The sequence below is a fragment of the Arachis ipaensis genome, chromosome B7 (assembly GCF_059453495.1).
Source record: "Arachis ipaensis isolate K30076 ecotype BB chromosome B7, ASM5945349v1, whole genome shotgun sequence".
Classification (NCBI taxonomy): domain Eukaryota; kingdom Viridiplantae; phylum Streptophyta; class Magnoliopsida; order Fabales; family Fabaceae; genus Arachis; species Arachis ipaensis.
In genome coordinates this window covers 59,493,922-59,566,010 of record NC_142442.1, presented here as the reverse complement: position 1 = coordinate 59,566,010, position 72,089 = coordinate 59,493,922, and the positions used below count along the sequence as shown (strand labels likewise).

The window sequence follows — 72,089 nt, the reverse complement described above, 5'->3', positions numbered from 1 at the left end:
GGATGTTCAAACCTTCAGACAGAAGGAAGGTGAATCCCTCTATGAAGCTTGGGAGAGATACAAGCAACTGACCAAAAAGTGTCCTTCTGACATGCTTTCAGAATGGACCATCCTGGATATATTCTATGATGGTCTGTCTGAATTAGCTAAGATGTCATTAGATACTTCTGCAGGTGGATCCATTCATCTAAAAAAAATGCCTACAGAAGCTCAAGAACTCATTGACATGGTTGCTAATAACCAGTTCATGTACACTTCTGAGAGGAATCCTGTGAGTAATGGGACGCCTCAGAAGAAGGGAGTTCTTAAAATTGATACTCTGAATGCCATATTGGCCCAGAATAAAATATTGACTCAGCAAGTCAATATGATTTCTCAGAATCTGAATGGAATGCAAGCTGCATCCAACAGTACTCAAGAGGCATCTTCTGAAGAAGAAGCTTATGATCCTGAAAACCCTGCAATAGCAGAGGTGAATTACATGGGTGAACCATATGGAAACACCTATAATCCCTCATGGAGAAATCACCCAAATCTCTCATGGAAGAATCAACAAAAGCCTCAACAAGGCTTTAATAATGGTAGAAGAAACAGGTTTAGCAATAGCAAGCCTTTTCCATCATCCACTCGGCAACAGACAGAGAACTCTGAACAAAATACCTCTAATTTAGCAAACTTAGTCTCTGATCTATCTAAGGCCACTGTGAGTTTCATGAATGAAACAAGGTCCTCCATTAGAAATTTGGAGGCACAAGTGGGACAGCTGAGTAAGAAAATCACTGAAACCCCTCCTAGTGTTCTCCCAAGGAATACAGAAGAAAATCCAAAAGAAGAGTGCAAGGCCATTGACATAGTCAACATGGCCGAACCTAGAGAGGAAGGGGAGGACGTGAATCCCAAGGAGGAAGACCTCCTGGGATGTCTAATGATCAATAAGGAGTATCCCTCTGAGGAACCAAAGGACTCTGAGGCTCATCTAGAGACCATAGAGATTCCATTAAACCTCCTTATGCCATTCATGAGTTCTGATGAGTATTCTTCTTCTGAAGAGAATGAGGATGTCACTGAAGAATAAGTTGCCAAGTTCCTTGGTGCAATCATGAAGCTGAATGCCAATTTATTTGGTAATGATACTTGGGGAGATGAACCTTCTCTGTTCACTAATGAACTAAATGCATTGGATCAACTGAAATTGCCTCAGAAGAAACAGAATCCTGGAAAGTTCCTAATACCTTGTACCATAGGCACCATGACCTTTGAGAAGGCTCTATGTGACCTGGGGTCAGGAATAAACCTCATGCCACTCTCTGTAATGGAGAGATTGGGAATCTTTGAGGTACAAGCTGCTAAAATCTCATTAGAGATGGCAGACAATTCCAGAAAATAGGCTTATGGACAAGTAGAGGACATATTAGTAAAGGTTGAAGGCCTTTACATCCCTGCTGATTTCATAATCCTAGATACTGGGAAGGATGAGGATGAATCCATCATCCTTGGAAGACCCTTCCTAGCCACAGCAAGAGCTATGATTGATGTTAACAGAGGTGAACTAGTCCTTCAATTGAATGAGGACTCCCTTGAGTTTAAAACTCAAGGACATCCTTCTGTAAACATGGAAAAAAGGCACAGTAAGCTTCTCTCAAAACAGAGTCAACCAGAGCCCCCACAGTCAAACTCTAAGTTTGGTGTTGGGAGGCCACAACCAAACTCTAAGTTTGGTGTTGAACTCCCATATCCAAACTCTAAGTTTGGTGTTGGGAAGTCTCAATAATGCTCTGAACATCTGTGAGGCTCCATGAGAGCCCACTGTTAAGCTATTGACATTAAAGAAGCGCTTGTTGGGAGGCAACCCAATTTTTATTTATCTAATTTTAATTTATTTTTATTGTTGTTTCATATTTTATTAGGTTCATGATCATGTGGAGTCACAAAATAAATATAAAAATTGAAAATGGAATCAAAAACAGCAGAAGAAAAATCACACCCTGGAGGTGGATCTTACTGGCGTTTAAACGCCAGTAAGGAGCATCTGGCTGGCGTTCAACGCCAGAACAGAGCATGGATCTGGCGTTGAACACCAGAAACAAGTAGCATCCTGGCAATCAGACGCCAGAAATGCACACTGAGGAAGAGCTGGCGCTGAACGCCAGAAACAAGCATCCGGCTGGCGTTCAACGCCAGAAATATGCTGCACCTGGGCACTGAACGCCCAGAACAAGCATCAATTCGGCGTTTAAACGCCAGAATTGCATGCAAAGGCATTTTACATGCCTAATTGGTGCAGGGATGTAAATCCTTGACACCTCAGGATCTGTGGACCCCACAGAATCATTTCAGCATCTATGGACCCCACAGGATCCCCACCTAACATATTCCCACCTTCCCTCCTAATAATCCTATATCACTCTTCCCAATAAACACTCTTCCCCAAAACCCTTCACCAATCACCTTAATCTCTCTTCCCTATCACCACTTCACCACTCACATCCATCCACTCTTCCCCATAAACCTACCTCATAAATCACACTTACCTTCAAAATTCAAAACCAATTTCCCACCCAAAATCACCTTTATGGCCGAACCTTACCCCCCCTCCCTTCCCTATATAAAGCCCTCCATTCTTCTTCATTTTCACACAACACAACCCTCTCTTCCCCTTCTGGCTGAATACACCTCTCCCTCCTCTCTTCCATATTTTCTTCATCTTCTTCATCTATTCTTTCTTTTCTTGCTCGAGGGCGAGCAATATTCTAAGTTTGGTGTGGTAAAAGCATAAGCTTTTTGTTTTTCCATTACCATTGATGGCACCCAAGACCGGAGAATCCTCTAGAAAAGGGAAAAGGGAAGACAAAAGCTTCTACCTCCGAGTCATGGGAGATGGAAAGATTCATCTCCAAAGCTCATCAAGACCACTTCTATGATGTTGTGGCCAAGAAGAAAGTGATCCCCGAGGTCCCTTTCAAGCTCAAGAGAAATGAGTATCCGAAGATCCGACATGAAATCCAAAGAAGAGGTTGGGAAGTTCTAACAAACCCCATCCAACAAGTAGGCATCCTAATGGTTCAAGAGTTCTATGCCAATGCATGGATCACTAAGAACCATGATCAAAGTAAGAACCCGAACCCAAAGAATTATCTCACCATGGTTTGGGGGAAATACTTAGATTTTAGTCCGAAAAATGTGAGGTTGGCGTTTGACTTGCCTATGATGCAAGGAGATGCACGCTGCTACACTAGAAGGGTCAACTTTGATCAAAGTTTGGACCAAGTCCTCATGGACATATGTGTGGAAGGAGCTCAATGGAAGATTGACTCAAAAGGCAAACCGGTTCAACTTAGAAGACTGGACCTCAAGCCTGTGGCTAGAGGATGGTTGGAGTTCATCCAACGCTCCATCATCCCCACTAGCAACCAATCTGAAGTTACTGTGGATCGGGCCATCATGATTCATAGCATCATGATTGGTGAGGAAATAGAAGTTCATGAAGTCATCTCCCTTGAACTCTACAAAATAGCCGAAAAGTCCTCCCCCTTGGCAAGGCTAGCTTTCCCTCATCTTATTTGCCATCTATCTTACTCAGCTGGAGCTTTCATAGAAGGAGACATTCCCATTGAGGAAGAGAAGCCCATCACTAAGAAAAGGATGGAGCAAAAAAGAGAGCCCACTCATGGAGCTCAAGAAACACATGAGGAAGCTCATCATCAAGAAATCCCTGAGATACCTCAAGGGATGCACTTTCCTCCACAGAATTTTTGGGAGCAAATCAACACCTCCCTAGGAGAATTAAGTTCCAACATGGGACAATTAAGGGTGGAACATCAAGAGCACTCCATCATCCTTCATGAAATTAGAGAAGATCACAAAGCAATGAGGGAGGAGCAACAAAGACAAGGAAGAGACATAGAAAAGCTCAAGGACATCATTGGTTCCTCTAGAAGGAAATGCCACCATCACTAAGGTGGACTCATTCCTTGTTCTTAAATTCTCTGTTTTTCGTTTTCTTTATGTTAAGTGCTTATCCATGTTTGTGTCTTATTACATGATCGTTAGTATTTAGTAACTATGTCTTAAAGTTATGAATGTCCTATGAATCCATCACCTCTCTTAAATAAAAAATGTTTTAATTCAAAAGAATAAGAAGTACATGAGTTTCAAATTTATCCTTGAACTTAGTTTAATTATATTGATGTGGTGACAATACTTTTTGTTTTCTGAATGAATGCTTGAACAGTGCATATGTCTTTTGAAGTTGTTGTTTAAGAATGTTAAATATGTTGGCTCTTGAAAGAATGATGACAAGGAGACATGTTATTTGATAATCTGAAAAATCATAAAAATGATTCTTGAAGCAAGAAAAAGCAGTGAATACAAAGCTTGTAGAAAAAAAAAGAAAAAAAAATGGCGAAAAAAAAATAGAAAAAGAAAAGCAAGCAGAAAAAGCTAAAAGCTCTTAAAACCAAAAGGCAAGAGCAAAAAGCCAATAACCTTTAAAACCAAAAGGCAAGGGTAAATAAAAAGGATCCCAAGGCTTTGAGCATCAGTGGATAGGAGGGCCTAAAGGAATAAAATCCTGGCCTAAGTGGCTAAACCAAGCTGTCCCTAACCATGTGCTTGTGGCGTGAAGGTGTCAAGTGAAAACTTGAGACTGAGCGGTTAAAGTCAAGGTCCAAAGCAAAAGAAGATTGTGCTTAAGAACCCTGGACACCTCTAATCGGGGACTTTAGCAAAGCTGAGTCACAATCTGAAAAGGTTCACCCAATTATGTGTCTGTGGCATTTATGTATCCGGTGGTAATACTGGAAAACAAAGTGCTTAGGGCCAAGGCCAAGACTCATAAAGTAGCTGTGTTCAAGAATCAACATACTGAACTAGGAGAATCAATAACACTATCTGAACTCTGAGTTCCTATAGATGCCAATCATTCTGAACCTCAATGGATAAAGTGAGATGCCAAAACTATTCAAGATGCAAAAAGCTACAAGTCCCGCTCATCTGATTGGAGCTATGTTTCACTGATATTTTGGAATTTATAGTATACTCTCTTCTTTTTATCCTATTTGATTTTCAGTTGCTTGGGGACAAGCAACAATTTAAGTTTGGTGTTGTGATGAGCGGATAATTTATACGCTTTTTGGCATTGTTTTTAGTATGTTTTTAGTAGGATCTAGTTACTTTTAGGGATGTTTTTATTAGTTTTTATGTTAAATTCACATTTCTGCACTTTACTATGGGTTTGTGTGTTTTTCTATCATTTCAGGTATTTTCTGGCTGAAATTGAGGGACTTGAGCAAAAATCAGATTCAGAGGTTGAAGAAGGACTACTAATGCTGTTGGATTCTGACCTCCCTGCACTCAAAGTAGATTTTCTGGAGCTACAGAACTCAAAATGGCACACTTCCAATTGCGTTGGAAAGTAGACATCCAGTGCTTTCCAGCAATATATAATAGTCCATACTTTGGCCGAGTTTAGATGACGCAAAAGGGCGTTGAACGCCAGTTCTATGCTGCAGTCTGGAGTTAAACGCCAGAAACACGTCACAAACCAGAGTTGAACGCCAAAAACACATTACAACTTGGCGTTCAACTCCAGAAGAAGCCTCTGCACGTGTAAACTTCAAGCTCAGCCTAAGCACACACAAAGTGGGCCCCGAAAATGGATTTTATGCATCAATTACTTACTTCTGTAAACCCTAGTAACTAGTTTAGTATAAATAGGACTTTTTACTATTGTATTAGACATCTTATGATTTTTAGTTCAACTTTGGATCATATTGATCACGTTTGGAGGCTGGCCATTCGGCCATGCCTGAACCTTTCACTTATGTATTTTTCAACGGTAGAGTTTCTGCACTCCATAGATTAAGGTGTGGAGCTCTGCTGTTCCTCATGATTTAATGCAAAGTACTACTGTTTTCTATTCAATTCAACTTATTCCGCTTCTAAGATATCCATTCGCACCCAAGAACATGATGAATGTGATGATTATGTGACACTCATCATCATTCTCACTTATGAATGCGTGCCTGACAAACACTTCCGTTCTACATGCAAACAAGCTAGAATGAGTATCTCTTAGATATCTAATACAGGGGACCAAGTCCGAGATATTAGAATCTTCGTGGTATAAGTTAGAACCCATGGATGGCCATTCCTGAGATCCGAAAAGTCTAAACCTTGTCTGTGGTATTCCGAATAGGATCTGGGAAGGGATGGCTGTGATGAACTTCAAACTCGCAAGTGCTGGGCGTAGTGACAGACGTAAAAAGGAGGGTGAACCCTATTCCAGTATGATCGAGAACTTCCAGATGATTAGCCGTGCCGTGACAGAGCATTTGGACCTTTTTCACAGAGAGGATGGGATCTAGCCATTGACAACGGTGATGCCCTATATAAAGCTTGCCATGGAAAGGAGTAGGATTGGTTGGATAAAGACAGCAGGAAAGCAGAGGTTCAGAGGAACGAAAGCATCTCTATACGCTTATCTGAAATTCTCACCAATAATTTACATAAGTATTTCTATCTTTATTTTCTGTTTATTTATTATTATTATTCGAAAACTCCATAACCATTTGATATCTGCCTGACTGAGATTTACAAGGTGACCATAGCTTGCTTCAAGCCGACAATCTCCGTGGGATCGACCCTTACTCACGTAAGATTTTATTACTTGGACGACCCAGTGCACTTGCTGGTTAGTTGTGCAAAGTTGTGAAGTTATGTTTGGACCATGGTATTGTGCACCAGTTGTTGGCGCCATTGCCAGGGAGAGAACGAACAACAAATTTTACAACCTCTGAGTAACAATTTCGCATACCATTTAACAACCTGGGAGGATGTGGTGAACAAGTTCTTGGCGAGATTCTATCCTCCTCAAAGAATTAACATGTTGAGAGATGAAGTTCAAAGTTTTAAACAACAGGATGGTGAGACTCTCTACGAAGCATGGGAGAGATTTAAAGACTTGACAAGAAGGTGCCCGTCAGATATGTTCAATGAATGGGTGCAGTTACACATTTTCTATGAAGGTCTTTCCTATGAATCAAAGAAGGCAGTAGACCACTTATCCGGGGGATCTATTAACAAGAAGAAGATCTTTGAAGAGGCCATAGATGTCATTGAGACTGTAACTGAGAATGACTACTTCTATGCTTCTGAAAGAGGCAACACTAGATGAGTGATGGAGCTGAATAACGTGGATGCACTGCTGGCCCAGAACAAGCTGATTACCAAGCAGCTGGCTGACCTTACCAAAAAGATGGAGAGGAACCAAGTAGCAGCAATCACCACCTCATCAGCAACTCAAGAAGGAGTGAATGCAGAGGCAGATGGTGATCAGGAACAAGCCAACTATATTGGAAACTCATTCAGGCAGGCACATGATCCATACTCCAAAACTTACAATCCTGGTTGGAGGAACCACCCAAACTTTGGGTGGGGAAACCAACAAGACCAAGGCCAAGATCAGAGACGTCACAACCCCAACAATAATGCGGCTCACCAACATTCCACACAGAGATCAAATCAGCACCTACCTAACAACATACCTCAACATCCATACCAAAGCCAGAATGGCCCTTCTCATCACTCCAACTCCAACCCACCATCATCCGAAGACAGACTCTCAAGGATTGAAACTCTACTTGAAGTCATATGTAAGGAAGTCCAGGACAGTAAAGTGTTCCAAGAGGAAGTGCGGTCCAATATGCAGAATCAAGATGCTGCCATCAAGAAACTTGAGACATAAATTGGCTACCTATTCAAGCAAATTCCCACCCATAACCTGTGCAGTAACAGCGATCCAAACCCAAGAGAGGAATGTCAGGCCATCACCCTTAGAAGTGGGAAGGAATTGAAAGAAATTCCTAAGAATTCATAAGAGAAAAACTCAAACAAAAGGAAAGAGGAGCGAGATGAAGTCTAAATCCCTATTCCTAGTTCACAGCAAAAAGGAGAAATGCTGAAGCCAGACATCCCAAAGACACCATACCCTCAGCAATTAAGGAAGAAGGGGGACGACAACCAGTTCTTAAGATTTTTGGAAATCTTCAAGAAACTACAAATCAACATACCCTTTGCTGAAGCAATAGAGCAAATGCCGCTCTATGCCAAGTTTTTAAAGGAATTAATGACTAAGAAGAAAAGCTAGAAGAGTAATGAGACTGTGATACTAACCGAAGAATGTAGTGCCATCATTCAGCACAAACTACCCCAGAAATTGAAGGATCTTGGGAGTTTCCAGATCCCTTGTATTATAGGGGAAATCACAGTGGAGAAGGCTCTGTGTGACTTAGGAGCCAGCATAAATCTGATGTCAGTAGCTATGATGAGAAAAATGAGGATTGAGGAGGCTAAGCCAACAAAAATGGCCCTACAACTGGTAGACCGATCGTTCAAATTTCCTCATGGCATAGTAGAAGATTTGCTGGTAAAGGTAGGAGATTTTATCTTCCCAGCAGACTTTGTAGTGCTGGACATGCAGGAGGAAGCCAAGGCCTCCATCATCCTGGGGAGACCGTTCTTGGCCACTGCTGGAGCTGTCATCGACGTTCAAAAAGGTGAACTCACCTTGAGATTACACAGTGAAAAGATGACATTCAATGTGTTCAAAGCCATGAGTTACCCACCAGAACCATTGGGAGAATGTATGAGGTTGGATTCACTGGAAGATGCAGTACAGGAGATTTTTGAAGAAGAAGAACTTGAAGGGTTAACAGAGGAGGAACCAACATCTAGCAAAGAGGCTGCAACAGCAGAGATTCATATACAGGGTGCACCAAAGGAGGAGAATAAAAAGATAGAAGCACCCAAACCTGAACTCAAAGCACTGCCACCCACTCTCAAATATTCATACTTAGGAGAAAGTGAAAGTTACCCAGTAATCATAAACTCATCCCTCAGCCGAGATCAAGAGGATGAATTACTCCAAGTATTACGAAAGCATAAGGATGCCATTGGATGGACTCTCGCTGACCTGAAAGGAATCAGTTCGGCCATATGCATGCATAAGATACTGTTGGAAGATGATGCCAAACCATCCATTCAACCCCAAAGGAGGCTGAATTCAGTCATGAAGGAAGTGGTACAGAAAGAAGTTATGAAGTTATGGCAGGGAGGGGTAATCTACCCGATTTCCGACAGCCCGTGGGTCAGCCCCGTGAAAGTTGTCCCAAAAAAGGGAGGAATCACTGTAGTCCCCAATCAGAAGAACGAACTAATCCCTACAAGGACCGTCACAGGATGGCGGATGTGCATAGACTACAGAAAACTCAATGAAGCTACAAGAAAAGATCATTTCCCCCTTCCTTTCATGGATCAGATGCTAGAAACACTTGCAGGACATGCATATTTCTGTTTTCTCGATGGTTATTGAGGATATAACCAAATAGTGGTTGATCTGAGAGACCAAGAGAAAACCTCATTCACTTGCCCATATGGAGTGTTTGCCTACAGGCGCATGCCATTTGGGCTATGTAATGCACCTGCAACTTTCCAACGCTGCATGCTCTCCATTTTCTCAGATATGATAGAAAAATTCATTGAAGTCTTTATGGATGACTTTTCGGTATTCGGAGATTCCTTCCCTAATTGCCTAAATCACCTGGCCCTGGTATTAAAAAGATGTCAAGAAAACAACTTGGTCTTGAACTGGGAGAAATGTCACTTTCTGGTGACAGGAGGAATAGTTCTTGGCCATAAGGTTTCTAACCAAGGCATTGAGGTAGACAGAGCTAAGGTGGAACTTATTGAAAAATTACCCCCACCAAGTGATGTCAAGGCAATTAGGAGCTTTCTGGGGCATGCTGGCTTTTACAGAAGGTTTATTAAAGATTTTTCAAAGATAGCCAAGCCCCTAAGCAATCTTCTTGTATCTAATACACCATTTGCCTTTGATGAAAAATGCATGCTAGCATTCGAAAATTTAAAGAAGAGGTTGTCCTCTGCCCGTATCATTCCCCACCTGACTGGAACTTACCATTTGAATTGATGTGTGATGCATCTGATTTTGCAGTTGGGGCAGTGTTAGGACAGAGGAAAGATAACTTAGTCCATGTGATATACTATGCCTGCAAAGTCCTCAATGACACTCAAAGAAATTCTACCACTACTGAAAAGGAGTTACTGGCAATAGTTTTTGCAATTGACAAGTTTAGATCATACCTCATTGGTGCCAAAGTGATTGTTTTCATAGACCATACAGCACTTAAATACTTGTTTGCCAAGCAGGAGTCAAAACCAAGACTGATAAGGTGGATCTTATTGTTGTAGGAATTCAATATTGAGATTAGAGACAAGAAAGGAATGGAGAACAAGGTAGCCGATCACCTATCCAGGATCCCTCATGAAAAAGGTGGAACACATGATACAAGTGTAAATGAATGTTTCCCAGATGAGCAGTTAATGATGGTTCACAAAGCACCCTGGTTTGCAAACATTGCCAATTTCAAGGCAACTGGGGCTTTACCTCCAGAGATCAAAAAACATCAAAAGAAAAAGCTCATCAATGACGCAAGGTATTTTGTTTGGGATAAACTATATCTCTTCAAGAAGTGTTCAGATGGAATCCTGAGAAGATGTGTTTCGGAAGAAGAGGGACGAGAGGTCTTGTGGAACTGCCACGGCTCGTGCTATGGAGGCCATTTTGGAGGGGATAGAACTGCAGCCAAGGTGTTACAAAGCGGATTCTTTTGGCCCACCCTTTTCAAGGATGCCAAAGAACTAGTAAAGAATTGCAATGAATGTCAAAGAACTGGAAACTTACCCAAAAGAAATGAGATGTCATAGAATTTCATCTTAGAACTGGAACTGTTTGATGTGTGGGGAATCGATTTCATGGGACCATTCCCAACCTCATATGCAAACAAGTACATCTTGGTAGCAGTGGATTACGTTTCCAAGTGGGTAGAGGCTATTGCAACCCCAACGAACGACAACAAGGTAGTCATGAACTTCCTCAGAAAGAATATCTTTAGCCGGTTTGGAGTCCCCCGAGCACTCATCAGTGATGGAGGGAGCCATTTTTGTAACAGACCACTAGAAGCGCTCCTCCTACAATACGGGGTGAAACACAAGATTTTCACGCCTTACCACCACCAAACAAGTGGGCAAACTGAGATATCTAACAGAGAGCTAAAAAGGATTCTGGAAAAGACTGTAGGAGCATCAAGAAAGGATTGGTCGAAGAAGCTGGATGATGCTCTTTGGGCATACAGAATGGCATTCAAAACACCAATCGGGATGTCCCCATATCAACTGGTATATGGAAAAGCTTGTCATTTACCATTGGAGCTGGAACACAAAGCCCTCTAGGCTCTCAAGCTACTAAATTTTGATAGCGTTGCTGCTGGTGAAAAGAGGGTCTTGCAGCTGCAGGAAATGGAGGAGTTCAGATCTTAACCTAAGAAAATGCCAAGATTTATAAAGAAGAGGCAAAAAGAAGGCACGACCTCCATCTGGCACCCAGGAGCTTCGAAAAAGGACAGCAAGTGCTCCTCTACAATTCCAAATTAAGACTTTTCCCTGGGAAACTCAAATCAAGGTGGTCAGGACCCTTTCTTGTCACAAAGGTCTCGCCGTATGGACACATAGAAATCATGGAGGAAAGTTCAAGGAGGACGTTCACTGTAAACGGACAAAGGCTCAAGCACTACATGGGCAACATGGGGGAAAGCCCCAAAATGAAATATCATCTCAACTGATGGAGAAATCGTCGAGCTAGCGACGCTAAAAGAGCGCTTCGTTGGGAGGCAACCCAACCTAAGGTAGTTTCCTTTTCATGATCATCTCAATAAAGGATATAAGTAGTTTCCCTCGTATTGTGAGGAGCTAAGTTTGGTGTTGCACACCAAACCAATCCAAGAGTGAATGTGTAATTCTAAGTTTAGTGTTCCACCAAAGACTTCAGTTAGAATCACATTACACCTCTTCAATGGCAAGTTGCTAGCCCCAACCAATCAGGGAAACCGCTTAACAATAGTTTAGTTTCTATTTCATAGTTGTTTTATCAATAAAAGCACATGAGGTTCTGCATGAGGCAATAAACTAAGTTTGGTGTTCACACACCAAATTAAGTCCAGAAATTTACAAGCATACAAGCAAGCTATCTATTCCTCAAGTGCTTGGGGAACAAGCAACTTCCAATAACTTTGCAAGAATTCAATCAACCTTCTAGAAAAACAGTGCACCACCATCCAAGGAGGCGAAGAAGGACGCAGAAGCTATGGATGATGACAACAAAGAGATAACCAGAAGGCACCACCAAAAGGTTGTATTGCTACTTGATCCCATATGCTTGGAGATGTTAAAAAAAAAATTGGAAGTCTGAATGTGCCCCTGATTAATAGTTACTCCTTAGCTTAAATCACTAGAATTTAATATTTGCTTTCATTGCCTTTGTCATATGTGTGCTGGTCCAAGTAACCTGTCTTCATTTTCACCTTACTCACTTGTATGCTTGTCCCTTAAGTCAAATAAAAAGAGATGTTATGAAAGACCAGAGTGATGATCAATTGTGGAATAGGTTCTTAAGCTTGTGGTGTAGTAATCACTTAGCTAAGTTGGTTCACCAACAAGGTAGGAAGGCAACTATCTGTCTTGAAGTCATATGCTTGAAACACACCCCATGAGACTAGCTAAATAACAAGATCCTAATAAGAAAAAGGAAAAGAACAATAAGAGTTAAAAAAGAAAGAAAATCAATAAGAAATAAGGCTAGGCACCAAGGGCTTGAACCTTGAGGGATGTGTCTGTGGTGCTCTTGTACCAAGGATCTGCTTGGATGAATAAGTTCTTAGGAGTGCTTCATCACTTGGTAACTTGGGTTAACTAACCTGGGATTATCAACTGAAAATCCACTATCAAGAGCAACCTTGCTACAGAATATTTAGTAACCCAAAGTGGTGCTAGACACCAAGGCCTCAAGGAAAGAAAATAACAAACCATGTGCCTGTGGTGTGTATGTATGGGGAGAGAGACTTGAGGGAGTAAATCCTTAGGGGTGTTTCAACACCTAGCACCTTGAACCAACTGGTTCGGGAGTGTTGGCTGAAAGCTTATTTTAAAGAGTCGCCCCCTCATAGAGCACTTAGCCTAAGGATGCAATAATCCTTGAAAAGACAAAGGGATCAATAAATAAAGGTCTCAAGGGGTGCAATCAAGTGAGTATTCCAGGGCATGATAAAGGTTTGAAAGCCAGTAGAGGAATGAACCTAAGTTGCTATGCATGAAACCCCATAAAACCAAGGACATGACTTCCACAATAATGATTCATTCCTCTTGTCATTTCGTTCGTCATTATCATGTTTCAGTACTTGCTTAGGGACAAGCAAGCTTTAAGTTTGGTGTTGTGATGCCAGGGCATTTCGGCCAGTTTCACTGACCTTTTCTTTACTGTTTTAGGGTAGTTTCATGCATTTTCTTAGGAAATAAGTAAGTTTTGGGTAGAATTTTACTCACATCTTGATTCAAGCAAAAATTGTGAATTTTATATGATTTCATGAGAATTATGTATGAATTTAATGACAAATTGGATGATGCATGACTTATAACTTGGATTAGAGCTTTGATGCACTTTATTTGCTTGATTTCAGGACAAAGGAAGCAAGGAAAAGCCACGTTAGTAGCCACGTTAGTCTAACTAACATGACCACTAACGTGGAATGGGAGCTAGCTTGCAACGCTAATGAGAAAAGTGATCGCCAATAACGTCTTCGAAGCCATCATAGCCCATGTTAATTACCACGTTAACTACATTAACGTGGTAGTTAACGTGGAGAAAAAGGAAGCTCCAAGCATTAGTGGTAAAAGTGAGTGCCACTAACGCTGCAAAAGGGCAATTGGCCACGTTAAGAGTAACGTTAACTCAGTTAACGTGAACTTTAACATGGAAGAGGAAGATAATGCCAACGTTAGTGACACTCACCTTTGTCACTAACGTTGGACTAAGCCCATATTGGCTACGTTAAGAGCCACGTTAACTTGGTTAACGTGAACTCTAACGTGGAAGGATCATGGAATCGCCAACATTAGTGACACTCACCTTTGTCACTAACGTTGGACATGGCAATCAACACCACATTAGCGGTCACGTTAATGTAATTAACATGAGGCACTAATGTGGGAAAGGGGCGTTTTGGAGTGTTAGTGAAAAAGGTAGTGTCACTAACGCTCTCGAAGATTTGGCAAGCCTACATTAAAGGTCATGTTAACTATACTAACGTGAACTCTAACGTAGGGAGAAAGGGGTACTCTCAACGTTATTGGGAAAGGTAAGCCCCAATAACGTTTGCAAAGAGCCAAGAGGCAACGTTAGTGGTCACGTTAGTGCCACTAACGTTGAAGTTAATGTGGACCATTTTGGGTTAGGAACGCTAGTGAAAAAGGTGATTGTCACTAACGTTCTCGACCCCATATTTTCACTTAACGTTTACACCACTAACGCCCTAAGCTAAAGTCCATGCCTACTGCACACTTTCTCTGCAAGTGAAGCTGAGCCCACTAAAGATGATAACTGCTTTAACTCAAGATCCAAAGGCCCATATCCAAGACTTGAAGAGCCAACTAGAAGATTAGAAGAGTAGTATAAATAGGAGTAGTTTTGAACTAGAGAAAAGCTTTTGGGGATTGGGAGAACTACTCTCTGTATAATTTTACTTTCTCTGCAACTTCTAGTTTTACTTTCAGAATGCATTCTCCATCTTTATTTTCCATTCCCAGAGCCATGAACAACTAAACTCCTTTCATTGGGTTAGGGAGCTCTGTTGTAATTTGATGGATCAATAATAGTTTTCATTATTCTTCTTCTTTCTTTTCTCTTGATTTTACTAGAAAGCTTTCAATCTTCATCCAATTGGGTAGTTGTCTTGGAAAAGAAGCTATTCATACTTGGATCTCTTCAGAACCTTGGAAGAGGAATGAAGAGATCATGCTAGAAATGCTTTCTCATGTTGGACCAAATTGGGATTTGGATGGATATAGTGACATATAATCCTACCAACACTTTGATTTGGAAATACATGTGGTATAATCAGTGACCATACTTCATCTCTTCTCATGAGCAATTGGACCAAGGAATTGGCTATTGATTAAGATTTGAGAGATTGAATTACCAAGGAATTGGAATTCAATCACTTAAGATTTCCAAGGAGATCAATGAATGCATTGATTGAGGAAGAGATGAAAATGAACTTGATCCGGAGAATGCAACATCTCCTGAGCCCAATGAATCCCCTATTTCTAATCTTACCCATTCTCTTTAATTTCTGCAATTTACTTTCATGCTAAATTCCCCATTCCCCATTTAAAATTCTGCAATTTACTTTCCGTCATTTATATTCAGCTCTTTATTCCCAGCATTTACATTTTCTGCTATTTACTTTCCGTCGTTTAATTTCCTGCAACTCTCACATCAAATTCTGCTTAGCTCAACTAGAACATTCCTCTAATTAAAGTTGATTGACCAATCAATCCCTGTGGGATTCGACCTCACTCTATTGTGAGTTTTTACTTGACAACAATTCGGTATACTTGCCGAGGAAAATTGTTGAGAGTCAAGTTTCCGTGCATCACTGACAGATGGCACCGAGGACGGTGCAAAGCCTTAAGTGTGGGGAGGTCGGTCAGTACCTGACTTCCGGAGGTAAATTCTCTTCCTTAAACACCAGTAAAATAGGATATTTAGTTAATTTTTCTTTTGTAGAATAGGATAGATTGCATAGAAATAGGTTATTTGCATGCATGTTCTACTTGATTAAAAATAATAAGTTTCTTCTAAGACCCTATTTTTAAAAAATTTCACTAATTTAAATCAAAACTTTTGTGTTAAATTTGCTTGAAGTTGTATTTGGAACATAGTTTAAAAAGCTAAGAACACACAACCTGTGAGATTTGAGCTTAATTACATGGTTACATTATTTAACCATAAATATTTTATTCTTGTGTGTTTACTTCTCTATGATTGGAATCTTATTTTGTTTCATCCTATATGTCTAATATTTTATATGTTATATGCATGTGTATGATTGAGGCCATTATTTCTTTAGCCCACTTATCCCAAATAAGCCTACCCTTTAAAATACATTTGTCAGCCACTTTGAGCTTTTTAATCCCATTTGTTCTATATTTTACCACATTACTAGCCTTAAGCGAAAAAAAAACAATTAATATCCCAATTGAATCTTTGGTTAGCTTAAGATAGAAATTGTGTGTTAATTAAGTATGGGAGAATTGTGGAACAAGGGTTAATAAGGGGATGTGTCATGATAAAATAATGGGAATTCGGGTACCTACTCATGTGAGACTAGAAAAATTAAAAATCCATGTGCATTGATAAGTTATGTTTATTTTTCTATTTAAGTTGAAAAAAGAATTTTATATATATAATAATAAGGGGACAAAATTACCCCGATTCTAAGTTAAGTTAAGTTCAAAGATCAATGCATGTGTAATAAAAAAAATTAAAAGAAAGTTGATGCATGAGTATGTAATGCAAAAGTGAAAACTATGGGTAGCTAGACATGATTCTAAAGTTATATAGAGTATATGTATGTTAGGTGAAAGCTTAGGTTAGTCAAAGATTCATATTATAGCTCACTTGGCCATACATATACCCTCACCCTTATCTTAGCCCCATTACAACCTTGAAAAGACCTCATGATGTTTGCATTGGTATGTTAATTATTGTTGATTGGTTAGGTGAAGAACAAAATTTAGAAAGCATGATTAGAGAAGAGTAGAGTGATTACCCTATACACTTGAGAGAATAGAGTGCACATACACCATCAGTGAGGGTTCAATGCTTGATTCTATGCTCCCTGCTTTCATGAGCTATCTTCCTACAATGTTACCTGTTCTTACTGTATAAACTGAATTAGTGGAATTTGATTTATGTTTGTCTTGAAGAGTTTATATATATAGGTTGCATTGCATTTCATGAGTTTTACATTTCCCTACTGTTCATACCCTGGGTCGAGCTATCCGACCCGGGATGATCGGCGACAAAGCAACCGACCTCTTCAGGTCAGGCTATCTGACCTCTTCTCAAAGAGGTCGGCCAAATCAACAGGAAAGCCCAATAAAGGGCCCAAATAGAGGAACACGACCCAAATCCAAAGGCCGTCCAAGCCTATAGAGATAAGGGCGGTTCCCTTAAGGATAAGCTGACCTCAAAGATAACTAACTTATCTTATCTAGAAAGGTCACTCTACAACAACTATAAATACACTGGAGCACCCAGGTATAACTCATACTCTGATTCTACTAAAAACCTGCTTAATACCCGTGCTAACTTAAGCATCGGAGTCTCTTGCAGGTACCCCCCACCCTCCGGTGACCAAGGATCAGCAGTGCAGCAAGTCTAACAAGTCGGACACAATAGCTCCGGCCGCCACCAGCCAGCCGGACACGCCATCTCTGACCAGTATAGAAGATCTCATCCGAGATCGACCTCCAGTTTCAGGTAACCCCTGGAACATTGGTGCCGTTGCCGGGGACCCTGGAAGTCATCCTAACACCATGGCGGACGGCCATGACAACGACCACGATTCAGATCTGGAAAACAGAACACCGCACAAGAACGCGGACACTACGCTAAAGAATACTCCGGAATCCAACGGGGACAAAAACTCATCAAATCCGGGGGTAATAGAAGCACTTCAAGACCGCTTAAAGCAACTTGAAAATGAAACCCAACAACAACAAGAGGTCGGAAAGGATCTACAAAGAGAGGTACGGCGGCGACAAGAATTGGAAGATAAACTCCTACAATTAGAAGCCGATCTCAAATCAAAAACCCCTCAGACCACTCCCGAGGAAAGTTCACACAAAGAGCAAGATCCATTCACTAGGGAAATCATGAAAACCAAAATCCCCAAAGACTTCAAACTCCTGGATATGATTTTGTATGATGGTACCACAGATCCCAACCATCATCTCATCAATTTCAGAAGCAGAATGTACCTCACCGATGCCTCAGACAACGTTCGTTGCAAAGCTTTTCCAACAACTCTCACGAAGACAGCAATCAAATGGTTCGACAACCTACCTCCAAAGTCCATCTCAAACTTTGACGACCTGGCCAAAAAATTCCTAGCCAGGTTCTCCATCCAAAAAGATAAGACCAAACACACCACCAGTTTACTAAGGATCAAGCAAGGAGACCGGGAGAGCCTCCGCAACTACATGGAGAGATTCAACAAAACATGCATGGACATACAAAGCTTGCCAACAGAGGCCGCCATCATGGGACTCATCAATGGCCTATGAGAAGGACCTTTTAGTCAATCCATATCAAAGAAATACCCTACCTCCTTAGACGAAGTGCAGGAGCGAGCAGAAAAATACATCAACATGGAAGAAAATGTAACGACCCAATTTTCAGTACGCCTAGGACACACCAGAAACTGAGTGCTACCAATTTGTCATCCTATATATTATCTATTTTTTATTATATGAGCCTGATTCGTTGTTAAAAGCGTAGTTAGTTAGCGAGGTACTTTTTTTTTTGAAAACATTTGGATTAATAGACGGAATCATTCATAATCAACTCGCAGCTGATAACAGATAAAACAGTTATAAGCAACCACACATAAATACATCACAAGTAGCTAGCAACATTCAGTTATCCAGCCTTTATTAGAGTATAGACCTTTAGTTAGAACACCCCTAGGTATAGCTAGATAATAACTATATACATATACATACATACAACATCCCAGGTCCTGACCTGTTCAAGAGGTCCCTAAGCTGGCACCTAAGCTAGCCTAGACTCTATACTCACCTAGTCCCTCTAAACTACTAAAGCGAGGGAAAGTACGTTCTAAGTCTTCACAACTCAAGTCAGGTGGAACGTCATCAAAAGATAGAACATCATCTGCTACTCATCTGCACGATCAGACTTTTCCACAGGACGTCTCTCTAGTACCTCATGAAGTATCCACAAAATAGGAATCTCGTACACAGGATTTAGGTTAAAGTGCGCATACGAAGGGGTGCAGACGTTGGCTGGTCTCACAGTATTTACATATAATCAGAGAACGATATTCACCCTAGACTCAGAAGACTATCTAGAGCAGAATCCTCTTCTTGCGAACGGTCATCAGCGAACTATGGTAAGGTACTCTTACTTCCATCTGAAGGGGGAAGGGAGAGAGAAGGGGTAAGAACTGGGGAGTTCTTAGTAGGGTCGGGGTTATTAGTTACGTTCATTAATTCTATGTTGTTTAGCAGACTATTAGAAGAATACAAGGAAACAGTAATTAGAAAACACAGATAAGTAGAGAAGATAGAGAAAACAGATAGCAGAACACAAACAGAAGAATACAAGAAAATATCACAAGCGCAGAGAATGGAATACAAACAAGGAAAGCATACATTCATACCACAAACATAACAAAGGAAATGCGCAACCAAGTATGATGCATGTCTAGCCCTAGTGCAGGTAATGAGCTCATCTATCGGTTACTAACCCGCTCCCGACGTTATCCAGCAACCTCTGTCTGGATAAGGCTTTCCTATTGGCTATACCCCTGTGTACAGGAAATAACCCCTCTGCCACCATAGGGTCCACTGCACGCAGGAAATAACACATCTGCCACTGCAGGGATGTACGCCGACACACCTTCTGTATACAGGAAATAACCCCTCTGCCACTACAGAAATGGAACAGGTGGTCACGGTACTTCTGTAGCAGAAAATAACCCCTCTGCCTTACAGAAATAAAATATGGATCTGTACCGTAGGAAAGCGTTCTCAGTTGTCGTACCACCATCTATCTTACTGCCTTCACGTAGCAGATCATCACATAATCATTCTCATTATCATCATTCATTATCATTCTCATTATTCATCATAACTTTCACATTCTTATGCAGTACCTCTTTCTTTCTCTGTTCAATCATACTATACAAACTTTACATCTTTCACTTTTACAATATCTTGGCTCAAACCATTTCTCTTTATCATATTACTCTTTTCTCTTTGTATCTCTTTACTCTATTCTGGTTTCTCTTTTCTTTGTATCCCTTTATTCTGCTCTGGTTACTCTGTTCTCTGTGTTTCTTTACTCTGCTCTGATTTCTCTGTTTAACGTATGTATTTAAAGCTTATGTAAATTTCGGTATGAATAGTTAGTCTGTCCCAAGTATAGGTTCATTAAGTCTATACTGAAACAGTTTAACTTTTCATATAATACCTAACCCTATTCGCAATTCCAGGACTAACTATGTTGCCCTAGTTCATTCACTAGTCTCTGTCTGTTTTTCTGTCATTAAAACTTTACAGACTTTTTCTTTGATTTTTATCTTTTCTTCAACTTTTTATCTTTTATTTATCTTTACCTCACTAATATGTTTTCACCACTCCCTAAGTGTTTTATGAAGGTAATTATGAGATTCTGCGCTTAAAGTTGTCTTTCTAAAGCTTTTACAGAAAACTGCCTTTTCTGCATTATTTTATTATTTTTATTAAAATATTATTTTTAATTAAATATTATTATTTAATATTTTATATTTTTTTATTATTTTATCATTAAATTTTCGAAAATTAACTTAACTTTTCTTTTAACCTTTAAAATTCACTTTTTACCACCCGTAACTTTTAATATTTCTACTTTTACCACCCTAACTTTCAGAAATTACCAAATAATCCCCCAAACACCAAATTAATTACTTCCTTGCCCTTTTATGAATCAAAAAGGTGTTCTTCATTGTTCTTCATCACACTCAAAGTGTTCTTCATGTTCTTCATAAATTCTTCAGATTCTTTCTCTGTTTTTACCCGTTTTTCAATCTTTTCAGCAACCGATTTTTACTATAATTCATAATAAATTAGCAGCCACTAAAACCCCATCTTTTCTACATGATTTCAACATAAATTGAACCTCAATTTAAGCTTAGGGTTTCATTTTTCCAGCTGCCCAAGAACATGAACTTTAAAGCTTGAATTTCATCAAATTTCATCAAAATTTCACCAAATTTTCACCAAGAATCAATCATATAAGCAACCAATTTTTAGCACAGCCAATTTATACAACATTCACACAACTCAAACACAATTAATCAAGATTAATTTCGTGACACCCTACCTGGTTTTGCTGCTCCTAATTCGGTTAAACTTTCAGGTGGTCCTTAAGCACTTTTTCCTCCTAAATCACATCAAGAACAACTTTAAATCCAAAAACTCTCAACTGACCAAATCTCACTCAGTATGTTAGGAAGAGATATCTCACCTTAGACTTGCTGGAAATTCACGTTTCTTGGCCCTCAAGTTAAGTTAAGCATGATTCCTAAGGAAGAACATCAAGAAAACACATATTTTGCATGGTTTTCCTTGAAAACCGAATTGAAATAGGAAAGGAACAGCCATCTCACCTTATTTCCATCCTTGATAAGTTACATGGTTATGTAGAGGAAGAAGAGAGGATCATTTTGGTGAAATCGGAGTTTTGATTTGAGTTTTAGTTCAGAAGAAATCAAGCTTTGAAGATTAAGTGTTCATGAAAGTTTCTCTCTTTTCTCTCTTGTTATTTTCGGCCAACATGATGAAATGAGACAGCCTTGGAGGTCTTGGGGGTGTAAGGTGAGTTGTGATTGGTTGGCTTGGAGGTGGATTAAAATAATATTAAAATATCTCTGGTGTACAACTACTAAAACTAGGTGTATTGGAACACTCGTAAAAATATCTCTAAAAATTATTTTGAGTTACTAGCATAAATGACACTAGTAACATATTTATTATGAGAATATTACATGTATAATGAGGCCTTAGCATTGCTAAATTCATCAGAGAGTGTTGGTGCTAAGCTGCACCAGTAAACCGTAAACCCGGTTAAACCGATTTTCTGTTTTTAACTAAAACTGACCAAGTAACCTTATAATATTATTCAAGAAGCTTCTAATACTAATATAATGATAATATCATCCTATTATCTCTCTTCTCTCATAAATTGAGTCCGGTTCATCAAACTGAGACTATTTACAAAAAACAAAATCAAAACTTCTAACCGATACGGTTCAAAAACCAGGTTCTTCATGACCGCGTTATCGAGCTTGTCTCGAAAAAGGTTCTAACTTAAAGATGACATAATGACAATGAGGATTGAGATACTTGATGATATATCAAAGGTTTTCCCCTTACTGATCTTCTGGAGAAATCCATACTTTCAGAAAAGATTTCGTGTTCTCGAAAACCGGGGTTGTTACAGAAAATGCTCAGTTAGGAGAAACCTCAAAATCCGGGGTCCCCTACCGAGATAAAGACAAGAAATCCAAAAGGAAAGAAGATCGACTAGGAGAGAAAATCAAAAAATACCACAATTACACCCCTTTCAGGGCATCCCTAGTCGACGTATATAAAGAAGTCTGCCATACGGAGAAAATACCCCCAGCTCGACCACTCAAAGGCAAAAGAGGAGGAGGAAACCGGAATGAATATTGCGAATATCATCGAGTGCGAGGGCACTCCACCAACGAGTTCTTCGATCTAAAAAACATCATAGAAAAATTGATGAGGGAAGGAAAACTAGATCGGTTTCTAGCCACCTGAGATGACGACCAAAGAAAGAGACGAAGGGACGAAGATATCGGACGAACCGCGCGATCACCTCGTACACCGGAAAGACACGTCCACATGATACACGGCGGATTCGCAGGGGGAGGAATCTCCAAGTCATCCTACAAAAGATATCTCAAAGAAGTATATCATGTCGAGAGAAAGGAAGAAACACCCGACATCCCTGCAATCACATTCACTAAAGAGGACACATCCGGTATCATCTCGGGACACGACGACCGCATGGTCATCACCATCATACTGGCAAATGCCAATCTGCACTGCACATTAATAGACCAAGGGAGCTCCGCCGACATCTTATTCAAAACTGCCTTCGACAAGCTCAGCCTAGAAGACAAGGAGCTTAAGGGATACCCGAACAGTCTGTTCGGACTTGGAGATACCTCGGTGCAACCATTAGGATACGTATCACTACATACAACCTTCGGAAAAGGGAACCAATCCAGAACACTCAAAATAGACTACATTGTGGTCGACGTGAGTTCAGCATACAATGCTCTAATAGGTCGGACCACACTAAATCAACTCGGGGCAATAGTCTCGACTCCACATCTATGCATGAAATTCCCAACTACAGAGGGGATAGCCACAATAAAAGTAGATCAAAAGATGGCACGCCGCTGTTATAACGAAAGTCTAAACCTCAGAGGCAGAGGAGAAGAATTCCACACAATTGAGCTTGGCGGAGTTCAGAGATGAGAAGAGCTCTGTTCGCAGCCAGAAGGTGAGATAGAGAAGATTCAGATCGGAGACACCTCGGACAAAACGACTAATATCGGCACGATCCTGAAAGGAGACTCAAAAGAATTACTGGTACAATTCTTATGAGATAATGTCGATCTCTTCGCATGGAAAGCCGCAGACATGCCAGGCATAGACCCCAAGCTAATGTGCCACAAGTTGGCGGTCTATCCAGGATCTCGGTCGGTATAGCAAAGACGAAGAAAACTTGGGCCAGAGCGATCCCAAGCTGTGGAAAAACAGGTACAAGCATTACTGGAAGCAGGATTCATAAGAGAGGTCAAGTACCCACTATGGCTAGCCAACGTCGTCTTGGTGAGAAAATCAAATGGGAAGTGGCGAATGTGCACCGATTACACCGATCTCAACAAAGCCTGTCCAAAAGATCCTTACCCACTCCCAAGTATCGATGTTCTGGTCGATGCTTCTCCGGATATAGATACCTCTCGTTTATGGACGCATATTCGGGATACAACCAAATTCCCATGTATCCACCAGATCAAGAAAAGACCTCGTTTTTAACGCCGAAAGCAAACTACTGCTACATTGTGATGTCTTTCGGTCTCAAGAATGCGGGAGCTACTTATTAAAGGCTAATGAATAAAGTCTTCTCAGATCACATCGGGAAAATCATGGAAGTCTATGTGGACGACATGTTGATAAAGACACAAAGTGAAGAGACATTGTTATCTGACTTGGCTCAAGTGTTTGACACTATAAGGAAGCATGACATGCGACTCAATCCCGCAAAATGAACCTTTGCATTAGAAGCAGGCAAATTTTTAGGTTTCATGCTCACACAAAGAGGAATTGAAGCAAATCCGGATAAATATCAAGCCATACTCAACATGAAAAGCCCAACCTGTGTCAAAGAAGTACAGCAACTCAACGGGAGATTGGCCACCCTATCCAGGTTCTTAGCAGAATCAGCGATAAGATCTCCCCCCTTCTATGCTACTTTAAGAAAGGGAAAGCAGTTCAAATGGACAACAGAATGTGAACAAGCCTTCCAAGACTTCAAGGATTTCTTAGGACGGCCACCTATCCTATCTCGGCCACGAAAAGGAGAACCGCTCATATTATATCTCGCAGTAGAAAGCCAGGCAATAGCCTCAGCACTAGTCAGAGAAGACGAAAGTGGGCAACAACCCGTCTACTTCATTAGTAAAGCGCTACAGGGATCCGAGTTGAACTATCAGAAAATAGAAAAGTTTGCCTATACTCTCGTTCTAACATTTCGACGACTTCGCCCGTACTTCCAGGCTCACACAATTAAGGTTCAAACTAACCAACCCATAAAAGGAATATTGCAGAAAACAAATTTAGCAGGCAGAATTTTACAATGGGCAGTCGAGTTATCTGAGTTTGACCTCCAATATGAAGCTCGAACGGCCATCAAATCACAATATCTGGCCGACTTCATCGCAGAATTCACAGATGCCCCGAAAATCCCCACAGAATGGAATCTCTATGTGGACGGTTCTTCAAATAAGACTGGAAGTGGTGCAGGTGTGATAATAGAAAGCAACCAAGGAACCCAAGTTGAGCTCTCCCTTAAATTCGGGTTCCCGGCCTCAAATAATCAGGCGGAATATGAAGCCTTATTAGCTGGTTTGAAGCTGACTAAAGAGGTTGGAGCTCAAAAACTCAACATTTACAGCGATTCACAAGTAGTCACCTCACAGATAACAGGGAGCTACCAAGCCAAAGATCCTACCATGAAAAAGTATTTGGATAAAACCAAAGAACAGCTCGGACAACTCGGGGAATATAAGATCCGCGACATACCCCATGAACAAAATACCCGAGCTGACGCACTCTCGAAACTAGCCAGCACCGAACCAGGAGGCAACAATAGAAGCCTCATCCAGGAAATGCTACAGAACCCGTCAATCTCAGAAGAGGAAAAAGTCCTAGCCGTAACAAGTCAGGACCAAGGATGGATGACCCCTATAATTAACTACCTCAAAACAGAAACACTCCCCGCAGAAGAAAATGAGGCAAAGAGGTTAAAAAGGGAGGCACAGTACTACACTACCATAAACAACATCCTGTACAAAAGAGGGATCTCAATACCATTACTAAAATGTGTGCCGACCAACAACACTAAGGAAGTGCTAGAAGAAGTACACGGCGGAATTTACGGCAATCATCTCGAAGCACGAGATCTCGCCAAAAAAGTACTCCGAGCGGAATTTTATTGGCCAACTCTACAGAAAGAAGCTACAAAATTTGTAAAGACATGCCCACCATGTCAGAAACATGCCAACTTTCACATCGCCCCGCCAGAAGAGCTCATCAGTGTAACTTCGCCTTGGCCGTTTGCAAAGTGGGGACTTGATCTTCTCGGACCCTTCCCCCATGGATCAGGACAAGTTAAATTCCTCATAGTAGGGGTAGACTATTTCACAAAGTGGATTGAGGCAGAGCCCCTAGCCAACGCCACTGCTCAAAGAATCTGGAAATTCCTATATAGAAACATTGTCACAAGGTTCGGAGTTCCACACTCCATCACCACAGACAATGGCACTCAATTCACAGATGCAGGCTTCAGAAAGTTAGTAGCCGACTTAAACATAAAGCACCAGTACACCTCCATGGAACATCCGCAAGCCAATGGACAGGCTGAAGCTGCCAACAAAGTCATATTGGCCGGGTTAAAACGGAGATTACAAGACGCAAAGGGAGCTTGGGCAGAAGAGCTTGCACAAGTTCTATGGGCGTATCGAACGACGCCACACTCCACCACAAAGGAATCCCACTTTCGGTTAGCATACGGAATAGAGGCAATGATTCCATTAGAGATTGAGGAAGGATCGCCTAGAGTGGTTCATTACAATGAGGGAGCAAATTCCCAACATCAAAGGGAAGAGCTCGAACTACTACCTGAAATCCAAGAAAGAGCTCGGATCAGGGAAGAAGCACTAAAACGTCGAATGGCTTCCAGATATAATCAAAGGGTAGTGCCGAGAAGTTTCGCAAAAAATGATCTCATCCTAATCCGAAATGATATTGAAACAACTCGACCAGGAGAAGGAAAGTTGGCAGCAAACTGGAAAGGACCCTACCGAGTCGTAGAAGTACTTGGGAAGGGCTACTACAGACTGTCCGAACTCGATGGACGAGAGCTTCCCAGATCATGGCACGCCTGCAACCTAAGAAGGTACTACAACTAGAAAAAGTAAAGATCTCACTATTGGATGCACTCTTTCCTGAAAAGGTTTTTTAATGAGGCACCAAGTTGAGACTCAGACACTATCCGACTTAAAGGGATGAAAAATTCCCACATGTATATATTTGCACTTTCCTTTAAATAAAATATATTTTAGATATTCTACAAGTTTTCAAGACGCATTAATCTGAAGCATTCATCGTCTGATTATAAAGCAACAGATCGGCATAAAGTGAAAAGCAACTTCATTGCACGATCACGATAAAGACAATCGTCCGATAAAGGTGAAAACGCGATTCACCTAAAAGACGATCTAAAGATAGCAACCACCTTCTACAAATCGGCAAAGATGAACACAGAATAATGTAAGAAGTTATCGAAAGTGATCCGAAAAAGAACCTGACGAGGTCTTATGGATTGCTAAATAATAACTTAAAGACTGGCCGACGTAAAGAAGTCAGACCAAGTCAACCCAAGTTACAAGTAAACCCTGGAAAGAGGTCTGGCCAACCCTATTAAAGAGGATTACTTTAACTTAGAAGGGCCCGACATAACAAAGTTAGCCCAAAATGAAAAAGTTATAGAAGTAATCCCTGAAAGAGACCTGACAAAGGTCCAAGAAAGAGGATTACAAGAATAACTTAGAAGAGGACGACGTAAAGAAGTCGGCCTCCTACAAAACAAGTTATAAAAATCCCTGAAAGAGACCAGACAAAGGTCCAAGAAAGAGGATTAAAAAAATAACTTAGAAGAGGACGACATAAAGAAGTCGGCCTCCTACAAAACAAGTTATAAAAGTAATCCCTGAAAGAAACATGACAAAGCTCCAAGAAAGAGGATTACAAAAATAACTTAGAAGAGGACGACGTAAAGAAGTCGGCCTCCTACAAAACAATTTATAAAAGTAATCCCTGAAAGAGACCTGACAAAGGTCCAAGAAAGAGGATTATAAAAATAACTTAGAAGAGGACGACGTAAAGAAGTCGGCCTCCTACAAAACAAGTTATAAAAGTAATCCCTGAAAGAGACCTGACAAAGGTCCAAGAAAGAGGATTACAAAAATAACTTAGAAGAGAACGACGTAAAGAGGTCGGCCTCCTACAAAAACCAAGTTATAAAAGTAGTCCTTAAAAAGAGATCTGGCAAAGATTCAAAAAAGAAGACTACAAAAATAACTGGAAAGAGGACTAACGTAAAGAAATCGGTTATGAAAGTGATAAAGATACAAGCAAAAGCGAGAAAACCAAAAAACAAGTTGGACCCACACAGCCACAACCTCAAAGGATCCAAGCTACAAACAATAAGTACAAAGCAATCCAAAGAGGCCGAGCCGCAAGATTCCAACACTCTCAATAACCAGAAGAGATACCAAGTTAAATGCAAAAAAGCGTGATATAATCTACAAAAGTTAGAAAGCTTCAGAGGCCACCAAAATCTACCTCAAAAAGCTAGAAAGCTACCTTTGTTTTTCAAAATAAAAGTTGCTAGGCAAGCGACTAGAAAGTGTCAGCAGTTAACAAAACAATAAAGAGTTTAAAAGCCCACAAGCCGGGCCAGCTACACAAATGTTCAGAGAGAAATCAGCAAACATCGGGAGCCTTCTTGGCAGCATTATTAGGGGGAGAAGGAGGGCGAGTCTGAATAGGCACAACATCCACAGTTCCATCCTCCCGGTTCAGAATCTGGCAATCCGGATCGGCTACAACCGGAGGAGCTGAAGAAGTCAACACTTTGGCAGAGGACACAGGGGTAGGTTCAACATCATCATCCTCGTCATCAGGGACAATCTTGCCATCCCTGACAACGTTATCCAGGCTGAAGAGGGTAAGGTCGGCCTCGGGAGCAATAACCCGAACTTGTTCCTTCAGGTTCTCATAAGCAGCAGTCACACTGCCAACGAGATGACCCTGAAGCTCAGAGTAATCTTCCCGGGCACTCTCCAGCTCCCCCCTCAGACGCATTACCTCCCGATAAGATGTAACGTAGCTATCCTTATGCATCAGTGCCGTGTCCTTGGCCAGCCGCACAGAAGCTGCCAAAGCAAGAGAATTCGCCTTCTCGTTCTCCAAATCCTTCTCCAACTTGGCAACCTTTACCTCAAGCTCCTCTTTAAGGCCCTTCATCCGGTCAAACTCCTGTTTCGCCTCCTCCAAAAACTCTTTGGTGGCATGGAGAGGAATATTCTGAGCAGTTCGGTATAAAGTAGCCCCATATACGCCATTTTTACACTGTTTTAAGCCATAAATTCCAGATGGCGAAGGATAAACACATCGTCCATAGGAAGAGCACCGTAGGGACCGATTTGCTGATCCACGAATTTGATCGCATTGAAGTCGAGAGCATCAAAGTTGAAAGGCTCAGCCGTTTTTTGTTTCTTGTTGGGAGGAGCGCCAGAAGGAGTGGCAAAAGTTGGTGGAGGGTCAGCCAGACGAACTCGGGGAGTGGGGATCACCTTCCTCACCCCAGGAGAACTCGGGGAGTGGCCGCCTTGACCGAGATGTTTTTAGTAGCAGTCGCCTTCTGTGCTCTTTTAAAAGCCTTCATGGATTCATTATTCTTCATTGCCTCTGCAAATAAAACACAACAGTAAGAAATTAAGCTGCAAGTTGGAATGGCATTTACAAGCAATATAAACAGATAATAAGGAGAAAATCAGGAACGCAAAATACCCAGCTCGGTTTGAAGAAGAGAAAGATTGGTTAAAAATTTTTTTGTATCAAGATGGGGAGGTTGACCCCAGTGTTCTTCCAAGACGGTCACAAAAGCTCGCTCAGTTTCATCTAACATCTCCCACGTGTATCTGGATACTCTCACATCCTTTTGCCATTCCAAGGGAAAGGCGGGCTCATCATTTTCATCCAGAAAAAAGGGCTGAGCTCCATCAACAGCTCGGACCTTGAAAAAGTAATTTTTAAAATTGCGAAACGATTTGTCAAACATGGAGAAGACCTTCTTCCCCTGGGAAGATCAAAAGGAGACCCAAGCTGCCTTCTTTTTTACTACTCCAGGCTTCGTCAAAACAAAATTGATAGAAGAAGAGAGATTGCGAGGCAGGAATACCGAAACCAACACACAACACTTGAAAAATTTTCATGAAACCCCAAGAATTAGGGTGAAGTTGAGAGGGAGCAACATTACAGGACAATAACAAGTTGGTCTCAAATTCAGTAAAAAGGAGGGTGATACCCAGCTGACCAAAGAAGAAGTCATAAGCATAGAAATAAGGGCGATCTCTAACAACCCGAGTAGAGAAACAAACTCTCTCTTCAGAAGAGGGAGGGACAAGTTCATGATTCTTTTCATCACCTGCACTACTACAGACCCTATGAAACTGCCTAAGCTGTGCACAAAACTCGGAATCAACCAAAGAGACACACATAAGAACCATTGAGTCCACCCAAACGGCCATGCCCTCAAGAACCTGGGAAGACATCTTTACAACGTTATTGCGAGAAGACATGAGACTAACTAATCCTACAATAAGAAAAGAAGAATGGATTATTAAAAAGCATCTCGGACAAAGGGTGAAACAACTCGACTAAATATGATACAGAAGAACAAAAAGGAAAAGAAAACCCCAAGACTCAAACCAAAGTCCTGGGGCATCCTTTGGAGGCAGTAACAAAGCACCGTTTCAGGAAAAAACTACCGCTTACATTCCAGCATCTCTCAAATAAGAATAGAAGACCTCAAACAGCGAGCATTTTCATAGGAGAAAGTGTAACGACCCAACTTCTAGAACGTCATGATCGTACCGAAAGTAAGGCGTTACTGACCTATTTTCCTTATTAACTATTTACTATTAAGCCTTTAGTTCGATATCGCGATTCAATTTTAGTAAAAATACCAGAAATTTTTGTTTTTATTAATTAAAATCATATAGCAAACATCACCAAGTAATAATAATCACATAATTATTAATAATAGTAATATTATACAAAAGAATTTAAATAAAATTCAGGTACAACTCCTATCCCTCTGCATAAAATAAAAACCTTAAGCAGTAAGGGCGAGGGAATTCTATGAAAGAAACTCAAGTCATAAACTTAACTCATAAATAAGTTCTATAATCGCCCGCAGCTTCAAACTGTGTCTTCGAACCTGTGTCACTGAAAGGGTGGAAGATTTTTGGGTGAGAACAAACCACACGTTCTCAGTAGGGAACGGGAATACCGTAAAAGTAATTATTAACATGCAAATAATTAACTTTGCTTAATAAACATTCTTTATCAACCCTTTGAAATACTTTTTAATCTTACTTTAGATAAATAGTTACTTTCTTTAGATTCCTAAACCTAAAACAGATCTCAATCACAAAATTTGACATATTAAATATCTTTCAGCCACATAATTGATTCTCAGTCACAACGAACAGTTATCAATCATCTCTATACATTCACAGACTACTAGCACAAGTAAGAAACTGAATTAAACACACAAACAAATCACAATAAAACAAACAACAAAATCACAGAGAAGTAATATAAGCAAACACAACCAAATGCAAATGCACAACCAATATGATGCATGTCTGCCCTAAGCAGGCCATGAGCTCACATGTCGGTTTACACCCTGCAGCCCGACATTACCTAGGAACAAGTCCCAGATATGGCTTCCCTTTGTGTCCTTAGTGCATATGTGTCGGTGGTAAGAACACCACTCCTTCGTGACTACTGGCAGTCGGCGCAAAGGAGAGGACTTCAATTCACAAGGGGAAACAGTGATCCTCAGTTCGTGGGCGTCCCCGAGATCAATTCACAAACAAAACAGAGGTCTTCAGTTCGTGGATTATTCCCCGAGATCAATACACAATAACATAGCGATCTTTAGTTCGTGGGTTATACCCGAGATCAACATACAACAATTCATGGGTTATTCCCGTAATCAATGATTATCAGTCCATGGGTTTTTTTCGCATATAAAATAAATAACAATTTATAGGTTTCCCCGAGATCAATGATCATTCAGTTCGTGGGTACTTCTCGAATTTTACCAATTATCAATTCATGGGTTTTCCCCGTAGTTAAACAACTAACAGTTCGTGGGGTTTTCCCGTATTTTATCACTTTTCATTTTCCTTTCTAAAACTCAGCAATCCATATATCAGTTCCCCATTCTCTTTTCCCTTTGAATCCTTAACATATTTTTTTAAACCTTTCTTAACTTTCTCAAGCATTCGTTCGCAAAAATCTCAATCATCAATTCAGTTCATAATCTCTGCTTTAGCAACCTTGAGTCAAGCCAACTTTAAAACTATTTTTCAGTTTAGTCCTCTATCAAAAGACTCAAGAAAATCATTTATTTTAATTTCATTAAACACCTTTCAAAACATAACCTCTCATTAGAAGTAATCAAATAAAACTTAAATAATCATTTTTCAAATCCAAATCTTCTAAAATAACTTCTCAAATAAAACCTCAAATTTTATAAAATTTCGGCAGCACCTCCCCTAAAACTCGGACTTAGCCACCCTTATGGGTTCCCTCTTTCTCAACAAGTCTCCCCCTTTCCTCAACAATTACCAAATAAGAGGTTCTCAAATCAGTCAGAAAATTCACAATTTACAATAGCCAACAGTTTGGTCATAACCCACAATTCCCACATAACCCATCAATTCAACTTTCACCTCATCAATTCGTAACTAACTTTCACTTATCATAGGATTCTTTCAAAATTAAACTCAATAAACTAGTATTCCAAGAATCAGCCTTCCATGTTTTTAAGTTGTTAATTTATTATCAACGTTACTATTTTAGTATAAAAATCAGATTTCAAGAAAATAATTTAATAAACAAACTTCAATCTTTTAATGGTTCTCAAACTTAATTCTAATTAGTCATGAATTAACATTAACAATCATCAAAACCATTTTCAACCAATCCCAAATCAGTTTCATAGCCATCCCAATACATCAAATATCTAAAATTAACAACAAGCAGTTATTCTCAATAATCAGAATACAGCCACAACTCAACCAATTTAGCATACTCAAATAATTTCAGGATTTTCAGCAATTACAAAACAATCTGAAACCAATAAGAATCACAATCTCCAACCAAAATCAATCTCATTAGTTATTCACTCACAACAATAAAACCGGTTACAATCACAGTCATAATCTAAACTCAATTATCAATTATCCATACACCAGCTTTTCAATAATCCGCTCAGCACATTTCAATTTAATAAGTAAAATTAACTAAATCACCATTTGCAGCTACATTTCAACCAATTCTAACTTGTCACAAATCCATTTTACAGCCATTCCAATATATTAAATTTCTAATTCAATATCAAACAATTCAAAGTAATTCATTCAGGATCAGAATCTCAGCCAATTCATTACCAAAAATCAATAATTTGAAATGCATTTCACAACCACATCTAATTTCAATTACAATTCAGCATAATCACAACCACATTCAATTCAAATAATAAATCAGAATAATCACTCCAACTAACTATTCTCAAACAAATTTCAAACAATTCACGTCAACTAATGAACCCTTAAACATTATTAACTATTTGCAATTATCCGAATAACTTTATAGGCATTCTAAAAATAAAAACGTTAAATCCCCTACCTCAATTAGCCGTAATTGAAGAATTTAAATGTGGTATACCAAATATTACGAATTCACAGTAGCAGCGGTGCTCCATCGAATCCCAGCACCTGTTCTTAGCTTCGGTGGTGACTTAGCAGCAGTCTCCAAATAGAGCCGGAAGCTACCTCCAGTAATAGCGGCGACAAGATAATTTACAATAATCTCTTTATACAATACAAATAGTTTCAAGGACAAGCTTCAAAGTAAAATTGAATTGGCAGAACTAGGAGGAACCAGAAATAGGGCAAGCTTACCAAAACGGCAGCGATTCTAACGGTGGTTTCTGACGGCAAAGGCGGCGTGCAGATCGACGGTAGACCATAGTGGTCCCTCTACTCAGCGGTTCTGCCTCCTTTCCTCCCAACCTCCAAGAGAAGCACCAGCCCCAAACAAGGCTCGACGGTGGTAGTGGAGTGGCTGACCTCAACACTGGCGACACCCAGCGGAACAGCGACGGCGACAAAGGGGCACGAACGGCGACGTTGGGACGACGGCAACAAAGCCCTCGCCGTGATGGTCGTGAAATGGGTTGCAATGGTGACGTGCCACACAGCCCCTCTCCTCGCTGGTGAACCTGGCTCACAGTCGTTCTCTCTTCCTCTGCTGGCCCTCGACGGCGACGACTCTGGGGGGAAACGACGAGCAAAAATGGCGGCTCCTCGAGTGACAAATCGGCGGCATGAGTTCTGGCGGGAGTAGCTGCGACAAGGACGGCGTAGTAGCGGCGGGCTGAACGCAATGTAACTCCGTTCACAGTGTGTGGGTGTGTGACGGAAGGAGTGTGAGCTGAGTGGCTGTAGTGTTCTGAGTGTGTGTGTGCTGCGGTGAAGCTAAGGGAGAGAGGGTGAGTTCGCGTGTGTTTGTTATGTTGAAGGGGGAGGGTGAGGCTGCATCTGTTAGGGTTAGAAATTAGGGAAATTAGGGATTCTGAATGAATTTGGGGATTTTGGGATTTAGGGTTAGAAATTAGAATTTTATAAAAGAATAAAGGATAGCTATGAATAGATACTTTGATAAAATTGAAGGGTAGAATAATTTTAAAATCAAATGTACTCTATTAAAAATATTTAGAAATATTATTTATCAATATATTGCTAAGTTCAATCAATTATTTCTAATTTACATTATAAAATGAACATATTAATCATATTTCTATAAAATATAGTTTAAACTCAATATTAATTATTCAAATTAAATAATATAACTTCTCATTAATTTTCTATCTCCAAAACTTTAATTTCAATTTATAAAATAACTAATTATAATAAAAATTGTACACAAATATTAACTGACTTAAACTTAAAGTATTTATAAATATCAATCTAATCATTTCTAATAAAATAATTTCTGAGAGTTCAAATTAATAACATAATTCGTTCAAAATAGAATTTATTTAAATTAAATTATACAATTCTTCTTATTTTAATGAACATATTAATCATATTTCTATAAAATATAGTTTAAACTCAATATTAATTATTCAAATTAAATAATATAACTTCTCATTAATTTTCTATCTCCAAAACTTTAATTTCAATTTATAAAATAACTAATTATAATAAAAATTGTACACAAATATTAACTGACTTAAACTTAAAGTATTTATAAATATCAATCTAATCATTTCTAATAAAATAATTTCTGAGAGTTCAAATTAATAACATAATTCGTTCAAAATAGAATTTATTTAAATTAAATTATACAATTCTTCTTATTTTTCAATTATCAAAATTATAATTTCAATCATACCAAATATCTAATAAAGATTATATAAAAATTCTAATTAATTTAAACTCCAATTATCATGAAACTCCATTTAATTACCTTTAGTAAAATAATTTTCTTAAAATAAAATTATCAACAAATAAAATAAATCACAAATAACTATTTTATTTGATTTTCAAAAACTAGGGTTGTTACATTCTACCCACCTTAGAAAAATTTTCGCCCTCGAAAATTGCTAAAATAAAATAAGTTCAAACTGAAATCAAAGAAAATAGAATATATGAACAGAAACATAGGCATTATCAAGGATGAATATTCAAAGAGTTACGTAAGAAATCAGATTTATAGGCAAGCAAAGGTATACAAGAATGACAAGGTATGGTTGGGAAACAATCAAATCACATTCTAAGAAGGAAATTCCAACGAAAGCAACGAAGAAAAAGATGGCACGAGTTCATGTGGCACAAATAAAGATTACAGGTCAAAACGAAGCTAACTTTATAACTTCTAACGCTCCCAAACCCCGTGAATTGCATCACCTATAACTTCTATTTTGTCTATGATAACCCATTAGTGTTCCCATATACATAAATCATTAGTATTAAGTTGGCCAGACCTAATACCATGAGGCATGCAATGGTAAACCAACAGTGTTAATCATCAGACAGTCATACAAATAAAACACAAACTCTTGTTATCAGAACAAGTCACTAAGCATGACAGACACTCAGAGTATGCAATGAAGCATAGTCAGTCCATTCCCAAGGCTCTAACAGGAACGAACTGCTCTGATACCATATTGTAACGACCCAACTTCCAGAACGTCATGATCGTACCGAAAGTAAGGCGTTACTGACCTGTTTTCCTTATTAACTATTTACTATTAAGCCTTTAGTTCGATATCGCGATTCAATTTTAGTAAAAATACCAGAAATTTTTGTTTTTATTAATTAAAATCATATAGCAAACATCACCAAGTAATAATAATCATATAATTATTAATAATAGTAATATTATACAAAAGAATTTAAATAAAATTCAGGTACAACTCCTATCCCTCTGCATAAAATAAAAACCTTAAGCAGTAAGGGCGAGGGAATTCTATGAAAGAAACTCAAGTCATAAACTTAACTCATAAATAAGTTCTATAATCGCCCGCAGCTTCAAACTGTGTCTTCGAACCTGTGTCACTGAAAGGGTGGAAGATTTTGGGGTGAGAACAAACCACACGTTCTCAGTAGGGAATGGAAATGCCGTAAAAGTAATGATTAACATGCAAATAATTAACTTTGCTTAATAAACATTCTTTGTCAACCCTTTGAAATACTTTTTAATCTTACTTTAGATAAATAGTTACTTTCTTTAGATTCCTAAACCCAAAACAGATCTCAATCACAAAATTTGACATATCAAATATCTTTCAACCACATAATTGATTCTCAGTCACAACAAACAGTTATCAATCATCTCTATACATTCACAGACTACTAGCACAAGAAAGAAACTCAATTAAACACACAAACAAATCACAATAAAACAAACAACACAATCACAGAAAAGTAATATAAGCAAACACAACCAAATGTAAATGCACAACCAATATGATGCATGTCTGCCCTAAGCAGGCCATGAGCTCACGTGTCAGTTTACACCCTGCAGCCCGACATTACCTAGGAACAAGTCCCAGATATGGCTTCCCTTTGTGTCCTTAGTGCATATGTGTCGGTGGTAAGAACACCACTCCTTCGTGACTACCAGCAGTCGGTGCAAAGCCCGACCCCATAATATACGCACAAGGGGAAACAGTGATCCTCAGTTCGTGGGCATCCCCGAGATCAATTCACAAACAAAACAGAGGTCTTCAGTTCGTGGATTATTCTCCGAGATCAATACACAATAACATAGCGATCTTCAGTTCGTGGGTTATACCCGAGATCAACATACAACAATTCATGGGTTATTCCCGTAATCAATGATTATCAGTCCGTGGGTTTTTTCGCATATAAAACAAATAACAATTTATAGGTTTCCCCGAGATCAATGATCATTCAGTTCGTGGATACTTCCCGAATTTTACCAATTATCAATTCATGGGTTTTCCCCGTAGTTAAACAACTAACAGTTCATGGGGTTTTCCCGTGTTTTATCACTTTTCATTTTCCTTTCTAAAACTCAACAATCCATATATCAGTTCCCCATTCTCTTTTCCCTTTGAATCCTTAACATATTTTCTTAAACCTTTCTTAACTTTCTCAAGCATTCATTCGCAAAAATCTCAATCATCAATTCAGTTCATAATCTCTGCTTTAGCAACCTTGAGTCAAGCCAACTTTAAAACTATTTTTCAGTTTAGTCCTCTATCAAAAGACTCAAGAAAATCATTTATTTTAATTTCATTAAACACCTTTCAAAATATAACCTCTCATTAGAAGTAATCAAATAAAACTTAAATAATCATTTTTCAAATCCAAATCTTCCAAAATAACTTCTCAAATAAAACCTCAAATTTTATAAAATTTCGACAGCACCTCCCCTAAAACTCGGACTTAGCCATCCTTACGGGTTCCCTCTTTCTCAACAAGTCTCCCCCTTTCCTCAACAATTACCAAATAAGAGGTTCTCAAATCAGTCAAAAAATTCACAATTTACAATAGCCAACAGTTCGGTCATAACCCATCAATTCAACTTTCACCTCATCAATTCGTAACTAACTTTCACTTATCATAGGATTCTTTCAAAATTAAACTCAATAAACTAGTATTACAAGAATCAGCCTTCCATGTTTTTAAGTTGTTAATTTATTATCAACGTTACTATTTTAGTATAAAAATCAGATTTCAAGAAAATAATTTAATAAACAAACTTCAATCTTTTAATGGTTCTCAAACTTAATTCTAATTAGTCATGAATTAACATTAACAATCATCAAAACCATTTTCAACCAATCCGAAATCAGTTTCATAGCCATCCCAATACATCAAATATCTAAAATTAACAACAAGCAGTTATTCTCAATAATCAGAATACAGCCACAACTCAACCAATTTAGCATACTCAAATAATGTCAGGATTTTTAGCAATTACAAAACAATCTGAAACCAATAAGAATCACAATCTCCAACCAAAATCAATCTCATTAGTTATTCACTCACAACAACAAAAGCGGTTACAATCACAGTCATAATCTAAACTCAATTATCAATTATCCATACACCAGCTTTTCAATAATCCGCTCAACACATTTCAATTTAATAAGTAAAATTAACTGAATCACCATTTGCAGCTACATTTTAACCAATTCCAACCTGTCACAAATCCATTTTACAGCCATTCCAATATATTAAATTTCTAATTCAATATCAAACAATTCAAAGTAATTCATTCAGGATCAGAATCTCAAACAATTCATTGCCAAAAATCAATAATTTGAAATGCATTTCACAACCACATCTAATTTCAATTACAATTCAGCATAATCACAACCACATTCAATTCTAATAATAAATCAGGATAATCACTTCAATTAACTATTCTCAAACAAATTTCAAACAATTCACGTCAACTAATGAACCCTTAAACATTATTAACTATTTGCAATTATCCGAATAACTTTATAGGCATTCTAAAATTAAAAATGTTAAATCCCCTACCTCAATTAGCCATAATTGAAGATTTTAATCGCGGTAAACCAAATATTACGAATTCACAGCAGCAGCGGTGCTCTATCGAATCCCAACACCGGTTCTTAGCTTCGGTGGTGACTTACCAGCAGTCTTCAAATAGAGCCGGCAGCTACCTCCAGTAACAGCGGTGACAAGATAATTTAAAATAATCTCTTTATACAATACAAACAGTTTCAAGGACAAGCTTCAAAGTAAAATTGAATTGGCAGAACTAGGAGGAACCAGAAACAGGGCAAGCTTACCAAAACGACAGCGATTCTAACGGTGGTCTCTGACGGCAGAGGCGGCGTGCAGATCAATGACAGACCACAGTGGCCCCTCTACTTAGCGGTTCTGCCACCTTTCCTCCCAACCTCCAAGAGAAGCACCAGCCCCAAACAAGGCTCAACGTTGGTAGTGGAGTGGCTGACCTCAACACTGGCGAAGCTGGGTGGAACAGCGATGGCGACAAAGGGGCACGAACGGCGACGTTGGGACAACGGCAACAGAGGCCTCGCCGTGATGGTCGTGAAATGGGTCGCAACGGTGACGTGCCACACAGCCCCTCTCCTCGCTGGTGAACCTGGATCGCTGTCGTTCTCTCTTCCTCTGCTGGCCCTCGACGGCAACGACTCTGGGGAGAAACGACGAGCAAAAATGGCGGCTCCTCGAGTGACAAATCGGTGGCATGAGTTCTGGCGGGAGTGGCTGCGACAAGGACGGCGCAGTGGCGGCGGGCTGAACGCAATGTAACTCCATTCACAGTGTGTGGGTGTGTGACGGAAGGAGTGTGGGCTGAGTGGGTGTAGTGTTCTGAGTGTCTGTGTGCCGCGGTGAAGCTAAGGGAGAGAGGGTGAGTTCGTGTGTGTTTGTTACGTTGAAGGGGGAGGGTGAGGCTGTGATGAGCGGATAATTTATACGCTTTTTGGCATTATTTTTAGTATGTTTTTAGTAGGATCTAGTTACTTTTAGGGATGTTTTCATTAGTTTTTATGTTAAATTCACATTTCTGGACTTTACTATGAGTTTGTGTGTTTTTCTGTGATTTCAGGTATTTTCTGGCTGAAATTGAGGGACTTGAGCAAAAATCAGATTCAGAGGTTGAACAAGGACTGCTGATGCTGTTGGATTCTGACCTCCCTGCACTCAAAGTAGATTTTCTGGAGCTACAGAACTCGAAATGGCGCGCTTCCAATTGCGTTGGAAAGTAGACATCCAGGGCTTTCCAGCAATATATAATAGTGCATACTTTGGCCAAGAATAGACGACGCAAACTGGCGTTCAACGCCAGCTCTCTGCCCAATTCTAGCGTCCAGCGCCAGAAAAGGATCCAAAACCAGAGTTGAACGCCCAAACTGGCACAAATACTGGCGTTCAACTCCAAGAAGGACCTCTACACGTGCAACAATCACGCTCAGCCCAAGCACACACCAAGTGGGCCCCAGAAGTGAATTTATGCATCAATTACTTACTCATATAAACCCTAGTAGCTAGTTTATTATAAATAGGACCTTTTACTATTGTATTAGACATCTTTGATCAGTGATATGCTATCTTAGATCACTATTGAGGGCTGGCCATCTCGGCCATGCCTGGACCTTCACTTATGTATTTTCAACGGTAGAGTTTCTACAATCCATAGATTAAGGTGTGGAGCTCTGCTGTTCCTCAAAGATTAATGCAAAGTACTACTGTTTTCTATTCAATTCATCTTATTTTGCTTCTAAGATATTCATTCACACTTCAACCTGAATGTGATGAACGTGACAATCATCATCATTCCCCATGAACGCATGCCTGACAACCACTTCCGTTCTACATTAGACTGAATGAGTGTCTCTTAGATCTCCTAGTCAGAATCTTCGTGGTGTAAGCTAGAATGATGGCGGCATTCAAGAGAATCCGGAAAGTCTAAACCTTGTCTGTGGTATTCCGAGTAAGATTCGGTGATTGAATGACTGTGACGAGCTTCAAACTCGCGATTGTGGGGCATTAGTGACAGACGCAAAAGAATCAATGGATTCTATTCCGACATGATCGAGAACCGACAGATGAATAGCCATGCTGTGACAGAGCATGTTAGCATATTATTCACTGAGAGGATAGGATGAAACCATTGACAATGGTGATGCCTCTAGACGATTAGCCGTGCCGTGACAGGGCATTGGATCATTTTCCCGAGAGATGACCGAAAGTAGCCATTGACAATAGGATGCATTACACAAAGCCAGCCATGGAAAGGAGTAAGACTGATTGGATGAAGATGGCAGGAAAGCAGAGGTTCAGAGGAACGAAAGCATCTCTATTCACTTATCTGAAATTCTCACCAGTGATTTACATAAGTATTTCTATCCCTATTTTATTAATTACTTTCGAAAACTCCATTATTACTTTATATCCGCCTGACTGAGATTTATAAGGTGACCATAGCTTGCTTCATACCGACAATCTCCGTGGGATTCGACCCTTACTCACGTAAGGTATTACTTGGACGACCCAGTGCACTTGCTGGTCAATTACACGGAGTTGTGAACCGTGGTCTTGGCATCATGTTTTTGGCTCCATTTCCAGGAAAAGAAAGAGCAATGAATTTTACATAATTAAAGTGTAATCACGATTGCGCGTACCAAGTTTTTGGCGCCGTTGCCGGGGATTGTTTGAGTTTGGACAACTGACGGTTCATCTTGTTGCTCAGATTAGGTAATTTTCTTTTTGTTTTGTTTTCAAAAAAATTTTTCAAAAAAATCTTTCAAAAATTTCTCATCTATTTTCGAAAAAAAAATGTTTTCAAAAATAAATTATTCTATGGCTTCAAAATTTTTAAGAATGAATTCTAGTATTTCATGAAGCATGTTGAAGCCTATCTGGCTGTAAAGCCATACCCAAACTGCTTTGGGATTGGTCTTCAACTAATCACCTCAATGGAGCCATGTCCAATTCTTTTGGATAGGGCATGTTAGGCTTGTCATGTCTGAATTACACTCATATTTTTATTAAAGCTTGGCTGGCTATTAAGCCATGTCTGACCCTTTGATTGGAGCTTTAAGACTAACATGGCAAGATTCCTGGAATTCATATTAAAATTTTGGAATCCTTATTTTTATTTTTCACAATAATTTTCGAAAAAATTAAAAGAAAATACAAAAAATTCATAAAATCATAAAATTCTAAAATATTTTTTGTGTTTCTTGTTTGAGTCTTGAGTCATGTTATAAGTTTGGTGTCAATTGCATGTGCATCTTGCATTTTTCGAAAATTTTCATGCATTCATAGTGTTCTTCATGATCTTCAAGTTGTTCTTGGTAAGTCTTCTTGTTTGATCTTTGCAGTTGCATGTTTTGTGTCTTTTCTTGTTTTTCATATACATTCTTGAATTCTTAGTGTCTAAGCATTAAAGAATTCTAAGTTTGGTGTCTTGCATGTTTTCTTTGCATTAAAAATTTTTCAAAAATATGTTCTTGATGTTCATCATGATCTTCATAGTGTTCTTGGTGTTCATCTTGACATTCATAGCATTCTTGCATGCATCACATGTTTTGATCTAAAAATTCTCATGCATTGCATAATTTTCATGTTTCTCCCTCTCATCATTAAAAATTCAAAAATCAAAAAAATATCTTTCCCTTTTTCTCTCATCAAATTCGAAAATTTGGATTGACTTTTTCAAAAATTTTTAAAATCAAGTTGTTTCTTATGAGTCAAATCAAATTTTCAATTTGAAAATCTTATCTTTTTCAAAATCTTTTTCAAAAATCAAATCTTTTTTATTTTTCTTAATTATTTTCGAAAATTATAAAAATGTTTTTCAAAAATCTTTTTCTTAATTTTATCTCATAATTTTTGAAAATAACAATAACAATTAATGTTTTGATTCAAAAATTTCAAGTTTGTTACTTGCTTGTTAAGAAAGATTCAAACTTTAAGTTCTAGAATCATATCTTGTGATTTCTTGTGAATCAAGTCTTTAATTGTGATTTTAAAAATCAAATTTTTTTCAAAACTAATTTCTATCATATCTTTTCAAAAATATCTTCTTATCTTATCTTTTTCAAAATATGATTTCAAAATATCTTTTCTAACTTCCTAACTTCTTGCCTTTTCAAAATTTGTTTCAACTAACTAACTAACTTTTTTGTTTGTTTCTTATCTTTTTCAAAACCACCTAACTAACTCTCTCTCTAATTTTCGAAAATATCTTCCCTCTTTTTCAAAATTTTTTTTATTAACTAATTATTTCATTTTTGAATTTTCGAAAAATTACTAACCTTTTTCAAAAACTATTTTCGAAAATCACTAACTCTTTTTCAAAAATAATTTTCGAAAATTTTCTTCTCTCTCATCTCCTTCTATTTGTTTATTCATCTACTAACATCTCTCCCTCACTCAAAAAAAAAAAGAGGATCTCTATTATTATTATTTTTTGTGCCCTCTTCTTTGTCATATGAGCAGGAGCAAGAACAAGAATATTCTTGTTGAAGCAGATCCAGGACCTGAAAGGACTCTGAAGAGGAAACTAAGAGAAGCTAAATTACAACAAACCAGCAAGCACCTGTCAGAAATGATCAAACAGGAAAAGGAGATGGCAGCTGAAAATAATAATAATGCAAGGAGAATGCTTGGTGACTTTACTGCACCTAATTCCAATTTACATGGAAGAAGCATCTCCATTCCTGCCATTGGAGCAAATAACTTTGAGCTGAAAACTCAATTAGTTTCTCTGATGCAGCAGAATTGCAAGTTTCATGGACTTCCATCTGAAGATCCTTTTCAGTTCTTAACTGAATTCTTGCAGATATGTGACACTGTTAAGACTAATGGAGTAGATCCTGAAGTCTACAGGATCATGCTTTTCCCATTTGCTGTAAGAGACAGAGCTAGAATCTGGTTGGATTCTCAACCTAAGGATAGCCTGAACTCATGGGATAAGCTGGTCAAGGCTTTCTTAGCCAAGTTCTTTCCTCCTCAAAAGCTGAGCAAGCTTAGAGTGGATGTTCAAACCTTCAAACAAAAAGATGGTGAATCCCTCTATGAAGCTTGGGAAAGATACAAGCAGCTGACCAAAAAGTATCCTTCTGACATGCTTTCAGAATGGACCATCCTGGATATATTCTATGATGGTTTATCTGAGCTATCAAAGATGTCATTGGATACCTCTGCAGGTGGATCTATTCACCTAAAGAAAATGCCTGCAGAAGCTGAAGAACTCATTGACATGGTTGCTAATAACCAGTTCATGTACACTTCTGAGAGGAATCCTGTGAGTAATGGGACGCCTATGAAGAAGGGAGTTCCTGAAGTAGATACTCTGAGTGCCATATTGGCTCAAAACAAAATATTGACTCAGCAAGTCAATATGATTTTTCAGAGTCTGAATGGAATGCAAGCTACATCCAACAGTACTCAAGAGGCTTCTTATGCAGAAGAAGCTTATGATCCTGAAAACCCTGCAATAGCAGAGGTGAATTACTTAGGTGAACCTTATGGAAACACCTATAATCCATCATGGAGAAATCATCCAAATCTCTCATGGAAGGATCAAAGGCCTCAACAAGGCTTTAATAATGGTGGAAGAAACAGGTTTAACAATAACAAACCTTTTCCATCATCCACTCAGCAACAGACAGAAAACTCTGAACAAAATGCTTCTAATTTAGGAAACTTAGTCTCTGATCTATCTAAGACCACTGTGAGTTTCATGAATGAAACAAGAGAATCCGGAAAGTCTAAACCTTGTCTATGGTATTCCGAGTAGGATTCGGTGATTGAATGACTGTGACGAGCTTCAAACTCGTGATTGTGGGGCGTTAGTGACAAACGCAAAAGAATCAATGGATTCTATTCCGACATGATCGAGAACCGATAGATGAATAGCCATGCTGTGACAGAGCATGTTAGCATATTATTCACTGAGAGGATAGGATGCAACCATTGACAATGGTGATGCCTCCAGACGATTAGCCGTGCCGTGACAGGACATTGGATCATTTTCCCGAAAGATGACCGAAAGTAGCCATTGACAATGGGATGCATTACACAAAGCCATCCATGGAAAGGAGTAAGACTGATTGGATGAAGATGGCAGGAAAGCAGAGGTTCAGAGGAACGAAAGCATCTCTATTCGCTTATCTGAAATTCTCACCAGTGATTTACATAAGTATTTCTATCCCTATTTTATTAATTACTTTCGAAAACTCCATTATTACTTTATATCCGCCTGACTGAGATTTACAAGGTGACCATAGCTTGCTTCATACCGACAATCTCCGTGGGATTCGACCCTTACTCACGTAAGGTATTACTTGGACGACCCAGTGCATTTGCTGGTCAGTTACACGGAGTTGTGAACCGTGGTCTTGGCATCATGTTTTTGGCGCCATTTCCAGGAAAAGAAAGAGCAATGAATTTTACATAATTAGAGTGTAATCACGATTCCGCGTACCAGGCTGCATTTGTTAGGGTTAGAAATTAGGGAAATTAGGGATTCTGAATGAATTTGGGGATTTTGGGATTTAGGGTTAGAAATTAGAATTTTATAAAAGAATAAAGGATAGCTATAAATAGGTATTTTGATAAAATTGAAGGGTAGAATAATTTTAAAATCAAATGTACTCTATTAAAAATATTTAGAAACATTATTTATCAACATATTGCTAAGTTCAATCAATTATTTCTAATTTACATTATAAAATGAACATATTAATCATATTTCTATAAAATATAGTTTAAACTCAATATTAATTATTCAAATTAAATAATATAACTTCTCATTAATTTTCTATCTCCAAAACTTTAATTTCAATTTATAAAATAACTAATTATAATAAAAATTGTACACAAATATTAATTAACTTAAACTTAAAGTATTTATAAATATCAATCTAATCATTTCTAATAAAATAATTTCTGAGAGTTCAAATTAATTACATAATTCGTTCAAAATAGAATTTATTTAAATTAAATTATACAATTCTTCTTATTTTTCAATTATCAAAATTATAATTTCAATCATACCAAATATCTAATAAATATTATATAAAAATTCTAATTAATTTAAACTCCAATTATCATGAAACTCCATTTAATTACCTTTAGTAAAATAATTTTCTTAAAATAAAATTATCAACAAATAAAATAAATCACAAATAACTATTTCATTTGATTTTCAAAAACTAGGGTTGTTACAGAAAGACAAAACGCAAAAAGCACAGAAAGTCATCAAAATCACTATCTTCCTACAGTCTATCAGTAAAGAACAAGCATGCATCCCCAAACATCGAAGCACGACAAGTAGAAAGCGTCAAAGATACTTCCTTTTTTAGGATCAAACAAAATTATCACTCAAAGCTTCGAAACCAAAAGCACTAGCAAAAGGAAAAGCGAAAACTCATGCAAAGAGGCAAAGAAACTACAGAACACACCACGATCAGGCATAAGCAAAGGCAAAAAGATCCAAACTTTCTCCAGCCAAAATCAAAACTTTCTCAAAATAAATGGCGTAAAGGAAGGAAGGAAGAAGAACCAAACCTGGAAAATGGGAGAAAAGCTGCAAAAGAAAGCAGAAAAACGGAAGGCGAAATCCAGAATCACCCCTCTTCCACGAAAACAGCAACAAAGCAAGCGTCGTAGGAAGGAGCTATGGACTTAAAGCCAGAAACAGAAAGCGGGAGAGTAAAGGGAGAAGTTACGAAGAAAGAGTGAAGAAGAGAAACCGTTTCCTGAGTGTAAAGTTCAAAAATAAAGAAGTTAAGGGAAACGGGGCAATTAATGCCAAATTAATTGGGGCATTAAACCCTTGCACGTTCCCCATAACAAGGCGCTAATAGAAAAGCACGCACTTTTAGAGAAAAACGTTCTACATTCAAAAAGGTTCTACAAAGGAGGAAGTCGACAAAATGCTCGAGTTTGGCTTCACCCGAGAAGGATCGAAGTCCTAAAACCAAGACTCGACCTCCAAAAGAAAGACCGAGCTCGAGCAGGGGCACTGTTCATACCCTGGGTCGAGCTATCCGACCCGGGATGATCGGCGACAAAGCGACCGACCTCTTCAGGTCAGGCTATCCGACCTCTTCTCAAAGAGGTCGGCCAAATCGACAGGAAAGCCCAATAAGGGGCCCAAATAGAGGAACACGACCCAAATCCAAAGGCCGTCCAAGCCTATAGAGATAAGGGCGGTTCCCTTAAGGATAAACTAACCTCAAAGATAAAGATAAGATAAGATAACTAACTTATCTTATCTAGAAAAGTCACTCTACAACCACTATAAATACACTGGAGCACCCAGGTATAACTCATACTCTGATTCTACTAAAAACCTGCTTAATACCCGTGCTAACTTAAGCATCGGAGTCTCTTGCAGGTACCCCCCACCCTCCGGTGACCAAGGATCAGTAGTGTAGCAAGTCCAACAAGTCGGACACAACAGCTCCGGCCGCCACCAGCCAGCCAGACACGCCATCTCCGACCAGTACAGAAGATCTCATCGGAGATCGACCTCCAGTTTCAAGTAACCCCCAGAACACCTACTCATTTACTTTATCTCCTTCAACTAAGCATGAGGACATGCTAATGCTTAAGTGTGGGGCGGTTGATAAACCATTATTTTATGGTTTATATTGTGTTTAATTGTGTGGTTTTATCAAATCTTTACCCACTTATTCATATGATTAACATGTATTTACAATTTCTTCCCAAAATCACTCCATGGTTGAAAACTTGCTTCTTAGAGACTTTTAATTGCGTATTTTAATTCTCCTTTAGCCCATTCGATGTAGTGATCTGGGTGTTAAGTGTTTCAGGCTTCATAGGGCATGAATGACTTGGAAATTAGAGAGGAGGCTTGCAAAAATGGAAGGAACACAAGAAACTAAGGAGATGACCAGCGAGCAATCACGCGAGTGCATGGCCCACGCGAATGCGCGAAATGGAGAATTCGCAGCGACGCGAACGCGTGCCTGACGCAAACGCGTGGATTGGAGTCTGCACGAATGACGCGAACGCGTGACAAGGAAAATCGCTGAATGACACGAACGCATGGATGACGCGTACGCGTGACCTGCGCAATCTACAAAAATAATAGAATACGCTGGGGGCAATTTTGGGCCGCATTTTGACCCAGTTTTCGGCACAGAAACACAGACTAAACCTAGGAAACATGCTGAGACTCAACACGCATCCACACACATTCAGATTTATTACATTAGGATTACGTCAGTTTTAGATCTAAGTTTTTAGATTTGCATTACATTGATAGTTTATGTTTTTGCTTGGATTTTTAGATGTTGAGAGTCATTACCTCCATTGAAGACATTACTTTAGTTTGTTTCCTTACTCCCTTACTTTCAATTAGTTACTCATTGACTCTGTTTATATAATTATGTTGCGTTTTGAATTTATTAATATATAGAGTTATTTTTATTTTAATTAATTTTAATTCTCTATTCTATTTTATTTAATTATGTCTTCTCATATTTTTATGATTATTAATTTCATGTCATTGGAGTAGAATTTCTACTTAACATGGGGGTTGATTAAGAGGAGATACTTGAGTTGGAATTCTCAAGTGCTTGGGGAAATTGGATGTTGTTAGCTAATTCCATACCTAATAGCACTAAACCTCCCTAAGGGAGAGGACTAGGATTTGAGGGTAAGAGTTAGTTTAATCACCATACTTTTCCTTATTTAGTAAGGGATAACCGAGTGAGAACAACACCCTTTTTACACTACACTTGAGAAGATTCCAACAAGGATAAAAATTCCATTTAATTATTCCCCCAGTCAAGGCCTTTTATTTAGAGTATCAATAATTATTCTTAGTTTATTTTTATTACTTTAATTTTTAATCATTTTAATTACTCGTTATCAAAACTTAATTTTTTTCCTGAAAACCCCTAGTTAATAAAACAGCACTCTTTCATGCAACTCGTTGGGAGACGACCTGGGACTCATACTCCCAGTATTTTATTTCTAAAATTTGTGACAACCCTTTTTAAATTGGTGAGGCAGATCTTAGCCAGTTAAGAGCTATACGTGCAACGCTGTCCTCTTAATTGAAATCTCTAAATTGGTTAATTTCTGCCATGCATCAACCTCTATACTTGAATTTTTTGTAATATATTCTTTGTGATATCTTATTCTGATCTCATATAATAAGTAATAAATTTAGGTGTATATGAGTGATATTTGGGTATATTTCAAATGATTTGGAGTGTAAATTATTTTCTTTTTTATAGGAGATCTGTTTCCTGATAAAGTGAGTTATAAGGAACTTTTCGAGGAGAACAAACTGATTTTTAGAAGGTTCCAAGGGAAGACATTAAAGAATCTAACCGATGAGATGATAAATATCGGTGTTGAGAGTGACCATGATCGCCTAATGTTCAAGAGGATTTTCATCCTTTATATTTAGATGGCGTTCTTGTTGCCAACGACGATAGACAAGGTATCTCCTGTGCACCTAGCTCCAATTTTTTAGATGGACAAAATAACAGATGGCAATTTGGGAGCCCTTGTGCTCAATTTCATCATCAAAGGCATAACTAATTACCGTATGAAAAAGAAAAAAATTGATTGACAGCTGCCTCTATACCCTGATGATAGTGTATTTCCATCTATCAATATACGTAGAGAAGAAGGGAGAAGCAATCCCTGGACCTCCCTGGGTTAGCCACTAGAATAGAGAGCCACTGTTTACAAGAATGAGAGCAGAGATAGATGGTCATATGGTAACCAAATAGAATACCTTCTCTAGTTTGGGTGTATTTTAATTATTTAGATCGGGTAAACTAACGTTTCTACTATTTTAGGGCCTCGTTAAGAAGGCAGAAACAAAAAAGAAGTTGAAGGAATTGAAAGAAAAAGAAAAGAAAGAAAAAAACAAAAAAAAAAAGAAGAAGACAAGTTCATCCGAGAGTGATCCATCGGAGAGTGAACTTGATTTTTCTTCTGAGTCCGAGTCTAAAGAGGACTCAGTGGAACCAAGAAGGAAACAGCCCACCAGAATGGTCAAAAAGTAAGTAATATTTTTGGGTGTATTTTGTCACTTTTAAGGTGTTTTTTACTAATGATTGTTTTTCTTCCAGAATGGAATCCAGAAAAAGGAAGCAGATCTTAGAGGATTCCACTTCAGAAAGTGAAAGTGAATCCAATAATGAGTAAGATTCTAAAATTATCATTGCTTTCTTTTCTGTTTATTTTAAATATTTGATGTATTAATAGAGTATTTCTCATTTAATTTCATAAGTGAAGAATCGTTGCCAATTACAAAACAAAAACCAAAGAAAAAAATTCAGACTCCCCCCAAAAAGTATGCATTGCTTTCGAGAGTATTTTATCAGCAATTTTGTTGTGTTTGTCTGATTCATAATTTTTCGATTTCCAGGATGCAATCCAAAAAGAGAAAGCACATTGTTGAGGATTCGTCTTCTGAAGAAAAAATTCAATCCTATGATTGTAAGAACCGGCATAACTATTTTAATAAAATAATAATTTGAAAATTTAAAGGTGAAATTTGGTTTCAATGAATTTTTCTGAGTTGAAAAATGTATCCTTTTCAAAAGGTTTTTGTAAAAATGCGTACTGGCACTTAGGTCGGTAGTACCGGCTCTAGTCCGTCCAGTATTGTGTATTTTGGAAGATAAGATTTTGAAAATTGATTTATTATTTTGAAAGGACAAAAATAAGTTAGAATTGAAAGTCAGGCACTAATCTTTCTAGTTTTTGGCCCAAAGTGGGCCAAACGGACCTAAAATGCTAACGGGTTGGACCGGGCACAAACCGGGTCCAAGGTTCAACATATAAGTGAGTTAATGACCAACTCAGCTCATTTTCACCCTCCACAAAGAGAGAAACACAGATTGAGAGAGGAGGTGGTGGTACTATTCATCATCACCTTCCGGGAGCCATAACTTGAGCTACGGAGCTTCGATGGACGAGCTGTTTGCGGTCACGCAAACCTCTCATCAAGCTCTTTGTTTCTTGGTAAGCAAATATGGTAAGATATCGTGTCTCAAGCTCCAGTTTCCAGCCCTAGAATTTCTGCATTTTTGGGTTATAGTTTTGAGTAGATTTTGTGGTTTTGCTTGTTTAGGTGATCTCTAGTAGCGGGTAATTGTTGGGCTTTGCCCCAATCACTATTGGATAAGTTAAGAAACCTCTATATCCTTGCAGGTTAATGTAGTGTGAGCTTTAGTTGATAATGTATGGTTATGTTGTATGTATGAAGCTAGTTTTTAGAGTTGGTGGTGGCTTTTGGTTTGGCTTTGATAGTTTGGAGCTTGATGGAAGCTTGATTGGAATCAAGTTTGGTGTTTGAGCATATTGGGAATCAGCCAAGGTATGGTTTTGGTTTCTTTTATGCAATATGTAATGTTTCGTGAACCTTAGGCTAGTTGACCTTAAGATAGGATTGGATGTTTGGGTGTAAGTTTAATTGTATGTGATTTTGATGTTGGAAGATAAGTTGTATGGTGGTGATGATGATATAGAGTTTTGGGATGTGGAATATATGATTTTTGATGTTAATTGTTGGTATTTAATGACTATGAAGGTTGATGATGAATGTTGTGATTTATTATTGTTGATGAGGGTTTGTTGATATGGTTGATGATTAATGATGAATGTTGATGTTGTTGGTAATTGAAGGTGAGTGTTGACTTTGTTGATAAATGATGTGGATTATGAATTTTGGATGATGATAAATTGATGCTTGGTGTTTATAAGTATTAATGGTGATTTGTTATATTGATGAATAATGAGGATTATGAGAATTCATGGTAATAAGTTAATGTCAAATGTTTGTGATGGTTTGGATTGAAGGATATCGATGATTATGATGTGTGATGATATATGTTGATGATGATTTTGGATTTTGGATCTTGTGGTTAGTGTGGAAATTAGATGGTGGTTGAGGAAATTTGATGTGAACTTAGGTTGAATTTTAAAATTGGATGAGGTGAGTATTAAATGGTATAGATGATTGAATGGTTGATTTTTGAGAAATGAGTGGTAGGAACCTTTGTGTTGTTTTGGTGTTGTTTGGAATGTGAGTAGTTTGGTTTTGAATTGAGAGATTTAGTGAATTTGAGTTTTTAAGGTTTTTGGTAAAAATGAGTTTTGGGCTAACTTTGACAGATCATATCTTGAGCTACGATTTTTAAAATTGAATGATTTTTGTATCAAAATAAATATAATTCAAAGAGCTTGAAAGCGGTATCAATTTTGTAGAAATATGAATTTTGTAGAGAAAGATATGATCGTTGAAAGTTCGTATTCGAAATCTGAATTTTGTCGGTTTATGTGCGCACGCACACCCTGTGTATTTTTGAAACTGTGCACACGCACACTCTTGTGCGTACGCACACATGGGGATATGGTTGTTGTTGGGAGCGCTAGCACGCTTTGTGCGCGCACACAACCAATGAAGTTTTGCAAGCTATGCGCACGCACAGCCTTGTGCGCACGCACACGTTAGAAGGTGCACTCTGTTGAGGGCGTTCACACGCATTGGGCGAATGATCAGAGTTGGAAATTTTTGCTCCTGTGCGTATGCACACCTCTATGCATACGCACACTTTACGAAAATCCTCCTGGGCGTGTGTACGCACAACCCTATGCGAACGCACACTGCCCTATTTTTCAAAGAAAACTTTGTTTTTAACTATTTTACCTTCCCAGCGAGCTTGTAAACTTCCGTAACACTTGTTTAAAATCTTTTTGTTAGTTTTAGGTCCTTGGATCAAGGGGAAAACAATAAAGTGATAAAAAAGGTATTTTTTAGTTATGAGTTTAGAGCCGGTGACCTAGGTTTGGAAGGTTTGTGTAATTTCTAGTTGAACTGGTGAATGTGGAGTTGTAAAGTATACGGTTGAAGATATTTTTGAGAAATAGAATTGCTTATGATGAACTTGAGAAATATGAATGTTTAAGGATGTTAATGGAAATTGATAATGCTTTTTAATGAGCTGAGGACTCAAAAAGGAATGATGATCTTGTTGAATGTTGAGAGTGTGCCACGCACTATATCCTTGGGTTAAGTACGATAGTGTGCAGGGTATTATGACCCTGGGATTCAATTATGATTAATAACCTTTTTTGCTGCAAGAGTGTGCCAGGCACTATACCCTTGGGTTACTGATGACACGGAAAATCACATCCCCACAACTACCAGCAAGTGTACCGGGTCGGATCAAGTAGTAAGACTCACAACAGTGAGGTCGATCCCACAGGAATTCATGGATCAAGCAATTTTAGTTGGGTGATGAGTCTAGTCAAGCTAATATTTGAAAGAGTTTGGTGAAATTTATGGGACAAAATATAAATTGCAAGAAAGTAAAGCACAAAATGTAAAGGACTGAGAAATTTAAATGCTGGAAAGTAAAGGACAGAAACTTAAATGGCACAAGTACTGGAAAATTAAATGCTGAAAAGTAAAAGGGCAGAAGCTTAAAGTGCAAGAAACTTAAATGAGATGAATCTTAAATTGCAAGAAATTAAAGGCAAGAATGTAAATGACAATGGAAATTAAATTGCATGAAATGTAAAGGGCTTTGGGTGCCGTAAAATCAAAGGAAGCAGTAAACCAACGCAATAAGGAAATTCAATGAAACTAAAGTGAAGAATATCAAAGAGAAAGATTCATTAGGGATTGGAGATATTATAATCCATCATAAATAAATGGGTCTCAACTTCATTCTCAATTATATGAAGTAGATCTATGGCGGATTGTATTTGATTGAGTCCCAATTTCTTGGCAACCCAATCTCTCTAATCACAATCAATTTGGCAATTCCTTGATCCAATTGTAATGAGAAGAGGTCAAGTGCTTATCTCTTATCCATGAGCCACACAAATTCTCAAGATCTCAATTCCTTCCAAATGGTGTTGATCAAGAGAATTGTGAAGGATAGAGCTTCAATTCTAATTTCAATAAATCCCCTTCCAAGGCTCACAAAGAAATTCAATAGATGCAAACCCCCTTCCGGAGTGAATGGATCTCAATAAACATAGAAGTCATCCTTTAGCTACAACAAGCAGATTGAGAAGAAAAAGAATTTCATTCAATCATGTGAATTACAATAGAGCTCCTCCCCCTAATGATGTGGGGTTTAGTTCATCATTGCTCAATCAAAACAAAAAGGAAAGTACATGAAAAGTAAAAGAAAGTACAAAGAAAATGATTCAGGGTTTCCCAATTAGGGTCCCTTCCTCCCAGCCTCTTTTCTAACTACAAAATCTATCCTATTTATCCACTTTCCAAAACAATCTTCAAGTCTTTGGATGTGGGCTTTGGCCTCAGTTGAAGCAAGTTAGGAGTGGCTCTTTGTCATGTTGACAGTGGCATTAGTTCACTAACGTTCACACTTGCATGGGTGCGATTTGGAATGAAAGTTGATGCTGGCGTTGGTGACCAACGTTTGTGCACTAACGGTTGCACAAACGTTGGGTGCATAAGCCACTTTGGGCATCGCCACTGATATTGGTACCCAACGTTGGTGCACCAACATTCTCCTGGTCACGCGTGCGCATCACCCACGCGTACGCGTCAAAGCTATTTTTTTTGTCTTATCACGCGTGTGCGTCGCCCATGTGTGCGTGAGATTGGCTAATTTGCCACTTTCTCGCATACGCGTCATCCACGCATACGCGTCACATCAAATTTTTCCAACTCCAACTTGAGATTTTATCAAGACGTTGGCGTGCAACGTTGGGGAGCCATGCTTGGGCGACCAACGTTGCTTGTTAGGCTTTGGAACGTTGGTGAGCAATGTTGGTGAGCCAACTTTGGCCAGCAACATTGCACCTCCGTTGCAGCAATGTTGTTAGCAACCTTGGTGAGCCAAACACTACAAGAAAACACGTTTTTTGCCACGCTTTTAAAGCGTGGCAAAAAGCTCAAAAAATCGTGGCGATAGCTTTTCGCCACGCTTTTTGAGCAACCGCCACGCTTTTGAAAGGGTGACCTATCAAATGGTGGCGGTTGCTCTATCGCCATGCTTTTTGCAGCCTATTGCCACGCTTTTTGTTTGCCACGCTTTTTTACAAACTGCCACTTGTAAAAGCGTGGCTATAGGTGGGAAATACGGCCACGCTTATAAAGCGTGGCGATAGGCGGAGATATGGCCACGCTGTAAAAGCGTGGCGATAGGGTAGATCTGGCCACGCTTTTCAAGCGTGACAGTAGACCAGATATGGCCACGCTGTAAAAGCGTGGCGATAGGGTAGATCTGGCCACGCTTTTTAAGCGTGACAGTAGACCAAATATGGCCACGCTTTTAAAGCGTGGCGAAAGCATGGTAGTAGAGGAGATTTGGCCACGCTTGAAAAACGTGGCGAAAAAGCTTAGATACAGCCACGCTTCCTAAGCGTGGCAATAGACAGAGATATGGCCGTATGGCCACGTTTTTAAAGCGTGGCGAAAAAGATGGTCAGTAACCTAATTCCCTTTTTAATCTTCATAAATATATAAAACCTAATATGAATTCATAGATAATTTTATAATTTAGTCAATAACCAATTATCAAGTAATCCAACTTTCATAAAATTGTCACCAAAATAAGTGTGTGATCACATAACAACATACACTAACAAAATACCAAAAGTGAAAATCATAACTACTCATGAATTCCTAATACATGAATTAGAATTCCTAATCAAAGTCATCTTCAAAATACCAAAAGTGTGAAATTCCTAATACATGAATTAGAATTCCTAATCAAAGTCTTCTTGTACTTCATGCATCATCATTGCAAGGTAAATTGTTTTGACCTGTGCCCTGCAAAATAAAAAACACAAATGAACAACTACAAATTGATTTGGCTTTCCTGGCCAGAGCACCCGAAAATCCATTCTCGGACTCATTCAGGTTCTTCATGGAAGTATATTCATAGGCTCTTGAATCCTATATTTACAAGTAATACCATTTTGAATAATCAGAATGGTGCACTAAAAAGAATGCGAGTTTAAGAGAAGAAAAGAGAATGTAGGCATATGCTAAACAAGCATCTTCAATCTTCAATGCATTGATATAACATATTCAAAAAAACAGAAAATGCATAATATTTTCAGTAGATGTATGTTATTTTCATCTGCTTTTTGAGCATGACAAGCTTGGAACTATAATTATGTGGACATCATCAAAGCAACTAAACAGCAGGCAGAAGCTTTAACATGTGGACTAATATCTAAATGGAAGAAGTCATCAAATGTATTACAGACATAAACAATCATAGTAGAAAAATACAGACATACACAAAAATATTACACTCTAAAAGACCAGAGACATTACTGGTAATAAAGTCTTTTAAGGAGTCAAAATAACAGAGTTCATATCCACAGTCCACTGCACTTTAACTTATCTCCTCTAGGTCCAGGCTGATCTCCATTTTCACATTGCCACTATTTATTCAGAGTTTCAGACCATATTGCAAGCTTTTTTATTTCTAATCCAGCGGTTTCAGTCACTGAATCTCCATTTACTAGCAGGATATTTTTCTTTCTTCACTTACAATCCTAAATTTGTTCTATCCTTAGTCAACTAGAGATCAACTAACCTGGTCAAGCTAAGTAGGACTTCTATAGATAAAACTCCTCCAGCTAGTAAATACAAGACTTGAATAGACTTTATCAAAGTGAAATAGCACTCACCTTTTTTGAAATTGAAGCCTACTATTTGACTATTTCTCTCTCAATTTTATCTCTTTTTTAACAAAATAAAGAATGTGAATCATGCCACAATTTTACCTACATCATCTTTGTGTGGAATGTGAGTTGCTTCGGAGGAGCGAGGAGTATTTTTTGCTTTGCTACTTGAGGTATCCACAGGAGAATCTTGGGCAGCTTGAACTAAGGCTGTTACCTCTTCATTGTTCATTCCAGGGCTGAGTTGGTGCACCAATATCTTTAATAAACCACATACACCATCCATCTTCTTCTCTAATGATGAGACCTTAGTGTTATATTCAACTTTTATGTGGTGAATCTCCTCATCTTTTTTAAGAGAGCTTCTTGTAATCGAAGCCCCATAACAACGAAGTCGACCTGGTTGGTCCTTTCCTAACACTCCTACAAATGCATCCTCTTCATTTTCTCCTGCTTCTAAGCGGTTCTGAAGTTCAGTCTATCAAAAAGCAACAACCAATAGAGTTCAAAGTCGCATTAACTCAATTTAGATAGAAATCACATCAGAATTAATGTACATATCCAAAATACAAATACAAACAACTCACAATTGTGGCTTGTGTTTTAGCATCAATTTCTTTTCCTTTTTTACTTGTGCGAGTTGCTATGAAAACTTCAGCCCTTGATGGTTCTTCACTGTTCTCTTTAGAGTCACGCTAAAATACATAGAGAAAAGTTTACATGAAGCATACTAACTAGGCAACTACACCATGAATACATATAAAAGAGAAATCACAAAGAATAAGTTATATTACCAGCTGCTTACGCACTATTCCAAAATTTGTGGATCCCATTCGGTGAGGACATGTTTGTTTTAACCTATTTTCAGTATTCTTAGCAGAGATAGCCTAAATATAAAGAATCAATGAAGAATCAATTTCTTCCAAAACACTTAAGTTTAGGAACATGAAGAATCAATGATAGTATGCTTGATGGTATAGGAAAAAATAAAAGGCAATGTTACCTTGATGGCCGAAGACTCCAATACCGAATTAGTTTGCGAAATTGAACCTCGGGAATCTCTAATGGCCGGTTCTTTATCATTTCTTTCTTTGTCTTGTACTTCACAAAATGCTCTTTTTTTATTTCTCTCTTATATTTTTTCCATGCACCACAAAATCCCCGCATTACCCACGACTTTGAACTTATGGGAAGAATGAACTTTTGCTATGCAACACAACACATTAGAATATCAACAGTTAGCACAAATAACGTGACAAATAAATTAACAAAAAATTATCTATAATGCCATATTTACATACATTGGCATACTCCCACATTTCCTCTTTGAGTTTACTAGGCACACCATGCCAACTAGTATATAACAAAGCCACAAAACGAGGGTTTCTAACTGTTGTGCCCAATAGTTGGTTGAGGTCAGATACAACCTCGTTGGTTGGACCTACAGGCTGCCCTTGAAAAAATTCCACCTCCCGTCGATCATTAAAATCTGTGGCATGAAGCTTTTTGCACGTAGTTTTTCCACGGGTTTTCTTCTTAATTGTGCCTAAGTCCGAATAAAATAACATAATTCAATTGAGAAGTAATATAAGCTCTAATTAGACAATAAAGTAAACAAGAAAAGTACCTTCATTACTAGTTTGTCCTCCACTACCCGCATCATTTGCATTATCATCAAGCTCATTTTCTTCATCTTCCTCATCTTCTTCATCTTCCAAATTTATCCCATGTACCTTAAAATACATGTCAAGACTCATTCCTTTTTTATTTGAAGTTGCACTCATCTCGCTTGTATCTTCTCCGTCATCATCAGAATTTATATCATTTTGATCCATGGCATCAGGTTCAGCAGTCCTTTGATTCCTAGTTTTAGAGTTCTTTTCAACTTCAAACATTGTCCCATTTCCATTATGCGTGCATTCTTGAAAAAGTGCCGTTGGTTGAGCCTTCCTTGTTTTCTTCGAAGTCCTAAGTTGCTCTTCAAATGCATCCTCCACTATTGTGATGGGTTGTTTGCTTGTTGGATCCTTTGGAGCTTGAGCTTGCAAGCTAACCTTCTCATTTTCAGCCATGATCCTTTCTCTCTTAATATTGTATTGTTTGAGCAATTCAGCACTTGACTTCACTTGTGTAACCTCAAAGGAATTGTTTTTTTTTGGGCTTTTTCCTTTCATTTTTTGGCCTAAGGTAAGTATCCATTTTCTCTTAGTGATCTCCCCTTTTTCTATTCTACATACACAAAATAATAACAATTAATAAAATGCTAACTAAATAATAATTAAATGAGCATAATCAACTGAAGCAAGTAATTAACTAAGGAAAACAACTAAGGAAAGTGGGTTGTTTAGGATTCTACCAAAAACACTTGTCAAGATGTTTCAGAGTCAAAGTCATCCATGTACTCATATTCGCTTTCCTCGTCTTCCTCACAATATTGTTTGGCAAACATGTTTTGATCCATATCTATAATAGTTGCTCGTAGATCATTCCTCACTAGATCAATTTCGCCATTATCATTTAGAAGACTTGGAATCACTTCAGGTTCGCATGGCTCCCTTGCATATATTATGGGAGAATCAGACTCAAGGTCATCACTTACCCTAAATAAATCTCTTGGAATTGTTTTCATAACATAGTGCTTGTCCCTAACATATGGGTCTTGCACATAAAAGCATTGGTTTACTTGAGATGCCAACACAAATGGTTCTTCTTGGTAGCATTTTCTATTGAAATACACATATGAAAGACCAAAGTTGTCTTTTGCAACTGTATACCACTCACACTTAAACAAGACTACCTTAAATTGGCCATAATAATCTAACTCAAACATATCAACTATTCTACCATAGTAGGCTACTTTTGCTTCAATTGGGTTCTTATCTTTCACACTAGCAAAACTAGGAGTCAATGCCTCTAATGTGACACCACTATTTTGAGTTTTACGTCTCACATCACGGTGCCTTGTATGGAACCTATACCCATTGATAATATAACCTGAAAATCTTTTTGCAACTTGATTTGGACCCCTAGCCAACCCTTTTGCCCAATCAGGCACATCCTTTTTCATGGCACGAATTTTAAACCATTCTGAAAATTGTTGACTGCGGTCCTTGGCTTTCTCCCACTTTGTTGTTCGTGGATTGTTATCATTAACTGCCTCCTCATGCTCTCTGAAGAGATTAAATATTCATAGTCTTAGTTTTTAGTAAGGTTAAATATGATGATTTCAATCTAACAAATGATAATGAATCGAAGAAAATACCTCATGTAGACTTCGATCTTATCACAATTGTTTAGAATGTATGCATGACCTTTTATTTCTGATTTTTCATCTAAAATAAACAAATCTCCCATTCTTCCACCAAGAGGACATCCTTTGCTTGGAAACAAACTAGGAGTTCGCACCTCATCTGAAACACACTCATCGTTGTTCCGAGGGATTCTATTAAATCTTGTATGAACATCTTCATGCAAATATCTTGAGCAAAAATTGATACACTCATTCGCCAAATATCCTTCGGCAATAGATCCTTCTGGACGACTTCTATTACGAACATACGATTTTAGTGTGCACATATACCGTTCAACAGGGTACATCCAACGATATTGAACTGGACCACCTAACCTCACCTCATTTGCCAAATGAATAGGCAAGTGCACCATTATGTCAAAAAAGCTAGGAGGGAAAATCCTCTCCAATTGGCACAATGTCTCAGCAATCTCTGCTTCTAAGTTAACTACCTCATCCAAGCTAATTACTTTCTGACATATTCGGCGAAAAAATGAACATAATCGAACTAGAGCGATGGCAACATGGTCAGGAAGTATGCTCTTGATTGGTACTTGCAACAAGTAATGCAACATGAAATGAGCATCATGGGTCTTGTAACCAGAAATCTTCTTTTTTGTTTCATGCACACATCGAGCAATATTGGAAGCGCTACCGTCTGGTAATTTTGCCGCTTTCAACACACTACAAAAGATTGTTTTCTCTGCTGGAGTCATTGAAAAGCATGCCTTTGCTAACTTAGTTTTTTTTCCATCCTTCGTATCTCTTGGTTGAAGGTTCTTCCTGATACCCATATCTTTAAGGTCAAAACGAGCAGCTGCATGATCTTTCGTCTTTCCGGGAATATCTAAAAGAGTTCCAATTATGCTATCAACTATATTCTTCTCTATGTGCATGACATCAAGGTTGTGTCTAAACATGTTGGACTTCCAATATGGTAACTCAAAAAAGATTGACCGTTTTTTCCAATTTGATATGCCATTCTTTGATCTCTTTTGCTTCTTCCCAAAAGAATTATCTACCTCTCGCAATATATCAAATACAGCTGAACCTTCTAACAACTGTGGTGGAGACCTGAGTTCAGTTTTTCCATTGAAAGATCTTTTGTTATGCCTCCATGGATGATTCATGGGTAAAAACCTTCGGTGATCCATATAAACAGTCTTGTGACTATGTTTCAGATAGATAGAAGAAGTTTCATCATTACAGCATGGACAAGCCAATTTTCCCTTTGTACTCCACCCAGATAACATAGCATATGCAGGGAAGTCATTAATTGTCCACAAAAGGCACGCTCTCATGTTGAATGTTTTGTTTTCTTTCGAATCATATGTTTCGACACCTGACTCCCATAATTCTTTTAATTCTTCAATCAATGGTTGAAGATAGACATCAATGTCATTTCCCGGTGATTGTGGTCCAGGAATAAGTAAAGATAGCATAAAATAATCAGGCTTCATGCTCATCCAAGGGGGTAGATTATACACCATCAGAACAACAGGCCATGTACTGTGTGTACTGCTCAAAGTTCGGAATGGATTGAATCCGTCGCTTGCTAACCCAAGTCTCACATTACGAGGCTACTTTGCAAAATCTTCATGTCGATTGTCAAATGCTTTCCAAGATTCACCATCGGCAGGATGCCTTAAGGACCCGTCTTTAACACGCTCATTGTGATGCCAAGACATAGCTTCGACAGTTCTTGTGCACATAAAAAGCCGTTGAAGTCTGGGAATCAAAGGGAAATGCCTTAGAGTTTTCGCAGCAACTTTGCGAGGCTTTCTAGATGAGGTAACATCATCCTCTTCTTCATGATGCTCAATATAACGGGATGTTCTACAGACATGACAAGATGAGTCATTCTCATACCCGTTCCGATACAACATGCAGTCATTGCGACATGCATCGATCTTTTGGTAGTCAAGACCCAAGTTCTTCACCATATTCTTGGTTTTATCAAAAGAAATAGGAATATTCAAATATGGCATTGCTTCTTTCAATAATTCCAAGAGAGAAGTAAATGACGCATTACTCCAACCATGCAAGCATTTTAACAAGTAAAGACGAATGGTAAAGGATAATCTTGTGAATCCTTTACACCCGGGGTATAGTTCTTAGCTTGCCTCGTCTACCAATTTATAAAATTCTTTTGCACATTCGTTAGGCCCCATGTTTTGTCCGTCAACTTGTGTATTATCTCGAAATCTATCACGTAACAACTCATCAATGTTATCATTGCAGTTATATTCACCGCCTATGTCACTGTCAATATCCATAGCAAAAAGTGATTCCCCATGATTAAACCACCGCTTATAACCTTTTACAAAACCGTGGCATATTAGATGATCGTATACGTCATCTCTCTTTAACCAGAATATATTACAACACTTTGCACAAGCGCATTGAATTTCTTCCCCTTGAGGAACTCCCTTTGATGAGAAAGAAAAGTGTAAAAATCTTTCTACACCAACTTGATATTCTTTCTCATGACGTGGTGTATCCATCCAGTCTTTCGACATATCCATCGAAAACCTATATATTTCACGTAGATAGCTAAGTTTCTAAATTGAAGTCCTTACTGTTCGTCTCACTAACTGCAAATCTAGCTTCCTACTTAACTAAGAGACAATATTGTGCAAGCCTCGAAAATACTTTGAAGGCATTAGACATAAAATAACAGAGAAAATTGAATTTTAGCAATGCTTAAAGAAGTGCCTAAAGTGATGAGTGCCTCAGGAAAGCACCAAGTTGCACGCATGACATCAATAACAAATTAATAGATGTATTTAAATTTGCATAAACCAACCTTAATTACTGTCTTAATCCGTTCCACAACAGCAACAAAATGGTAGCATAGCAGAAGTAGAATTAGAGAGGTAGCAGCGTCAGCGAACAGCTACTCGGCAGCAGCAGATTATTATATTACCACAGCAGCAGCAGAACAAAGAAGTGGCAGTAGTAGTGGATAGATAACTATCGAAAGCCTGAACAAAAATAGACTAAGACTTAAGTAAATATTAAAATATAAATATGTTTAATATTTTTTAGTATAAATAAATCATTTTTTAACAAATAAATTTTATTAGTAATTATTCACATGTTCGATCATGAGATAAAATGAAACAATTATCTCTCCTCAAGTGGCTACAAACATCTAACACTATAATAAGCTACATTGAAACCCAAACAACTAATTAAAAATAGCATGAGAGTAGAATGTCCTTAAATGACCTAATTCATTTAATAGTATTTAATAGCATTCCCAATTTTAAAATATTATTTTTCTAAATCTATTTTTTCTTAGACAAAAAAGTGAAGGAATAACCATTTTTATCTAAAGCTTTTTTTTCTATATAAAAGAATTATACAACAAAACTTACTTAAGTTGGTCAAGTAATTAATTTATTGTCTATTTAAGTAAGTGTTAAAAATTTGAATTCCTTCTTATATATATAATAATCTATTGGCTAACAACAAATTTTAAAAAGAAATTTGTGACGAATTAGTTCTTACCCTTATAAATTGAAAGATGCTATGAAAAATAAAAAACTATATAATTTTATAAAAAAATAGAATGACATTATAATTATAAATATAAATAAATGATATAAAGGGAAAAGGAAGAAGAACAGTGGAATGTGGATGTATGTGCTCCAATTTATGTGGCGTGGAAAAAAAAAGGAAACAAGAAAAAAAGAAAAAAGAATAATGAAAGTTTTATGTTCAGTGTGGATGAAGCTACTACTTTGGTCCAGGCTCCACACCTTAAAACTAAGCAATAAACTGCAAAATCTGTGACTAATGGCAGAGAAGACTGAGTAGGGAATGACAGAGACGAAGGCACCAGCAGGGAGGAAGGACCAAAGCCAAAACAGTGGAACCTCTTCAAACTTGTTCTTCTTCTCTCTCAATAGCTTCAGTGTTGTTATTGGTTGTTACTGCAAAAATAATACTTCCAATGTTATTCTATATATTTTCAGGCTTTTTTTTTGCTAAAAGAAAAGAAAAGGACGTGTGTACTATACTTGAATTAACAATAGACAATATAATAATAGTGCATGATTGAGAAATGCAAATACAAATTCAAATGGCTGTTCAGAATTTCAGATTATATTAGATAATGGCAACACAATGCAAGCATCAGAAACCACATCAAAGTAGGCACACAATGTTTTCTATCACAAACAAATGAATAACCTCAATCTCTCAGAATTAGCAGAAATCCTTCTCACTGAAAACATCAATTTAATTTCTATTTACTTTCAGATATCCAATGTTTTAGGCCACAATCCCATGTGCTTTTGTACAATGTGAAATTAATTTAATTATTTACTTAATAGTGAAAAGAAAATGAAAAATAAGATCCATGAATAATTGTTGCAAAAGAATCCAAGTGCAATTGCATGATCACACAACAATTTCCCAATGCCAAGCAAATTTAGGCAAACCCCCCCCCCCAAAAGAATCCAAGAATGAACATCATATATGCATGCATAGAAAGTGAGCAGAAGAGGAAATGCAAATTGAGAAATCAGCAGCAGCCAATGATTAAGGATGTAATGAGCATGAATGCATAATGAGCACAAAGAATCTCAACAAGGAAACGAGTTGCTAACACATGGCACAAAGCAGCAACACTTAATAAACAACAGCAGTAAATAGCATGTTTCCCAGGTTCAAGCAAGCACCAAACAGAATTCATATGACTTAACCAGTTCCACAAACTAAAATCATTGCAGTTCATATAATATGGACCAAGCAACAAGCAGAGCAGAACTCAGCAACAACAAACCAAGAAAAATTAATGAAACAGTAACACTTCCACAGCATCTATTTTGGACAATGAAAAAAAATACAACAAACAGCAATCACAGGTCCAGAATTCAACACCAAAATAGCACAATAAACAAGTTCATCTAGGACAACTTTCAGAGGAAAGACAAATTCATTCCGAACAGCAGCAGTAAACAAAACAAAACCTACATCCACTAACCAGTCCAGATTCTCTAACCACCTAATTCAACTAAACTAAATTAGTTGAACTAAACAAGCTAAACAGAATGAGCTAAACCAGATTAATCAAACAGAAATAAAATCAAATGAGATGAAAGGGGAACCTGGAAAGCAGAGAATTGGAGCAGGGGAAGGGAAGGGAAAACAGTAAAACAGGGTCTCGTAGTGGCTCTTAACAGAATCTTGGACAAGTGCCCCGAGAGTGCCATGCTGAAAAAGAATAAAGGTAACTAATTAGTTCAAATAAACGATATCATATCAAGTATTGATAAGTAAGACGATTGTATGAATATCTTAATATTCATTCACAAAGTCACAATCCACCAATAGAAATGACATCATATAAAGTCAGTAACTTAAAATCTCTTTAGGGGAAAGCTAATAATAAATAAGGCCATTAGAGGTGAAAATACTGTTTAGGCAAAAGGCAACAAACAGTGAGAATTAATGGAATACCAAAACCAGTAAGAAAACACACTTTTTATGTGACTTCAGCATCTTTCATCAGAAGCGAGTTTTTATGCAAAGTGGAGAGAAGAATCCAAAACAAAATACAATTGACGCTAATAAGTAACGTTAAATAGTCCTTAAAATGGGACAGAAAGTTTGAACCATGTTAGATAACATTTATATTTAATAGAAATGAGTGACGTTAGTCCCTTTAAATGAGCACGGGAGTTTCAACCATATCATCTCACAGACGTACACACATACTGGCACATATAATCACTTAACAAGCATCAAGCGGAGAATTAAAAAGAAATAAAAAAATGCTAAGATGCTGGTCTTAACAATGCAACTGTTTTAGGCTCCCAGGCCACCATTGTATTATTCAAGACACACAAACAAAGTGATGATGAAATAATGCTCATTCATCATCGTCCACACAAATTAAGTAATACTCTTAACTTAAAAAACACCGATCCACCAAATAAAATTAAAATAAAAAAAAAACTAGTATAAAATTAATGTTTGGTTCTAGTCAACTTCTATAATTCGATTTATCAGCATAAAACATGGTTTTGACTTCAATCATTCACAACTGCACAAGGAAGAAGATATATTTCACTCTTTCTAACACCAACACGAGTAAATTACAGAAGCCTTCTGTCTCACGTGGCTGAGACATTTCATTCATCATCATCAGCATTCATCATAGTAGGAAAAAGTCCATGGAATCCATTATTACCCGCGAACAACATATATTAACAGTCAACATAAGATATCGAAAATCAAAGGAGAATATAGTGAATAGAGTGCACCTTTGTGGCTTTCTCATTCCAGAAAAAAACCACGTACGTCCACAGCATCGCAAGCAACGCGTCTTCAGCATTATCATTTAACCAGGGACATGAAAATAAAAATGAAAAGGAACATGCAATCAGAGAGAACGAATCAGAGGAAAATGAAAATGAAAAGGGAAAGCCCTAAATGTAAAAACAACGGAAAAATCGAGAAAATAAAAAGAGGAAAATCGATCATACCTATGGAATTCGAGGGCTTGGAGGAGAAGAAGAGGGAGGAGCTTGCCGTCGCCCATGTTTGCTGGAGCTTGAAGGTGAACAGAGAGATCCTCACTGATTCGAAGAAGAACAAGAAAGAGAAGAAGGGTATGAAGATTACCAAGATGAAGAAGAAGTGGTTTCCATCAGTGACGAAGGCGAAGGCGAAGGGCGACGAGCGAAGGGCGAAGGGCGAAGGGAGGAGCTCGGACGGCGAAGGGCGAAGGGCGAAGGGCGAAGGGCGAAGGGCGAAGGGTGAAGGGCGAAGGGCGAAGGGAGGAGCTCGGACGGCGAAGGGCGACGGGCGAAGGGAGAAGGGCGAAGGGAGGAGCTCTTCGATACAGGCGAGTAGGGTTAGTGGCTTCGAAGAGGAAAGAGAGATTAGGGTTGGGGACCGGGTTGGGGGCCGGGTTTGGGCCGGGTTGGGAGCCGGGTTTGGGAGCCGGGTTTGGGTCAACCGGTTTGGTCCATCTCGCCACGCTTTTAAAACGTTATTCTTGCTCTCTACGGCCACGCTTTTGAAGCGTGGCAAAAAAGAAACTTTTGGCCACGTTTTTAAAGCGTGGCAAAAGTGTACCAGCATATAGCCACATTTTCTAAGTGTGGCCGTAATGAAACCCTGTGGCCACGCTTTTAAAATGTCCTTGTTTCTATCTACGGCCACGCTTTTGAAGCGTGGCAGAAAAAAACGTAGCCTTTTCTGTAATCAATTGCCACCCTCACAAAAGCGTGGCCGTTGATCCTTTTCGCCACGCTTTTGAAGCGTGGCAAAAAAAATGTGGCCAAATCTCTAATCTATCGCCACCCTCATAAAAGCGTGGCCATAGACCACTTATGGCCACGCTTTTGAAGCGTGGCAAGAAAAAAGCGTGGCCATAGGCCTTTTTTCTTGTAGTGAAATTTGGGCCACCAACGTTGCTTTTCATGCTTGGAACGTTGGTGAGCCAACTTTGGCCACCAATATTGCTCCCATCTTCCTTGTCAACGTTTGTGGCAATGTTGGTGAGCCAACTTTGGCCACCAATGTTGCTTCCTCCTTGAGCCAACGTTTGTATGCAATATTTGTCAACAACATTAGTGAGCCAACTTTGGCAACTAACATTGCTCCCCTTTCCTTGTCAACGTTTATGGCAACGTTGGTGAGCCAACTTTGGCCACCAACGTTGCCTCCTCTGCTTCTTCTTTGCCTTTCTCTAGCTTCTTCTTACCTATCATCAACCAAACAAAATGCATCAAAACCTTGACATAATCACAAGATATTGCATCATTTATAGCATCAAGTAATTCTTGCATTAATCTCATGAAAATGCTCATAAATAACAATGTTTGATTGAATCAAGACATACATACATTTCTCATCCAAATACTTACTTATTGCCTAAGAACGTGTGTGAAACCAAATGAAAACTAATGAAAAAGGCTTGTGAAACTAGCCTAAGATGCCTAGGCATTTTAAACACCAAACTTAAATCTTGCTTGACCCCAAGCAAGCAGTAAAACATAAGAAAGAATGAATGAAAACAGAGAGGAGTTTAGGTCCTTATTGGAAGATAGTTGATTCTAGTTCATGGGGTTTCATGCATGATGTATTTGAAGCTCAACACTTATTGATTTCTAGGTTACAACATCCCCTTAAGCACTAACTCAATTGCTTTTATGAACCCTTTTTATTCTTTGGTCCCTGGTGCTTACTTTTTGCTTTTTCTTGCTAGAAACTTATTTTTTATTTGGAGCTTAGTGTTCTGTGTTGAAGCAGCTTTTTATGGTAAGCTTTCGGTCAACACTCCTGACCCAGTTGGCTCAAGGTGTTGGGTGTTGAAGCACCCCTCAGACTTACTAAGTCAAGCCTTTCCTCAACACATATGCACCACAGGCAAATAGCTTCCAATTCAGCCTAAATACATTGATGCCCAGCACCTCTTTGGGTCACTAAATGCTTTGTAGTTAGGTTGCTCTTGATAATGAACTTTTGGTTGATAATCCTGGGTTAGTTAACCCAATTTACCAAGTGTTAAAACACTCCTTAGAACCTAATCATCCAAGCAGATCTTAATACAAAAGCACCACAGGCATTTATCTTAGGGTTCAAGCTATTGGTGCCTAGCTTATTCCTTGTTTCTTTCTTTCTATGTTACCAACATTGGTGCTGACCGTTAGTGGCCTAACTTTGCCACCAATGTTGGCTTTTCTTTTGTTCTTTCTCTTTCTTTCTTTCTTTCAAGGATCTTTATTCACTAAGGTTTCATATGAAGTGTAAGTACCGCAACTAATCAACTGGTTAATTTAATGATTAATTGCCCAATTAGATTCTAAAAAGTTAGAGTGAGAATTTGAGGATTTAAAGGTGATTTTTGGACTCAGTGGGTTTTTCTGAGACAGAAAATGTGCTTTCTACGAAAAACCGTAAAAAATTGCGAATCGGCAGTTGAACCGATTGAACCAGTTCAAGTCTGTCCGGTACCGCATGAGAAAAAATGAAAACCGACAAAAACCTTAGAAAAATGTTAGAAATGGAAAACCGGGCGTTAATTTTAAAGGTTTGGCCCGAACTTGGGCCAAACGGGCTAAAAACGCTAACGGGTTGGACCGGACCCAAGTTGGGCCCAAGCCCAACATATAAAGGCTCTTTAAGTGAACCAAACCAGCCACAACTCCATTAAACACACACACACTTCAGAAATAGAAAGGGGGAGGAGGGGAAGAAGAAACACTATTCACCCTCTTCTTCTCTAGCTCATATCTTGAGCTACGGAGCTCCGATCGCCGCACCGTTTATGGCTACGCGTTCCTCGTGAAGAGATCTACAAAACCCGTACAAGAAACTGAAGAGGTAACCACGAAATCCTTTCTATTCTTCTCTCCAAAATTTTGGTTCTTAGGGTTTATGATTAAGTGAGTTTTTGTGATCTTGGATGTTTAGGTTTGCTCTAAGCCTTGCTTAGCATTGGTTTTTGACATCCAAATCTATTGGGAGAGGTAAGAGCCACTAAACCCTTGTGAATTTACATTTAAATGGAACCCTAGGTTGATTTGTGATGGTTTATGCATATATAGTTTGATTATTGTGACTTTGGGAGCTTTTGGAACTTAATTGTGCTTATTGGAGTGGAATTAAAAGCTTGGATTTTGGTTGGGAGCTTGTTTGGGCTAAATTGGAGTTTTGGAGCATATAGGGAATCGGCCAAGGTATGGTTTCAGTTTCCTCTTTGTAGTATATAATATTCATGGACACTTAGGCTAGTGACCCATAGGATAGGTTTGAATTTAAATGGTTGTTGAGTTGTTAAATGATGATATATGGTGATTTACGATGAATTAATGATTGTTGGATTTGAGTATGATGAGTAATGGTAATATGATAATGATGATCGACTGTGTAAATTGAAAAGGCATAATGATGATATAAGTGATGTTGGATTTGATGAATTGGCATTATGGTTGTAAAATTCTGATATATTGGTGTTGATGTTAAAGATGATGAAATGTGAAGGGAAATGTGGTAATGTTGGTGTATTAGGGCACAACAGGTCAATTTTGATGAAAGATAGAGTTTCTGAATGGTTTGGTATGAGTTGAAATGTGTATGGTTAGAAGTTGTGTAAATTGTGAAGTTCGGTAAAATAGAGTTTTTGGTAAACTTTGTTCAATCATAACTTTTTCCTCGGTTTTCAAAAATTGATGAAACTTGTCTAGAATTAAAGATCTTTGAAAACCCTTTAAATCGATATAAAGTTTGTGAAATTTGAAATTTTGTAGAGGAAGTTATGATCATTCAAAGTTTGTGTTAAAAATCTGAAATTCTGCAAAGTTGCAGAATTTCATAATTTCTGATATGTGCGAACGCACACCCTCGTGCAGACGCAAGATGACATGTCACCATGTCATGTTTTTCTATGCTTTTTCATATAAGAAATTGATGATTTGTGCTTAAATATTGAATGCTTTTGTGCTTAAATATTATATTTTTTTGATCTTTTAATTTTATAAATTTGGTAGGAAATAAGAAGAAAAAGAAGCAAAGAAGCACAAAATAAGCTAAAAAGGAGAAACAAAGAGCTTTGGGGCACACTTTAAAGTTGGAGCACACTTTAGAGCCTTAGGCCAAGCTTTTAAAAGCGTGGCCCATGACCAAATCAAGGAAGCATGAACAATCAGCACACAAAGCTCAGTTCACTAAGTGAACTTAGCTTTGCCGTACAAGAAAAATGTGCTTGGAGGCAAGAAATTTCGCTAAGTTAAAAGTGGGCGTTTACAGCATGACCATGCCTTCTTCAAAGGGCAATAACTTGAGCTACAGACGTTCAATTGATGTGCTTCCAATTGCGTTGGAAAGCTGACATTCAGAGCTTTCCAACGATGTATCATAGTCCATATTTGGCACGAAATTGAGGCACGAGTGAAATGCATCTTTAAGGGCTAAAAATAAGCAAAAAAATCAGCCAATGCTTCCACCAAGGCTCGAAGGGGGAGACACAAGGAAAACAAGGAAAGCAAAATAAAGCTCAGTTCACTTTCTCAACTGAGCTTTATCGGGCTCCCACTCATGAAAATACAAGAAAAAAAGCTCACAAAAGTGCTTCCACCAAGTGTTGAACCTAAGACCTTGAGGCCGAAAGCAAGGCACCACAAAGGAAAGCTCAGTTGGTTTTTCCAACTGAGCACTATCTCCCCCCTTCTCCCCCACAAATTGACACGGACCCAAGGTACCAAGGAACTTTGGCGCACCATTTTGGCACACAACCAAGGCTGGACGAACATCAAATGACACGGACAGCACAACTTGAATGCTAAGTTGGGTTTTCCAACTGAGCTTTCCCCTGGGAGCAATACCCATGGACCAAAAATTGAATAAAAATTCCATTTAAATTCAGTTCTTCTCCAAATTGAATCAAGGCCAACCAAACCCATTTCTCCTCAGATCCAAAGCAAGCAAAGCCCACATCATCACTCAAAGGCACAAGAACAAGCTAGAATTAGGATTTTCATTTAATTTGTTTTTCATTTCAATTTCATTTTTTTATTTTGTAAAGCCTATATAAAGGCATCAATTCCATCTCATTAGGAGAGCTCGATTAGAAAGGAGGCTAGCTCCAATAGGGAGTTGTTCACTCTTTAGTTTTCATTTTGCTTTCTCTCTTAGTTTTCTTTTCTGTTTTGAAATTTTGGATTGAGATTGGAAGGAATTCTGTTTTCATTCTCCATCTGCAACTTCTCTTGTTCTTCTTCTGCAATTTACTCTTCCTTTTTCATTTTGCAATTGTTCTTATTGGATCAAGGAAGGATTTGAGATCTAGACTTGTTTTCTAGTCTCTTCCACTCCTGAGATCTTGAACCACTTTTAAATTGCTGCAAATTAAGCACTGCTTTTCTGTTTTGAATTCTTCAAGAAATTTCCCTTTCCTGTTTAGATCTGTTGCATGATTTTGCACCTTTTACTTCTCTGTTTGATTGCTATTTACACTTTCCTGTTAAAATTTAATTTCCAGCACCCTCTCCCCTTTATATTTCATGCAATTTACATTTCTTGTCATTTAAGATTCTTGCAATTTACAATTCTTGCTCTTTAAGTTTCTGTCTAATTTATTGTCTGCACTTTAATTCCTCTTGTCATTTACTTTCTGTTGTTTCAACTGTCACTCAAATCACTCAATGTTAGCTTGACTAAACTAATCACCCACTAAAGTTGCTTGATCCATCAATCCCTGTGGGATCGACCTCACTCTAAGTGAGTTTTACTACTTGATGCGACCCGGTACACTTGCCGGTTAGTTTTTGGTGTTTTGGAAAATTCAGTTTTCCACAAAAATACCATCAAGTTTTTGGCGCCGTTGCCGGGGATTGATTTAGATCAACAATGATTAAGTGGGTGAGAAGTCTAGATCAAGCATTTTCTTTATTTTTGTTTTCTGTTTTAAATTGAAACCAAGGTGTTTGAGTTTTTGCCTCACTAAGAAATTTTCATATCTGATATGAGTAATTTCAATTTTCCTTGGTGTTGCGTTTTCCAAAATTCAAATGGAGTTCAACTCATCTTATGATCATACAAATTTTATGGGATATTACCCACCATCACCAATCTCTAATGGTGGAAGGGAATATCACCAAGAAAATATAAAGTCTGAGCACTCCAATCCATGGAGATTTGTTTCAGAGACACAAGATGAGCAAGAGAATCATATAGGA

At 38.3% G+C, this 72,089-nt stretch overlaps 1 protein-coding gene, 2 non-coding genes and 2 pseudogenes across 3 annotated transcripts in view; all 5 read right to left on the bottom strand.

Annotated features, from left to right (window-relative positions):
- LOC148552745 (small nucleolar RNA R71) overlaps positions 1-97 on the bottom strand; it is a 108-nt gene extending 11 nt beyond the window's left edge. The window contains exon 1 of the small nucleolar RNA XR_015893119.1: positions 1-97. This exon is cut by the window's left edge and continues 11 nt beyond it. This is a non-coding gene — a small nucleolar RNA (small nucleolar RNA R71).
- A 6,786-nt stretch (positions 98-6,883) lies between these two features.
- On the bottom strand, positions 6,884-6,985 carry LOC148552744 (small nucleolar RNA R71; annotated as a pseudogene).
- A 36,458-nt stretch (positions 6,986-43,443) lies between these two features.
- On the bottom strand, positions 43,444-43,551 carry LOC148552743 (small nucleolar RNA R71). The gene has a single exon (XR_015893861.1). It is a non-coding gene; the product is annotated as a small nucleolar RNA R71 (small nucleolar RNA).
- Positions 43,552-55,194: 11,643 nt separating this feature from the next.
- LOC107607333 (uncharacterized) lies at positions 55,195-56,935 on the bottom strand. The gene is made up of 4 exons (XM_088492861.1): positions 56,897-56,935; positions 56,690-56,797; positions 56,209-56,580; positions 55,195-55,362 (listed from the first exon to the last, which is right to left on the bottom strand). The coding sequence occupies exons 1-4, from the start codon at positions 56,933-56,935 to the stop codon at positions 55,195-55,197; spliced, it is 687 nt and encodes a 228-aa protein (XP_088348987.1).
- A 1,535-nt stretch (positions 56,936-58,470) lies between these two features.
- Positions 58,471-61,895, bottom strand: LOC107607335 (uncharacterized; annotated as a pseudogene).
- Between the last annotated feature and the right edge of the window lie 10,194 nt (positions 61,896-72,089).

Coding starts and splice junctions, on each gene's coding strand:
- LOC107607333 (XM_088492861.1), bottom strand. CDS start 56,935: ATGGGATCCACAAATTTTGGAATAGTGCGTAAGCAGCTG. Junction 56,581..56,689: donor CTAAAACACAAGCCACAATT/GTGAGTTGTTTG, acceptor GCTTTTTGATAG/ACTGAACTTCAGAACCGCTT. Junction 55,363..56,208: donor ACATTCCACACAAAGATGAT/GTAGGTAAAATT, acceptor TTGTAAATATAG/GATTCAAGAGCCTATGAATA.